Source organism: Triturus cristatus, chromosome 5_1 (assembly GCF_964204655.1).
Source record: "Triturus cristatus chromosome 5_1, aTriCri1.1, whole genome shotgun sequence".
Taxonomy (NCBI): domain Eukaryota; kingdom Metazoa; phylum Chordata; class Amphibia; order Caudata; family Salamandridae; genus Triturus; species Triturus cristatus.
This window is the reverse complement of record NC_140587.1, coordinates 470,771,462-470,843,550: the sequence shown is the minus strand read 5'-3', so window position 1 is coordinate 470,843,550 and position 72,089 is coordinate 470,771,462.

Below are 72,089 nucleotides of genomic sequence, written 5' to 3'. Positions count from 1 at the left end.
TGCAACAAGGCATCTTTCTGCTTCTCTGTTGGTTGTTTCTGCACATGTCTTGCTTCTTCCTTCACTTTTCTTCGTCTTTGTGGACTTCTGTTGCTTCTCTCTGCATTTCTTTTGCTTCTTTCTGTGCGTTTTTTCTTCTTTCTTCATATGTCCTACCTCTGTAAGCATAGTTAGAATCTAGCATTTAAAAAAACCTTTGAAATTCACTTAAAAAACCATAGGTTTCAGGCATGTTATAGTTAGAAATTTGCATTTAAAAAACCTTGAAATTCACTGAAAAAACCATAGGTTTCAGGCACGCTATAGTTAGAAATTAGCATTTTAAAAACCTTAGAAATTCACTGAAAAAAACATAGGTTTTAGGGAAAGTTATAGTTAGTTGGACATTTCACTCGTACAAAACCAGAGAAATTCCCCCGTTATTGTTTGTTCAGCTAACTATAACTCGCGCCCCCGCAATGCACTGCGGATGACATCATATATTACATCACTCATGACATGGTCAGTGACATCACTGATGACATCACTGATGACATCTCAAATGACATCACTGATGACCTCATCCATGTGATAATTTGATGCATCTTCTCGCACCCTAATATAACCTTTGATACACCCACTCTAAATTACAGACTGCCATTCTCAAAACCATAGACACCCCAACACCAATTAGTACATACCCACTCACTGATTCTTAGGTTTACACACACATCCACTCACTCATCCGTACAGTCACTCATACTTATGGCCATTCAGTACAGGACTATCATATGCACTCAAACATCTATATAGACACTCACACACCGCCACTCATCCATAGAGGTACTCACACACCTAGTCAGTCATGCAAATAATTAATCACACTGCCATTTACTCACCTATACAGTTATACACACACCAGCTCACTTACTCATACAAATACTAGCACATTGTTTCTTACGCTCTTATACAATCACTGATACAAGCACACACTCCTCCATACAGCCACTCTCACAATCACACACTCTCACTTATAGCCATTTATATACACCAACACACATATATACTGCCTTTCACATATATAGTTACTCACACATGTACCACTGAGATATACATTCACTCACTAAAACACCCATACACACACTCACCCACCCATAGAGTCCATCACAGATGCACTCTTGAAACCATGCACCCAGTGAATCACCCACTCACACATCTATGTACAGAGTCACACACACCCCACCCACACAAACACTCAGGCACCCATACAGATACTCAGACAACCAATCAATAACCCATATAGACACTCGTAGCTATTCACAAACCCATGCAGCCGCTTACACACCAACAGACAGACGGATACAGACATTCACAAAGTTTTAGTCACTAACCCATGCATTCAGTAAGATACGTTTAATCACTCACTTTTAGAGTCAGTCACGCTCTTACTAAATCATCCATTTAGACACTTATACACCCACTCATTCTTCAATACACCTTCTCCCTATATATATTAAACATATTTAAACTTTACAGAAACACACAGTCACTGGATGATGTCATCAGTGATGTCATTTGAGATGTCATCAGTGAGGTAATCAGTGATGTCAGTGACCATGTCATGAGTGATGTAATATGTGACATCATCAGCAGTGCATTGCGGGGGTGTGAGTTATAGTTAGCTGAACTAACTATAACGAGGGAATTTCTCTGGTTTTGTACGAGTGAAATGTCCAACTAACTATAACTTTCCCTAAAACCTATGTTTTTTTCTGTAAATTTCTAAGGTTTTTTAAATGCTAATTTCTAACTATAACGTGCCTGAAACCTATGGTTTTTTTCAGTGAATATATATATATATATATATTCACTGAAAAAACCATAGGTTTCAGGCACGTTATAGTTAGGAATTAGCATTTAAAAAACCTTCGAAATTCACTGAAAAAAACATAGGTTTCAGGGGCGTTATAGTTAGCTGGACTTTTCACTCGTACAAAACCATTGAAATTCCCCCGTTATAGTTAGTTCAGCTAACTATAACTCGCGCGCCCGCAATGCCCTGCTGATGACATCACATATTACATCACTCATGACATGGTCAGTGACATCACTCATGACATCACTGATGACATCATCCTTGTGATAGAGTGGCGATCGCGCGAGTTATAGTTATCTGAACTAAATATAACGGGGGAATGTCAATGGTTTTTTACGAGTGAAATGTCCAGCTAACTATAACATGTGTGAAACATATGATTTTTTAAGTGAATTTGCAAGGTTTTTTAAATGCTAATTCCTAACTATAACGTGTGTGAAACCTATGGTTTTTTAAGTGAATTTGTAAGGTTTTTTAAATGCTAAGTTATGTATCTTTTATTATATTTTTTATATATTTATTTTACAATAAGCTACCTATGTATATAATTATAGATTGACTGTATCCTGTAATATGGAATGGCTCGTTTAAAATGTTTTTTTTTTCTTTAAGGATTTTCACCGTGCGCGCACGGTGCGCGCACGGCGCGCGCACCCCGCGATTTTTTGAAAACAAAATAAAATGTTTTTTTCACCCTTCGGGTCCTTCAAGGACCCCCTGACAAAGGCTAGGGGGTCAGGAACTCTCTACCCTACCCCTTTTCACGTTCTCCACCTTTATTTTTCACTGTCACACACAAAACACACAAAATGGCGGCCGACACTTCCTGATTTCGACCGATTCGAATGTTGACTGACATGAATCCACCAATCAGAATTACGCTCGCGCACGTTAAGGTGCGCGCACGGTGCGCGCACGGTGCGCGCACGGTGCGCGCTTATAGATATTTATGTGCTTTTAACTGCAATTTTCTCAGGAACTACTGAACATATTGACACCATATATGCAAAAGGCACATGCCTGACCTGAGGACTACCTCTTTGCCAAATTTCAAGTAATTCTGTTCAGCCGTTCGGGCTGTACCTTCGACTAAAGGTCCTACGGGAAAATGCATGGGGAAAACGTGTTTTGGGACCCCCCTTTTTCTCAGCCCCGGCTTGACGAATCACCCCGAGACTTTTAGGGTAGGAGCTGAGTGGAGCGCCCCATTAGTTTTGAAAATTTCGCGAGGATTCGTCAACCGGCGCCAAAGTTATTCAAAATAGAATTTTCAGATTTCCTATGGAAACACGGTCCTGACTATAACTATCTACTGGCGACCACCTGTAGATAATATATATATATCTATATATATATACTGCCACAAGAGTTGCAGGTCAGGCGCGTTCCTCCAGACCGAGAGGGCGTGTCACTAAGCCAGCAACTGCAAGCTGGCGAAAACACAACGTCCAGACTCCCTTTTACTCAAAAAAGAGTGTGACACAGCTCCGGGGGAAAAAACTGTGGATTTATTGATTTTCTGCGCTGGCAATGCAATGTCCCTGAAACGCTGGGCTGATGTGTGTTTGCCTGAGAAGGGGGACAAAAAACGGATTTACCTGCAATCCGGCTACTGTGGCGTGGGACCACCGTTCAACAATGTTTGGAGGCATCACTTGCTGCTTTGGTAACTCCCTCACTGTAGAGGTTCCAACGGAAGGACTCAGTTGCCCAGCATGCATTGGTTTGGCAGGAAGCGCGAGGTGCCTTACACCAGTGAGGCAAAGGAGGGGCTAGTGACCACGTGAGTAGGAGTGGCCACGGTCTTTTACATCGACATAAGGGACCCCCAGGAACAGCGAGGCAGCTGAAACGGGCACTGAAGAGGCCATCAAAGGCTGAAACGCATCTGCCCAGCGTCTCAGGGACATTGCACTGCCAGCGCAGAAAATCAATAAATCCACTGTTTTTTCCCCCGGAGCATTATATTGATTACTTTTAGTATGATTATATTCTCTTGTTTCTTTATTTATGTTTATTCGGTTAACATCACTATTTTTGTCCACTTGTTTTTTACTCTTCTCTCCTTCGAACTGTTTCTTTCCAATCTTGGAGTCGAGTAATAAGACAATATAATGAGAAAAAGCTTTCTACCAATTAATAAAGGCATCTCTATAATTCTTCTACTCCAATAGAAATGAAGGAAAAAACGAAAGATGACAAGAAAATAAGTAAAAAAGGTCAAAATAACAAACAATCCCTACAACGAAACCACTGGAGACTACATTGACCAGAAGGCAAAGAGTCTGGAAGAACACAGGAAGTGACATCACAGCAGAGGGAATGCCTTTTAGTGAGACTTGGACAGTGGGCCAGTTGATCGTGAGCAAGGTGTCAGGAGGCATCGAAATGCGTTGATCAAGTCTGCTGAAAATGCCCATTTGAAAGAAGGAGTAAAATAAAAGTGGTTTGTTACTTCGAGAGTGCGGCCCGTTATTTCTTCCTGGCTAGGAAGATTTGAGTTTTAATAAGTAGCGGCGTGGTTCGGCCGCAGGAGAACGCACCCACGTGGAGCGCTGCGATACCGCCATTCAGGAACCATAGTGGATGAAATATTCAAGCCGGGTGCAGTGAACGCTGGTGAGAAACGCTGGAGAATGGAGCCGCATCACACCGCTTGAAGGAAACGGTAAGCGTGTGTTGAACTTTATAAACATTTACAAAATTTCCGCACGAGAGCGGGTACCAGCTAAGTGCCGGGGAGCCTGTCAATTACAGCAATAAACCGCAATGTTGTTTCAATGAGGGAACGAGCGGCAAAAACGCTAATGTGATAATTGACATTAGGAATACCGGTTGAAGTAAATAACGCAAAAGGTAGCAAAGATCGCTAAAATAAAAGGGCTATTATTAACGCAGCAGGAATATGGAACGAAGGGAAGCAAAGAGGAATGAATTACTAAATGATATGTTTGACAAAGGCCATGCGACAAAAGAGACAAGTACAACTACGACAGCAGCAAAAACAGATGTAAAAAGTAAATTAAGAATTTGGGAGAAACAAAGTCATAAGGAAATTAATAAGGCAGGGGAGCTCATCACCCTAAAAAAATATTTGGAGGTACAACGTGTCCCAAGGGGTCTAAGAATAATGCTCATGCCCAATAATCAGGATTCCACCAATGAATTACTGCAGGAATGGGGAGAGTTCATTTTAAAATCGTCATTGGGCTTAATTGAGATACTAGTAAAACACATTGAAATTGGCTTGGAGAAAATAAAGTTACAACTTCAAGAAACAGAAAAAGAAATATCACAACTGAAGTTAACTATGGAAATGAATAAATTTAAAGAGGAACTGGAGAGTCAAATTGAAAGACATGAAGATATAGTAAGGGAAAGGAAACATTCAAAATTCATACGTGATTCAAATGATTACGCTGAAGGCCGAATATTTACTTTTGCGAGAAAGTTTGATGGATTAAAAGAACAAGTCTCTTGGAACAGTATGACTAGCCTATCCAGCAATGCGTCCTCAATAGCCTATGCGGAATCAAACGATGGTGAATCAAGATCAATGCCAGACACTATAAAGATGTCTTTTTTAGGTGACATGCGCCTCGTGTTGCAACAAAGACAGTGGGAACAAAATCGCCCTCCGCAGCAACACCAACAACAGAGAGGAAGAGGAAGAGGAAGAGGAAGAGGAAGAGGACGGCGGTGGCCGGAAAGAAACCGCACAGAAGAGGAAAAAGGTGCAAGCGGTGGTGCGGAGAAAATAGGAACCGAAACGAGGAGCATGCGCCAGAGACAGAAACAATAAATGACGAATTACAAATTGTCAATTTATCAAAAGGACCGATAAATGCAATAGAGACTCGTTTACTGAAAAGAGGTATTAACTTCGGTCCCAAGAGTCGGATAGATCTAGCACAAATAAGGATAGATCTATACCTGTATACAAGAAAAATTAAACTAGCAAAAGTGTTCAAAGAAGCTAAATACAGTCAACAAAAGAAAACAACACGAGAAGAAACAACTGGAGGCCTTCAGGCAAAAGACTCAGAAAGCTTCCTAACATTAATCAATCTGGATGTGATGGACAGTGATGACATCTCCCTTCAAGAGGCCTGCAGTCAAACGGGAGGTGGCTTTAGTGGAAAGAAGCCTAAATCAAAATGTTATCCTCAATTGGGCCCGGGTAATAAAATTGACCTATTTCAAGATGCAGTAATTCAAGACTTGTACAAAATGAAACATTCCAAATATGACGACAATCTAACGTCAGAAGAAAGGCAGGCCCTCAAGAAACTATCAATGGATGACCAAATTGAAATCAAAATTGCCGACATAGGCGGAAACATAGTGATATGGGAACGGACAGCATACATAACAGAGGCACATCGCCAGTTGAGGGAAACCCAATACTATGAGAAACTAACAACTAATCCAACTGCAACAATAAAAAAAATGGTGGATGATAAACTTTCAGAATGGTCATCAAGTGGTCTAATTGATGAGGATGAACACAAATTCCTGACGGTGACGCATCCAGTAACATCGACAATTTACTTCTTACCAAAACTACACAAAGATCAGAAAAAACCTCCAGGAAGACCGATACTGTCGGCAAAGGGATCTTTGTTGGAACCAATGGCTAACTTTATAGATTACTTCTTAAGACCTTATGTTGCCCAATTGAGCTCATATATACAAGATACAAGTGATCTTCTAAGATTGTTACAAAACACACCATGGCAGACATCATACCAGCTAATAACAATGGACGTCATAGCCCTATATACAAATATTGGGAATGACATGGGTATAAAAGCATGCAATCACTTCCTATAGGAAAGAAGTATGAAATACAGCAATCACAACAAAATGCTGTTGGAGATGATATCCATTTGTCTTAATCAAAATATCTTCATTTTTGGGGAAGAAACATTCCGTCAAAAAAGCGGGACCGCAATGGGATTTTCTTTTAGTCCCAGTTACGCCTGCTTAGCCATGGGATGGTGGGAGCAGGAGCACGCATGGAGCACAATGAATGATCAAGCTATGAACAAAATCGTCAGTTGGAAAAGATACATTGATGATTTGTTAATAATCTGGGATGGTACAGCAAGGGAATTCCAGGAATCTTTCAATGTGATTAACAACTACACAAAAGATTTGAAATTCACTTACACGATAAGTAGGGAAAGAGTAATTTTCCTGGATACAGAAATCTATATTAAGAACAATGAGATTCAAACGACGTTACATAGAAAAGCAACAGCCACAAATGCCACCCTAGAAGCAACCAGCTTCCACCAGGGCTCCTTAATTTCCAGCATCCCATATGGAGAGTTTTTAAGGATCCGCAGGATTTGCAGTGAAGAAACAGAATGGAAAATCGAAAGTGAAAAAACAGCAAACCGATTTATAAAGAGGAAATACAAACTAGGGTTGGTAACAAAATGTTGGGAAAGAACCAATGAGAGAACACGAGAGGACTGCCTAGCAGTGAAACAAGTTGAGAACAAGGGGAAATCAGATCAAATACGAATGATAATGGATTACGCACAAGAAAGTAATCAAATTGAAAAAATCTTAAGAAAAAATTGGAAGATTCTGCAATTGGATAATACTGTGAAAGATATAGTGGGCAGTCATCCCACAGTGACTTACAGAAGAGCAAAAAATCTAAAAGATCATTTGATTCACAGTCACTTCAGAGGGAAGAAACAAGAAGACACATGGCTGAAAACAACAGGTTTCGTAAAATGCCATTCATGCAAAATGTGCCAAATAGCCAAACCCATCAAAGAAGTAAAATTGTCTGCCTATAAAGTTTGGGAAATTCGGCAATTAATCACTTGCAAGACACAATACACAGTATATGTGATAGAATGCCCATGCCCACAAAGGTACGTGGGAAGTACCATTTGTGAACTAAAGAAAAGAATAATGGAGCATGTGAGGGCAACAATACACAAAGATCGAACAAATGCTGTATCAAAACATATGGAGCAATTCCACCAAGGAGATTGGAAGAAGTTGAGATTTTTTGGAATCAAGACAATCCCCAAAAAAGAACGGGGCGGAGATCGTGAAAAGATGTTGCGCCAGAAGGAATCGCGCTACATCTTAAATCTGAGAACTCTCAGTCCGCATGGCCTAAATCAATCAGAAGAGATGTATATTCATTTATAATTCCTGGACATAGCAGTTCAGAAAGATTGGAGTCGAGTAATAAGATTGGAAAGAAACAGTTCGAAGGAGAGAAGAGTAAAAAACAAGTGGACAAAAATAGTGATGTTAACCGAATAAACATAAACAAAGAATATAATCATACTAAAAGTAATCAATATAATGAGAAAAAGCTTTCTACCAATTAATAAAGGCATCTCTATAATTCTTCTACTCCAATAGAAATGAAGGAAAAAAGGAAAGATGACAAGAAAATAAGTAAAAAAAGTCAAAATAACAAACAATCCCTACAACGAAACCACTGGAGACTACATTGACCAGAAGGCAAAGAGTCCGGAAGAACACAGGAAGTGACATCACAGCAGAGTGAATGCTTTTTAGTGAGACTTGGACAGTGGGCCAGTTGATCGTAAGCAAGGTGTCAGGAGGCATCGAAACGCGTTGATCAAGTCTGCTGAAAATGCCCATTCGAAAGAAGGAATAAAATAAAAGCGGTTTGTTACTTCGAGAGTGCGGCCCGTTATTTCTTCCTGGCTAGGAAGATTTGAGTTTTAATATATATATATATATATATATATATATATATATATATATATATATATATATATATATATTTATTTATATATATCTTACACTAGTCCACCAGCCAGCGCACAGCATGCCACGGGTGCCGCTCTCCGTAGGGTGGGTTACGGTTTACAAATCCAAACACAGGCAGACGCAGTTCACACCGCTGGTAATAGAGCGCACTCTGAAGCCAATTCAATTCAAGATTCTTTTAATCCACAACAAACCATGATGACAGATGCGTTTTGGCACAGTCCCCTTCCTCATTGTCAGTTACATTGATACTCATATGTATCATTTTAAATAAAGTTGTCAACAAACAAAATGAAAAAATCTGTGATACCAAGAGATGATTCATATGTATCTCTTATGGCAGTTGCTATGGTGGCCATCTTGTAATGTGTTTGATTCTACAGATGTACCTAGCATTAGCCAGTGCATACCTCATATGTTACACTGATAAATCTTCTCCTGACTTAATGTTGCCCTGTATGGGCTTATTTCACGCATGTTACTTGGCCCCCTTACATAGTAGTAGTCTGGGGATTCCAATCACGACCTGAATGGGCTTTCCATCCAGTTTCGATTGATAGTGCATTGTAGGTCTATACTTTCCTATCCTATATGAATCCACATTTCCTCTTCATTATTCAGTCCTCTCGCGGATTTGCTCTGCATCTGGATTATTTACCTTGATTCCAGTGTTCTGAGTTTCCTAACTCTGTCTCCTCCCCATTCTTCCTTAACTACTTGACTAGACAGAAGAATTTCAGAAGACTGCTATTGCTGTTGTGTTCTGATTCGAAATGTCGGGCAACTGGATAGGTTTGATCCTTATTCACGATTGCCTGCATGTTTCCAAAATTCTCAACCAACAACCCAACTTCTTACAGTTGGTGTTACTTCTGTTTTTAACATGTTTTTACTTTTGCAGACAGGAGTTGTTTTCCTGCATCAAGCACTGTCATAAGGGCTAAGATGTTATTATTAGATTATTTGAATGTTGTATTACTATTCTTTCATAGTCTTGCTTCTGTATGCCCAAGTAGGCTATTTTTGGTACATACATTATGGATGCACAGGGAATAATGAATAATTGAAGATATGGACTGGTTTTGCTAGCAAAGTGCAATGATATGGTATTGGGTTATGATTTCCGTGTAGTACACAGAGCCCAATTGGGTGGGATTCTGTTGCATTATTGCTTTTTAATAAATTGTTTCATTTGGAGAGAATTACACAATTGCAACCACTAGGCCACAAGATGGTACTAGGTTTTGACCTTTACAAAATAGGCGCAAAACCCACTTGGGCGAGTTTAAATCACAATATAAAACTATACTAGAATGATGGATAATAATCAATTTTATGCGACATTTCACTTTTATATAAATATATTCAGAGACCAGAAACTAGCAAGTGAGATCACCAAAATAAAAGGGAATTCAGAAAATTATTTAATTAACCCATATTAGAAATGGTAGTTTCTAGTTGGAAGTGGTATGCACCCTGTCCAAGTAGGGACCCTTCCTTCTAGTCAGGGTAAGAGAGTTACACACCCAAGATAACCCCTGCTTACCTCCTTGGTAGCTTGGCACGAGCAGGCAGGCCTCTCTCAGAGGCAATGTGTAAATAATTTGTACATAATACACACAGTAACCCAGTGAAAACACTATAAATGGACACCACTCCAGTTTAGAAAAACAACAATGTTTATCTAAACTAAAGAAGACCAAAATGACAAAAATGCAAATTACATAACTCAAAATATCACTTTAAAATGTTTAAGCAATTCTGTCCATAGAACTCTATGCATTGATTTAAGCACAAAGTACCTTTGATGTATCAAAATCCAAGATGCAAAAACAGCCACAGAGGAGGTAAGCGTCAGAAAACACAGTGATGCATTGGTTCTTGAGTCCCAGGGGAATGGATGCGTTAGTTCAGATTTACGCTGGGGAAGTGTTGCGTTGAGTCCTTACTGTGAGAAAAAGTGATGCGTAGATTTCCGGAGACGACTCTTTTTGGAAGGGCGATGCATTGGAATACTTCGCGCACAGGTGCAATGCGTGAGAAAATCCAGGCGCTACGGGTTGAGGCAGGACAAAACAAGTGGGGCATCGATTTCCACAGCTGCAGACACGTGATGTGTCACTTGCTTCAGCTGCACAGCAAGGCTCGTGTCGAAGTCAGAGCGGGTGTCTAGGGCGTCAGAGACACTGTGCTCTGGACTCTGGCTGTGGCAGTACTTCAGGCTGCGAACAGGTGTGTTGGTTTTTCAACCGCACAGCAAGCTTGCAGCGGGAAAAACAGTACTGGAAGGGCGATGTATGGATTTTCAAGTCTTGAAGCAGCAGAATCACATCCAATGGCCCAGGACTGGAATTGGAGCCACTTGGCAGGTCAGAACTCCCAGCAGTGGAGTTCAGGATGAAGACTTTGATGAATCTGAGACTTCCAACAGGAGGCAAGGACACACATGCCCTTGGAAAAGCAAGACACAAGAAAGCAAAATCCTGTTCTTTCATTGCCCACAGACAGAAGCAGCAACTGCAGGCCATCTCAGCAAAGCAACACACAGCAAAGGGGTAGTGCTCCTCCTGACAGCTCTTCAACTCTTCTTCTTGGCAGAGTCCTCAGTCCAAAAGTGTTCTAAAAATGTGGAGTCACAGGTCCAATACTTATACTCCTTTTGGCCCTTGAAACATGCATTCTTCAAAGGAAAGACTTTGTTGTCCACAAGACTCTGCCTTGCCCTGCTTTAGCTCAAGCCACACTACAGGGGGGTGGAGACAGCATTGTGAGAGTACAGGCACAGCCCTATTCAGGTGTCAGTGATACCCACTCTAGCCGAGGAAGGCCCATCAGCCTGGTGATATGCAGGGCACACCTTAGATTCCTTTGTGTGACTGTCTAGAGTGAATGCACAAACAACCCAACTGTCAGTCTAAACCATACATTGATTCCACAGGTAAGCAGATGCAAAGAATGGTAAGACAACTAAATTCCCACTTTCTAAAAGTGGCATTTTCAAACACACGATTTAAAAACAACCTTCACTAAAAGCCCAAACTCCAAATCTCTATCTCTTCGCAATTAGAAGATACACTTGTAAGATGTTACAAGGCAGATCCAATGATCACCTATGGGAGAGATATTCCTTATAATAGTGAAAAGTAAATTGGCAGTATTTCACAATCAGGACATGTAAAACACACCTTTCACATACACCGCACTGTGCCCATGAGGCTACCTTGGGTCTACCTTAAGGGTGCCTTACATGTAAGAAAAGGGAAGGTTTGAGCCTGGCCAGTGGGTGTGCTTGCCCGGTCGATATGGCAGTTTAAAACTGCTCTCACATACACTGCAGTCGCAGGTTTGAGACATGTTTACATGGCTACTCATGTTAAGTGGCACAATCAGTGCTGTATGCCCACTAGTAGAATTTGATTTACCAGCCCTGGGCACATTACTAGGGACTTACCGGTAAATCAAACATGCCAGTCAGGGATAACAATCACAATCATAATTTGCACAGGGGGCACTTGAACTTTAGCACTGATCAGCAGTTGTAAAGTGCCAAGAGTACACAAACCAACAAAAACGAAGTCCAGCATGCACTCAAAAATACAGGAGGTAGAAGCAAAAAGAAAGGGGAAACCATGCCGAGGATGCCAGGTCCAACTATCCCCATGTAGGCATTCACCAATCTTATCTGGAGGACACTGGCCCCTGCAGAAAATGTTTTTGGAGTGTTTTGTGTCTGTGGAAAGGAGGACGTTGGTGGCTCAACAGAACAACCTAGACTATACTGTTAATTTTGTTCCTGACATACCAACTCACCATGCCAACGAATAGGAGAATGACCAAGACTAATGGCAGGTAACACCTACAGGCATGTGAGCACCAGTACAAGTGTCCCAGAGGACAGGGACAGAGAAAAGAATATTTGATGCTACCTGCAGTCTCTGATGTTCTCTGCTCAGTGCACAGCTAAATAACTATCTTGGAATAGGTGGATGGCATTGCACGGTTTGTCAGTGCCTAGCAGCATTTGTTAATGTGTTACCTCAATACTTTTAAATTGCTAATTGTTCCTGTAGCACATGAGATTGTGGAGCATTTCATTTAGGGCTGGGGGAAGGTAATATTTTTACATTTTGGGCGCTGGGTTACGGAACGGTTTAAAATTGAAGAGGAGCAGTCTTCTTCAATGCTTAATTTGAGCCGGAGCTTTTCGGTGCTCAGCACCGGCACCTAATCATCAGCACCGGAGCTTCTAGCACCAATTAAGGGCACACACATTAGGAAGTAAAACAATTTTCTCAATGATCACAGAATGTTGAGGCACGCCGAGACTCGAACCTTTTTCCCCTGCTCCGAAATCTGCAGCTCGAGCCATTAGTCCAAGTCCTCTCCAGTATAATAAGTGTGGGGGCTCTAGTCACGAGGCATTTTGCACCAGCACATTTCTCCTGCTGCCGCTGCCTCCTGAGGAGAACCCCGGCACTTTTTATATTATAAATTACCCACTGGTCTTCTTTAACCTTGACTCTGCTCGATGCAGAAGCAATCGTGGTTCTAATTTTTAAATCTCACCAGCAGTTTCTCCTAAAGTTCGACCATGTGGATTCCCCATTATAGTTATTGTTTACATGACGTCAAATTGGAACCCCTTCCCTGAAACAAATGCTCGCCTCTAGCATGGCTTTACTAAGCGGAAATGTTTGTGCACAGACTCAATGCTCACGGAGAAAAAGCAGGAATTTTCTGCAAGGAAGAACACCTATTTTATTTAACATATGTGTTGAGCGCTATGCTATTCTTTACGGTGTGCTTAGACAAATGTCACAGTTATGAAGAAACAGTCATATGTCGGAAGGTTGTGAAATGCAAAAAAGTTCCCTTGGCTTCTGATGAGGAGGGGCACCGAATTCGAGTGCTTCCTTCTCATAAAGAGAAAGATTGCCTGTGTTGATGCACCTTCTGCATTTGTGGCGGCAGCGGGTCGCAGAGCTCCAGTGATACTGTAGGGGACACAGTGCTTAATTTGAGGTGGTGCTTTCCGGTGCTCAGCACCGGCACCTAATCCTCAACACTGGCGCTTATAGCATCAATTAATGACACGGAACGTGATTTTCCCAAGAATCACAGGCTGTTGAGCCACGCCGAGACTCTAACCTGGTTCCCCAGCTCTGAAATTGGCAGCTCTCCCCATTAGGCCAAGTCCTCTCCAGAATAATAAGTGCCGGGGCTCTAGTCAGGAGACAGTTTGCACCAGCACATTTCTCCTGTTAGAGCTGCCACCTGAGGAGAGCCCCAGCACTTTTTATTTTACAAATTAACCACTGAGGGGACACATAGATTCTGTTGAAAGGTGAGCCCTGGATTGCTCGTAGATTTAAAACAAATGCACAAGCTCTTGAAAGATATTCTCTTAGCATCGTGAGGCCAATTCAGATCTAAATATGGATAATCTCCTTGGCAAACTCAGGTTTCTTTGGGGTGCCGCCTGAAGCTGGTACGTTTTATAGCTAATTGATTGATTAGCATCTTCCAGAATATTCTATCTTACCTGTATTTTATGTTCGTTGCTTCTCATCTTTATTTGACAAGTTTCAATCCCTGCCATTCCATCCGTTTAATCCACTTCCCCCAACGGTGCCAGATCGGGAATGAATTACTTCTTTGTGCTGCACTCAAGCTCCAACCCTAGTCCAGTTCTCTGCGACTTGACCTAGTGGACTCTGATGACACAAAGGACCATGCTGTAAATATTATCAATCACAACTATTTCAAGTGGAATCTGGAGTTGCACAGCAGTCATTGGTCTGAAGCGGTAAGTGATGAGGAAAGAGCTCCTAGTTCCATCATTATTATGTATGTGGGACTTCTAGAAGCTTAATCAAGACACTTATTCCCGCCTCGCATTCATTGAGTACTCATCAAAATCCCCCGGTTGTTATAGTATTGGGAAGCCATCTCTCTAGTCTAGAATTGTATTGGAAAAGACCAAGGTAAATCTTTGGACATGATCCTTCAGTTGCTTTGCAACACATTTTTTTTAATGATAGTGGTGAAAATGGGCAGTCAAGAAGTAGGACAATAATTTCCATCAGGTTTTCGATCAGTTATGCTCTTTCAGTGTGTTGGAGCACAAGTTTTAGAAAATTGTTGATTTGAAAGTAAATGCATAATTTTGAATAATGCATTTGCTAGTAAATGGTTGACTCTCTCACCTCATTACTGGAAACATATTTTCATTCAGGAAGGTATTGATAATCCCTTACTTCTGAATACACATAAAGATTTAGGTCTTATGTATGTGTATAATCATGACAAATAGGTGAAATTATAATATAATGTTAACTTATGTTATGTAGGAAGCTGTGCATAGTACCCATTCTGCCATTTGTATGGCCTCGTAAATCTTTTGGGTGCCTGTCCAACATGGATCCGATATTTCATTCTCACACAAGTTTTGATCTGGCATCTGATCATAGTGTTCTGGTCTCTCTCTTGTTTTATTGCCTGTGCCATAGGGGCATATGATCTTGGTGTCTTATGGCTGAGACAGGAGGCTTTACCAATTGCTTTTAGGTTGGTTTACATGCTCAATGCCTGGGAAATGGAGCGTTGATGTCTGATACCGCAATTGTTATATTTCATGTAGGTACCCCGATAAAGGTCCGGGTAACATCATAACCGTTCACCTACATTCTCTCCTATACTACATACGTAACAGATTTGAGGGACTGACCTTTTCCATAGTTACAATACTATTCACAGTACGTAGGGTTTTCTCTGAACACTGGCCTCATAAATTATGCATGAGGATTCTTAGTTTCTTGGAAACACAGCAGGACCACCATCTCCTGCATAATAACTATATATAAAGTTCATTCCCGATGTCATCCTAAGTTGGACACTGGCACAGCAAGGTAGAACCCCTCGGGATACCTTAGGGTATATGAACATCACATCTTGCTGAGATAGAGGAGATCAGGACTTCCTGGCCGACACACTGACGCAAGACGCTGAGGTTGCTGCATGCAGATACTCCAGCTCACAGTGGTCTGACATCCCTTACGGGGTGTTCAGCTCGAGACCAGAACGGGGTCCCACAGTCTCACATCAGATAATGGGGTGGGTTTTATCCTAGAGGGATTCTTGGCTTTACACCTTCTCACATGCTAGGTACACTTAGGTACATCTAGTTAGGGTGCATAGTAGGAGTACACATTTTATTGCCATGTATTTTATATACGTGCCTGTGGTTATGATTTTAGCACAATGGTAGAAACCTACCATCTGTTTACCTTCTTAGTGCTGCTACTCATTTATCTATGCTACTGTCTACTGGTGATTTTAGTACACTTAGTTTACACTAGAATAATGACTGTTCAATAAATGCTTATTGAAAAACGTCCCAACCGTTTATTCTGTGTATCTCTCTGAGAACAAGTGTGCCGAGTGACTGAGCAAAAAGTAAGTTACTGGTTCCATGGTCCTGAGGGATCAGGGTTGTCATGTTCGATAGTTGCTAAGAACTATTCTCTCCTTGGTAATAGGAGAGTATAGTGGCATTGCGAGCTAGCTGGTACACAGGCTAACACACCCAGTGGGGGTGTCTGGAATCAGTCTGGACACCAGTCCTGCAGTGTATGTTGTCTAAACGCACAGATCCTATATAGGTCTTATAGGAACTACATGACACAATAGTCAACTGTACAGTGTATCTGGACAGTGCTGGAGTTTTTTTTAGTATAAGCTTTTGAATGTTAATATTTGGGATATCATGGTAGGAAGTGTTGTTGTGAGCACAGTGATTTCAGTCTTTTGTGAAATATTTGTGCTCTGATGTGTGTGTGAGAAGTGTTGCACCTACAACTTTTTTCAGTGTGTTGTATATTAGAGATATGTGCTGTTTTGGGGCCTCTTTACATCCAGCTTTGTGGCATACTATGGCTATCTTGGGTGTCTGTCTGCGCCCGTCTGCACTCGTCTGCACCTGGACATCGCCAGGAGTCAGTTATTCTGCCTCTTCTAACTTTCACAGGTTGGTTTACTCTCAGATGGAGCTTAATTCACTCAGAACTTGCCTGGCACTTTTTAATGAGCATGTTGTGGTCCCAGATGGTAGACCTTTCGATTGTAAGCTTTTTGGCTTTGAGACTGGACTTGTTAGGCCCCTGAAAACTCTCACTTTAGAATTAACAGTGTAAATTTCATGTGTTCTGTGGAAATTGTTCTTTCCCATGTTTTGTGTTGCAGGCAAAAGAAGCACTCTTGTTAGATAGAATAAGTAGTCAGTCAAGGAGAGAAGTTACAATCTTGTGGCTTGAGTCAATAAAGGAAGGTCATTGTGCTTTAAACAGACGAAGGCCTGGGAACCAAGGACAAATTGTAATGAGGAAGGTACTCCGTCGACACAGTGGAAAATTACCTTCAGAGCTGAACACAGGGTGGATGGCGTGGTTTGCATTAATAGCACATAACAACGTGGGGGAGGTCTCAGGGAAGTTTCAACAGAAATGCAGACCAGCAGGTTGTGTTTCCCCTAAGAACAAATATCAACACACTAATACAACCTGGGTCAGAAATAGAGCCAAAGAGTTACACAAAGACGTCTAAATAAACCCCATACTCAAAATGACAACTCTATTAGAGAGCACTCCCTTCACCAGGACCCATCAATCACTTAAGGTGGTTAATTGTTTTTATCATCTGGGTCTGTATACTCTATCCAGCCGGACCAGTTCATAAAGCAGTGATCCGGTCACTGGCATAGAAAGAGCACTAAAGGAGGATTGTCACCTGATCTCTCACAAATGTTGTCTTGGATGAGGTACTACCCATAGAACGAGGTGAGAAATCCTAATAGTCAGCAGTAAAATCATATGTGTGTGTTAAAAATGGCTAAAGGTGCCCAAAAGTCCTTTAATAGTAGGGAACCCCTGTCATATTTAAAAAGCAAGATGGCAATATTGCATAAATTAAATTGACATTATGCTATTGTCCAAAGCAAGTATGGTCAACATGTTTCTGCCCTCAGTCGATCGATAGTATCTGGGCTTTCGTCAGGACCTAAATTACTGCTGTGGTTTTCAGTGAGAAAAACATGTGTGAAAATTATACAAAAGTGGGGTGCAGATAAAAAATTCCTACCGCACCGGTCAAGTTGATACAGCAATCAAAACCGGATACCCATAGATAGTGGGTACAGCCCTCACCTCAACCTGGTCTCAACTCAGGGAAAGGGGCCCCGCTCTATCCGTCGGTACCCCAGGGCGGTCATTAAGGTAAGACCGGAGGTGCATTGCACCATGGGATTGGTACCTGTGGATAACTGGTCATGGAATTAGGGATAATGCGTCACTTCTTTCTTGCCTTCAGAGAGAGAGCATCTTAGAACAAGGTCTGATCACGGAGAGACTTCTTTGGAAGACTCCACGTGCTGATACCTTTTATCCTTCTTTTCTGAAAATGCTTGTAATGGATGTCATCTTAACGGTAGTGTAGGGATAGATTTATTGTTTTTCACTCACCAACCATCGATGCAGGGAAACTTGCACTCATGCTTCCTGATTTTCTGTATCCTACTTCCTGAATTAATTGTATTGCTGATGCTGCTGGATGCAGATTCGGCTTCATGCTAATCCTTTGTAGTTCTACACATTCGTATTGAGGTGTCTTTATGTCCAGTTATTTTTGCCTTTGTAATAAATCTAACTGACCTTAAGTAGTTGTACGAGGTTTATTATGTGTCCAGAGGAGTTATTGGATAATTGCTTGATTTTCAAATGACTTTTCTCCTCTTTAAACTTTCATGCTATGAAAAAGAACCATTGGATTGTGACTCTAGAACAGGTCTAGAACTTATGGGCAAGGGCCTTACAGTGGCATTGCAGTGATTTTTAAAGAGTCTTGCGTTTGCAACATTACACTCAGGAATATTTCTGATTGTGAAAGTACTTTCTTTAAAATTGCTTTGAATAGTCATTTTACTTTTTCTGGGGTACTAATTTATCACCACCCAGTCCTGTCCAAATCTTTTAGAGGCACTAACCAAACAGATTGACCATTAAGTCAGCCAACTTTAATATTGTTTGTGACCTTAATCTCCATTTGGAGGTTAGCTGAGATTATCTCACAGCTTGCAAGCTGATGCAACACATCTCTGGTGTCAGACATTCAGCTGGGCACCTCCTCTAACAAGTATTTTCTAATCTTCATCTCTTAAAGGTTCTTACCCCTCACCCTATGACTTGGATTGACCATTTCTTGATTCCTTTGTTCATTTGCTTAGAAGTCCTTAAACGGTCTTTCTACCCAGACCCTATTCTTTAAACGCCCATTGCACAAGCTTGATCCCAACTAATTTTTAGATCTTCTTCAAATGCAGCACCCGTAGTTGGCCTCCACTGTTGATGCAGTGAATAGTATCTTCCATGACTGGCTTACTTATGCCCTAGACATGAGTAACCCTGTTAGACTGATCTTTTACAAGAAAAAGTATACCAGTCCTTAGTTTAATGAAATCTTGATTTCGGCCAGGACGAACTGCAAGGTCCTTGAATGCATCTGGTGACGTTCGTATGACCCTTCTAAAAAATGCAATACAGGTCAGCCATTAAGGCGTACCACAAACTGATTGGTAAATCTAGGGCAGAGTCCTTTGCAAATGAAATAAAGAACAGTAGTGATCCATTCTTAATGGTCTTATGAAATCTGCATTTGTCACAAAGTCCAGTGTAGCTTCTAATGACCAACGTGAGGAGCTGGCAATGCATTTTATAAGTAAGGTGGAACACTTTACTCCACTTCACACTTGATACTACTGATTTTAGTACAGAGAATCATACTAGTAATTCCTCCCATCACCTTCTTCCTTTTCTGTCCTTTTAAGAGCTACAGATTCTTTGTAATAAAGTCAAATCGGGCTCACATGCTGTTCCTCTCAAGCCAGATTTATTTTTTAAATTCCAGGACTGTCTTCTTCCACTTTGTCTTGAGCTGATCAAGCTTTCCTTGGCATCAGCATCTGTCCCGGCTTCTTGGAAACATTCTAAAGTTATTCCCCTTCTTAATAAACCTGCTTTGCATGCTTTCAAACCAGAAAACCTTTGTCCTATTCTTTATTGCCATTTCTTGCCAACTGTTTGTGGAGGAAAACCAAATTCTGGATATTTCCCAGAATGGTTTTAGACCACAACACAGCACTCTCCTTGCAATCACTGAGCATCTTCGCGGCACTTTAGATGAAGGCAGATCCTCTGTTCTGATCTTGCTTGACTTAAGAGCCGCATTCGATACTGTGTCTCATGATATCTTGCTTCAGCGCTTACAGGAAATTGGGATAGGTGGGGCAATGTTAGCCTGGTTTTCCTCCTTTCTCTCTGATTGTTCTGTCCAGGTTGTTTCCACTCCGCATAGTTACCATTCACAACCTCTTTGACATGGCATTCTCAAAGGCTCCTCACTGAGTCCCCCTCTGTTCAACATGTATATTCAACTGTTGGCTCAGGATGTGCAAGCCCTGGGGTTCACACTTGTGTCCTATGCTGATGATACCCAGCTCGTGGTCTCCCTCTCCAACAATCCCACTTTAGATTTAGTTAAATTCCAGAGCGGCACTGTGGCTGCAACAGAATTCTAGCAAATCTGAAATCCTTCTTCTGGGAAACGATACCCACCAGTGGGGTAACCTTTGGTGGCCCGCTTCTTTGGGGATCCTCCGCAGCTCAAATCGGTGGTAAAACATCTTGGTGTATGGGTAGACAATGCTTTGACTTTCGTAGCTCAGGCAAAATTGACGGTAGGCATGTGCTTTGGGCTTTTACGTGGGCTCAAACCTATTTGTGGATTTTTTGATTCCCACACTTGACAGGTTATTTATTCAGTCAGCCATTCTCTCTAAGTTAGACTATTGTGATATCCTATATCTAGGATCTAATAAAACGGTGATTAGAAAACTCCTGATGGCCTAGAATGCTGCGGCAAGGCTGTTATTCTCTCTGTCGAAGTTCTGTCCCGGTCTCTAGTCTCATCTGCAGATTGCATTGCCTCATTGTGTACAAGCGTGCAAACTTTAAGGTCCTGTGTACGGCCCATAGGATTCTAGTCTCCCAGGGGCTCCCCATTTTGTCCAATCGCTTCTTCCATACCTACCTCTTTGTGTCCTGAACTTAGCCAAACTTATTTTGGGCTGTGTTCCACATGTTAGGAGAGTAAGAGAAGGTGGCTGTGCTTTCCGCACCAAAGCACCTGCTCTTTGGAACACGGTTCCCTTATCTATTAGATAACTCAGAACGATTGGCCATTCAGGAAGGCCCTGAAGACCTGGTTATTCTCTATTTAATGCTCTTGTGGCCCTCTCTGTCTTTTTTCTGCAGCTGTTTTACTTGAGGCTAGCACTGAGATGTGCCGTTGCTGGGGCAGCCATGCGCTTTACAAATTCTTTAACATAACATGTTCTGTAATCTGGTTTCCGTAGTACGTTTGTGTTTGTTTCTTTTTAATGGTTAGAACTGTTGAGAGCAAAGTAATTGCCTACTATAGGCAAATCCATCTTGAACTGGATATTTTATATTTGTGTGCCAGCAAATGTTTTCAATGGAAAGAAGTGGTCTGTGATAACATATCCTGGATATAAGCAATGGGTTTTATATTTGTGTGTCAGCAAATGTTTTCAATGGAAATAAGTTGTCTGTGATAACATATATTATTTTTACCAAACATATATTGTAAACCTGAGTAATTGTATCAAAAGATTCTTGGTAGCAGTACACAGAACATGCTGTATTCGCAGAAAGAAAACACTTCATAAGGATAAGTTGATGAAAGGCTGCGAGACAGTGGCTAGACAAGATGTGCTACTGCACCATTTATGTATGAAATATGGAGTTGTTCTTTTAAAAGGCCACATTTGCAATTTCCTTTGTCCTGTGTTCACCTGCTTGTTATGTTCATCTGGACTGCTCCAATAATATCACTGCAGCACATAATTAATGACTTTCTGTTAGGCACCTAATACTGCATTAATGAGTACATGGGCGGAATCTATACTGCAGGCGGTGTAGGTATCTGATGGTCCCCATTTAGCTTTGCTAGGATAGCTGACTCATCTGAGATGCTTCGTAGGAAGGGGACAATTCTGACCTTCAAAAACCTCTTTACCTACCACTTTATCAAAAATGTAAGAACTGAGCTAAATGTAATAATTTACAATATCTGTCTTTTTGTTTGCTAGTCTGAATGTCTGTCGTATGTTTACCCACTTTCTCTCTTACAGATGGTGTGGACTTCAATGCATCTTTTAGGTTAGTTCTGTTTGTCACTCTACCGATTATTTACTGCACCTTAAATGGACATTGTATATTTGCATGGAGTAACAAGCGATGAAATTAAGCAATTAAAGTTCAAAGATCCCTATTGGGTTGTCACATGACATGATTAGATGCAAATTATAGCAATTCATTTATGTATTTCTAACAGTCAGGTAAATACTATTCAGCAAATAACGTAATGCATAACCTACTTCTGGCTCATATTGTTCCCTTTCTCAGCAATATACAATGATGGTCAGAGACACAGATCAAGGTTAGTGCCCTGATCCTCAGTAAGCCAGCTGAACATATATGAAGAAGTGCGTTTTGTTTTCCCTACACACGCGTAGTCCGAGATACACCCAGAGACTCAATTAGAAAGTTATTTGCACGTGTTTGACTTATTTGTAGAAATCACTTCAATTGCACTCCTGTATGAATTTTCTTATATCGAGTTTTCCATGTGCATATGGACATTATACTGCGTGTAGCAAAACATCATAATCATGTTACCATGACAATTAACTGTACAACCAACCAATGGGAGCAGCCTTGTAAACCCCCAGTGGAACCTGAACTAAAGCAATTTTTGTTGTTTATACCATGATCTTTCCCATTATACACTCCAATCATAAATTTCATGGATCAATCGAGCTCAAGCGAAACCACCCTTTCACAAAACAGTTCTGACCATGAACACAAACGTCCACACAAACACAATGGGGACACTTGTTCACAATCATCTCCTATACTACAGATCCTGTATGTGTCCAGTTGTGTGTGAGACAGCAACAGCCTCCATTTGACAAGATGCAGGCTGAACTAGGACACAAATCCATTGCCATCATCCAGTGGGTTTAAAGTCATTGAATTGGCAGTCACAACCACACACTAAAGATAAATGTCACAGCACATGTCCACTGTCACAACAACTCACAACCACCCTCCTCTGTCTTTGCTGGTGTAAACAGCTCTTCCATCTACTGCTACCATGGCCACTGCTGTTACCCTGCCTGCGGTGCTAGGAGGCTGTGCTAGGGACAAGCGTCTGGCTACTGAGACCAGATACATGAAAGGGCTAGTTAAGTCACCTTCAACATTTACCACTAAATGTCACAGCAGGCCTAGTTTTGACCGCTGTCACCAATTTGTACATCCTTATGTTTCCCTGAAACATACAAAAACATGCAATGCACGCCACATATACTATATTGTGGGTTTCCACAGAAGACTACTGCCAACATTTCTCCACACTGGACACCCTTGTCATGATCAATCAATGAATGAATGACTGATCGAGTGAGTTACATAATTGCATAGTTAAGAAAAACAATTGTAATAAAATGCAAATCCATACAATGTTTGTTGAGAAAATTGGTAACCTAATTGAAACATTTACAGGAGGGAAACAATGACGACCCCACCATTTAGTGACAGCAAGTTAGAAAATGTTAGTTAGTGTTCACCAATATCACCATTTTCTGGTAAATCCTATTAAGAAGTTTGACAAGTCCACTTGTTAGTTGCATATCATAGCTTTTAGAGTAGATCAAAATGGCATTGTGACATGTACATAACCCAGTATTTTAAAAGAGAGCTTAATAAAACAATTTCTTTGTAGAAGACCAGACAGCAGTATAACATGAAGTCAATAAAGAGAATGGTGAATGTGAGTGAGGCTCAAAACATAGAAAGGACAAAAGTAAAGAACCCACGGTGCTATAGTATAGAGAAGGGGTGAGTGGAAATGAATGCTGTGCAATGTGACGAACAACTTTGAGGGTGACATGACACCTCCAGCATACTTGTCAAGTGGCCTCACGTAACGTAGGACTTCAACAGACATTCATTGCTTTTTAGTTCACACACTCACCATTTTGGGACACATAGTTTCATGTTTAGTATTGTAAAGTTGTGATTAAAAGTCCAAGAAAGTAATGTGTTAATTGCTAAAATGTAACCATTGACTCCTCGTGTCACAAATAAAATGGGGTGTCTCAGCAGCTACAATTAGGAGTGAAGGGCTGAGCAGACATTAGCAAAACGCATCAAGCATTCATGTTCAGCCAACTCCTGAATCAAACCAGGCACACTTTAGTCACATTAGTAGTGGGAAATGAATCCCCCTATAATGAGTTAACATTCTGTGAACCATCAAAATGTTGTTCCACAATTTGTTATGGTGAGTTACCAAGAGAGACATTCATAGGCAGAATGTATTTAGTATAACAAAGCCAGCATGGGGCAGGTGGTGGTGGCGGGGTTACATTCTACCTCAGCCATAGAGATTGACCCAGAAGTAGCTACTCAGTCTCATAGAAAGGCATGTGTGGTTCAGTAGGAAAAACCCAGGGCAGACAACAACATAAATAATAATACAAGCGGATAAATATGGGAAATGGGTTTATAGAAGAACAGACAAAATGCTTACACACAACAAGGAGTTGTTGATATGAAGGGAACATTGGGAAATGGTTCAGGCGTATATTTGAAAGAAAATCACTACAGTCAGTTGGTAGCATGGCTTTTAGTCAACTAAGTCGTTTTCAAAGTTGGAACCCCTACAATAGAGGCGAGAAACTGAAATATTGGTCATTTGAAGTACATTTCAATCACAAATGAAAGACTACAAGTAAAGGTGAGCAGAATTAATGATAATGGCCAAAAAAGTCCAACTTTAAACAGATTAATTATGCGATAGAAGTAATTCTTGAAGGCAAAAAGAACCTGTATGAAATATTTGGTTCAAAAAAGTAATGTCATTGTATGGGGAAAAGCTAGAGACACAACGCCGAGACCTGGATCCCCATAAACAAAGACTGAGAGCAGAATATTTTTGGATCAAAAAACTGAATAGTTCCCATCCGTATGGGATGAATGATCGCATAGAACTATCATGTTTTTTATAATATGGCATTGGTAATGAGGAAGATTCCGGCCTGAACATTTCAATTTAAGCTGTTGTCAGCATAATGATTTGTATTTTGCCTTGACTTTACACTACAGCATGCACAATTTAACTTTCTCATTTTTTTCCTATCCTTCATTCTCTTAACATTTTTTTCCACTCTTTATTTAATCCACCACGGTGACATTTCCCGCAGCTCACTCCCTCGCGATCATGTGACATTCACGTTCACATAAGATATACTTTCATTGGCCCTTCATCCACACGTCATGATTACGTTCCTCCTCCCACATCAGGTGATCATGATTTCACGAAACTAATAGACCTATCATATTCTCTGTAAGAAACGCTAGCGCGAAATTCAACTTTGACCACAGTATCTCTACGGCAATCGAGACCCGCCGGTCCACAGTAAGTGTAACTTTAGGGTTATAAGCGCACGATATCTATTTATCTTTCACGGTTTACATTATGCATTACCTCGCGCTCATTTTTGCGCTGCTTGCTTTCTGGTATTCAAGATTGTTTCCCCCACACGCTATCATGTACTGCCTAACATTGTCATGCCTTTTCGATTCCGTTACAGCATTCTTTTGGTATTGTCTCCCATTCACTTCAACTAAAAATGTGCATGAACTGTATTTTCACACATTTTGCGATTTATGCATCTGTTTAGCATTCTTTCTTTGATGATTTTTGAGCTTGTATCACACTTGCATGTTTATTGGCAATTCAAGCTTATTGAAAGCTTATTGAGTGTTGTGAACTTAATGGTCCCTCTTTCATTTCATTTTATACCCCTGAAGAAGGGTCAGTTATGTGACCCGAAATGCATTGGGTGGATATATCATTTTGAATACTATGCTTGTTCTATAAGAAGTGGATTATGGACACGATGTTGAATTGTTCAACGAGGATTTGAAACAAAATTCATTGATCAAATCTCTTTGCTTTAATAAAGTTGTCGAACTGTGAGAAGAAACCGTAGTGTTTCATTGTTTAAAGAGCGCACTTGTTCCAGTGGGAAGGTGACACTCCCCACCACATTCTCTACAATTTCTTGCCACGGTCGGACTCCGTGTGTCACAAGGGGCGCCGAAATGAATGTTTGAAACATTGTCTATATTGTGTGCACAGGGATATATTGACTTTGAAAAGCTAGAGACAACAGGACACAAAATGAAACAAGTCAAACTAAGAACAGATCGAGCTGCTATGGTGAAGGTTGGACATTTAGGAGGGAAGGGACTCATTTTATCCTTGAGGTTCCACTATATAGGCTGTACCTCCTGAGACCTATGGAATAGGGAAGGCACCTTTGGAACAAAAAACACTGACCTGGTTGCAAAACCTCTTTGTCAGAAAATAACTCAAGTATAACCCCCAAAGACCCCAGGTCACTTAACCTTTGAGGGCATGTGATTGTAACATGAAAAAATATGTTAACTTAGACACATGACCCATGGCAAGTGTACAGACTCCAGAGGTTCAAATGTAAGGACCTTTTAAACCTCTTGAGACTATTGGAAGATTCCAAGAAGGCAGACGAGAATGTACTATTGGCCTCTCAGTCCAAAAGCCTGTAATGAGCTAAGATGCAAAGGGAGTGCTTCTATCGGTTTGAATCAGGTTTTTCTAAACCCCCTAATAGATAGTCATTGGGCACTCAGAAAGGATGTGGCCAAGCTCTTTGATAACCTGTGTAAAAGGAAGTCTAAAATTTAAAAACAAAAATGCATAACAGGACATGGGATTTACGTCCCCTCTCTCCTGAGCCCTTGACTCAAAATGCGCCTAATGGTTAATAGAACAATGATGGATTGCTAGATTTTTTAATATCTAAGGCGCCTCCTCTAGGACAGCCTTGCAATTGTAATCTTACCAATTCACCTCACGCTGTAAGATGAAGACAGGTGAGGAACGTATGAAACAGGGAAGAAAACTGGACTGATAGGCAACCGTCTCAAGAAATCACTGTAAAGTGAGGGAGAAGGGTTAAAGGCAGAAGCTGAGCCTCCCTAGATAGTAGAAGCTTTCTTCCCACCTGTGGTAAACAGGGTAAACAGTATCAAGAAGGCTAACTACTTCAGATATGTTAAGGTTTGGCCAAAGAAGAGGATTCAGAACACAATTTAGCTAGTCTCTGTGGCAGTCTAACAAAGGGACTCATGACTTGCCTTACTGTCTCTCAAAATATTAATAAATAAGCCTATATAGGCAGACCTGCATCATATTCAAAGCATTGTAATTGTATGAACAATTTCTTAAAGTATTGATACGTGCCAAAGCTTACCATCTCAAATAGCTGTAATTTAGCAATTTCATTAAAAGGGAAAATGATGATCACAGACCGCTGGTTTTGTGCTTCATAGCATATTTTCAGCTTTAGTTCTCCAATCAAGTCCCTACTGATAATAAAGGTAATCCCTTAAGTTGGTTACTGCTTTGACACTAGAAATTCACCAATTCATTACCCTGGCCATGAAAAAGCATCACATTGTTACGACAGTATAGGCTAGTAAAAAAAAAAAATCTCGATCTCTTCCAAAAAATGTCTTTTCGAAAATGTTGCTATGGGACAACCAAGGAATGTCCACAAATCATCTGTAGCATAATTACCCTCAGTTAGAAATGCAAATGAGATACCTCAATCATAAAGTCACTACTCACCAGCCAAAAATTATTTTGCAATGGTATAAATGTATCTGGTGTCAAACCTATTCCTAACTCTATTTTATAACGTTGAAGAACTTCAGATCACTGGTAAAAGTCATTAGTTTTCATATAGCGCACAATTTGCTGATTGTAGAAGCTGCAAACACAGATATGAGGATTACCCACTTTCATGGCATATATATTGTCCACTCAGCGGTTGGCCTGGGCAACATTTTAATTGCAGTGGTGTAACAGGCGAAGTTTTGGAATTTAAGGTTACACTGGTTATGCAAAATTAAGCCATTAGGACACTTCATGAAATTACATGGCATTTTGCAGAAAACGTTTACTTGGAATAGTGCAACTCGTTTTAATTCCTGATAAAAAATGTCCACAAATGCACAGTAACGACATGATGTGATACTAAAAATCAGCTATTACAAAACCCATAATTCACAGACACGTTGTTAAATCAATGAAATATTGTCCATAATTCACTTCCACATCATCAATCCTGTGAATTAAGGGAGTGGGGGGCATATTATCAAGCCAGGCAATAAAATTATCGCCGCTTTAGCGGCAGAAAACGGCGATAATGGGCTTGATAATATGCTCTATGGAATTCCAATTGAAGCCCATGTTAGATGTGAAGGACATCTAACCTGGGCTTCAATTGGATAATTTTATCACCTGGCTTGATAATATGCCCCAATATTCCTTGAAATGTCTGGTCTCAGTGTGATTCCCTTCAAATCTGTTAGTCTCCAAGCTTGAGGGTGTATTTAGATAATGATAGCCCCATACCACAATGCCTCTTCCTTGTCTTTTGATGAACCAGCATCCTCTTCATTAAAGTGAAATTAATCTGAGCATTCTCTTTGCAACTAAGACTAATTGTTAGATGTGGTTTGCAAAGTGAAGCTTCCAAAAAATCTTTTATAGAGAGAATGTGGTTGTTCACAAGGCAAAAAGACTTTAGTAAATCCCATCAGCTGAAGGACACATTTTACCTTTTAAATTATTTTCCTTTTACGTGCGACCACCAAATTATAAAATTAAATCAATTGTTTTGAAAAACGTTTTCTTGTTGGATAAAAGCATCCTTTGCACCCAAACTGTAACACGACAAATATATAAAATAAAACTAGAATTCCCACTCTGCTCTTAGCATTTGCTGATAATACCCTAAAAGATATGTTTGTGGGGAGCACTTAGACACAATTATTAGAAAAAAGTTGAATCATTATATAAAACAACACCCCACTCCCCTATGCCTATTTATGAATTTATATGAATTACAATGAATGTACTATTAATTAATGAAATAACCATCTATGATATATAGTGAAGTATACAGCGGGCACATAAAGAATAACTAGATTGTGTGCCATCGAGGCATTCAGGTGACAAAATAAACCACCCAGCCTAAGAAAATGGACAATTGAAATGTGTTCCGAACAATGCGATGGCTTTACTGGACCCTATGAATTATCTTACACATTATGGGGCGTATTTACAAGCCCCTTGCTCTGCCGGTACGTCACTTTAGTAGTGGCGCACCAGCGGCGCAAGGGGTTCGTAAATAAGCCCCTATGTGTTTGCTGATCTTCTGCCCCAGCCAGGGATGCTCCTGATTCACCCATTGCCTAACCTGCATGTATCGATCATCTACCAATCACCTTGTCAGTTGGCCTCTGCAGTATTTGTCAATAAAGGCACAAACAAAGGTACTACGGTATCGAGGAGATGTTTCTTAGGGTAATATGATTTGTCTTATCTTATCAGGGCGACAATGTGCTGAACGTCTTTGAAGCGTTCTTTCTGCAGTTCTGAAAGGTTAATTACGTTCTTAAGCAGTATTCTAATTTATTCTAATGCATCTCATCTGGATTCATTTTACTAATAGATTTGCATATTTTTGCATTCATTTTGGTTCATTTAGCCACAACCTTTCCCGAAACACTCTGTAAGGCCACTTTTCATACCCTATTGTTAAACTTTATTGTTACCTATCAAGCTCTTTATAAATGTTTGCATTAAATGTCACTTCAGTGGGAACATAAAGGTAATCACGGTCCCTGTGGCTCAAATGACACTGCCTGATAGTCGTTATTTTAAAAGTTCATAACAACATCTTCCTTACTTGGTGGCGTTGACTGAAACAGTTTTCAGCTTGTCCTGTGTAACAAAGTTTTAATTAGTTGTGGCTTGTCTGTTCATCTCCAGGGCATAGAGTAAAGTCTGGTACTCCATGGGATAATTTTAAACTAATATTTAGTAGTTTTGGATCTACGGTGCTGTGTGTCGATAGCCGCTTTACTGTTATTTCAACAAACTGCAATATGTGGAGTCATTTTTCGCATATGACAACTGCCCTGAAAAAACTTGTTGGCAGGATAATGCAGACAAAGTCATAGGAAGAGCAAATCAAACATATTATTTGAGAGGCATTCGGTTTCCCAGAGCCACAAATGGAGCAGGCAACTGGATATTTCAGTGAAACTATAGAATAACATTCCACACCTTTGTGGTCCGAGTAAATACAATGAAACCTCTTTTTGTATCTTGGGGCTCATCCTCTAAAAAAGGAATAGAGATGACTAGACCTAATGTTATAGTTGTTTTCGATGCACCATATACGCAGAATTCTAGAAATAATGCTCAGAAATCTACATTTGTGTATTTCAAAAGGTAAGCCTTCAGCCTTGCAAATCTAACATTCCTAACCGCATCTCTAACCATCCTTGGTAACCGATTTAAGATGTGATTTGCTTTTTTTTGTTCAACTCACAGGGGAGACTCATCTAAAGCATAGGGGCTGTGCCTCTCTCCCTCCTTTCCTTGCACCTCTTTTTTATGTGTATTATTCCCCTATCACTACTGACAAACTTGTCCCTAATGGGCCCAACAGTCAGGCACTTTTCAAAAGCATATGGGCTAGTACCCATGTGTCTGTCGTCGCAAAGTTTTGTTGGTGGTCCGTAATAAACTTTAAAAACAAACATTAGCATACATTAGTGTACTAGTATACATGTCAAGGTTAGATTTTACTCCACTTTAGAATCATGGCTAAACATAGATTGATATTTCTGTATAGGTTTAGACAACACATACACATTATGGTAGGACAGGTATGTACCAGGATCTCTTGGTGTTTTGCGTTGCGTTGTGTTGCCCTGTGTGTTGCCCTGCTGCGGTTGCACAGGCCTCTGCCAAAGATGAAGCATTCACTCTGGCTATATGAAGAATTGTAGAAATAACATCAACACTACATTTAAAACATTATTAACACTTGTGTTACAGTGTGCTTATGAGATGCACATACATGGTGTGCAACAAACAATGCCGGCATGAGTAAAGTACAGAGATGGATGAATACTTCAAAGTTTAGTTTAAGAGAGATTGAGTCATAGCTGGCACATTATCTAGGTCCATACATGACTGACTAGGCCATTCCCAGTTTTGTACTTAGAATTCTGGAACATATAGCGTTATTTAAACATATTTAAAATCAGTACTACCAGTCACTGTTGGAAAACGAGGCAGTATCTGTGAGGTCTGCACAAATACCATATCACATTTATCCTTCACCGGGAACCAAACACACTATTGTAGCACTTGACTCTCAGAGGGTAGCATTGCAGAGCGGTCTAAGGCTTACTCAAGAGAGGTGGTTTAGGCTAGTAATTGCCATTTTCCAGTACGCAGAAATAGCACTCAATAATTGATTGTCCAGTCTATACTTTGCTTTATAAAAGTAAGAGTACATTTATTAAACACACCCACTACTCAATACTATGCACCAATTTACAAATATACATAAGCTGTTGGAATTACTTTGTGACATTGCATAACATCTCCACCCCTCCCGCAGGAGGGGTGGGATCTCGTACCATCACTCCCATGTGTGCACATCATCTTGTCCCCTAATGCCGTTGGTTGACACAACCTGGAGCGAGGGCCTTACCAACTGGCACCATCCCAGTGGCGACCCAACCCATCATCTCAACCAGCATTATAAAATAGGTACACCTGCCCTGGGGACACATAACCCTGACTGAGCATCTCATACTATCCATACTGTATACACCTATACATCTTAGTGGCTAACAGTTTGGGTTGTTCTTCCCCTAACGCAGAAGCAAGAATATATGTTTGGGCATCACTTTAAATGAGGTACTTATCATAGCTGATAACAGTTTTAATGCATTGCAATCACAGCCCCTAAAAGGCATCACGGTTAAAATCACAGGATTATGCATACACAGCCAGACACCCTAGGAGGAATGTCTGGCAACAAACCCCGTTTTGCTTATGAATTCACAGTACACATGTGACTTACAGTCCCACCATAGAAATAACATTGGTAAATGCACTTCCCATACAATTGCACCTCTTCACCTCCAGGGGATGCCCTTCTCCAGACATCCCCCACACAGCGTTCCCACATTGAGGCAATCCTTAAGGCCCCCCCGCAGCTGTGGATCAAAAGTAGATTGCTGGCTTAGCCCTTGAGGGTTACTTCTATCGAGTCCCCAGAGACTGCGGGTGGGACTTATTATCTTCATGCTGTGGGAGTCTGCGTTGCTCCTGCAGCTCCCCCTGCACCTCTTTCAGCAAATGGTGGTGACCCCCTTCTCCGGGGGCCACCAGGCGCCAAAACAAAGAGCTGTCCCCATGCCTTGCAAGGCATTATGGGGCGCTTCATGCACAGCATGTGCATATCAGAACAGCGGCTCTCCCGCTGCGCCAGGGAGAACCACGCTGGCCACGCTGGCTGCCTCACGCTGCATCTGGTCATCCTTGAGGGCCCGGTCCCACCCGGGCCCTGTGCCTTCCGGGGTGAGTCATTTCGCAAACAGGGGAGCCCACCCCCATCCGCCCTTCACTTCTTTTCAGGGCCTGGTCCCACCCGGGGCCCCACCTTGCATCCTCGTTGGGGAGCCGCTCAGAGACCCCACCCCAGGCGGCTCCCCCAGGTTCCCCGACTGGCCAGCACCCTTGCGTGCTGCTGCGGGAGCCAGCACCTCTGTTCAGGTCTGCCCACTCCGGAGACGCGGAGACTCCTTCTGGTTCCCCCACCTTTGCCCTCACATCGGGGCCCAGGGATGGGCCCATGGGCCCTATTCATGGGGAGCAACTTGGCTTCGGCGATGCGGGGCCCGGAGTTGGGATCGCGAGCCCCAGGGACTCTTCATGGGGAGCGCAACAGCGCTACCCGACTTGGCTTTGGAGTTGCGGAGCCCGGAGTTGGGATCCCAGGCCCCTCTCACCATTCCCTGGGGGACACGATGGCGCTCCCCGGTCTCCATTTTCAGTGGGGGCCAGGGTGCGCTCCTGGCGCCCCTTATGGGCAGTATCACGGGGAGCGCGACGGCGCTCTCTTGCTTATCTTCTTGTGGGGGGCGGCCCCCGGGACCTGACCCACCCCAGGGGCATATGTGAGACCGGCGGCAGAGCCCCACGCGCTTTGTCGATGGTCCAGTTACAGGTCAAAGGTCGCCTACCTTCTGGCGGGCATATCTCAGCCCCCAAGGGACCGATCTTCCTGATTTTGGCCTCTTCTTGCTCCTGGTGGTGCTCCCCAGACACTGGGAGCACTTTCTTTTGCCCTCTTGATCTCCAAGAGGGTGAATGCAGCAGTGTGCGGTCTTCACTGTCTCCCTGTGCCATCCTTTCACCTGGCTCGCTTCCTGGGCCTCTCTTCTCCTTGCACAGAGGCCTAGGCTCCTGCTCACTGGTCCTGGTATTCCCTTGTGGTGCAAGTCAGGGTCCTGGGCCAGTTTGGAGGTTCTTCCTTCCAGCTGCCCATGGCGCCAGGCTCCAACACCAATCTTCCTCAGCAGACCACACCCCAGAGAGAGCTCCTCTTCCTGTTCAAACTCTTTTAAAGAATTTGGAGGGGGCTGGCAGGAAGTCTCTGTTTGCCCTATCAAACAGCGACACATCACTTCTCTGCCCCTGCTCCCTCCTTCCTGCCCAGGCCTCTGGGTTTGTTCAAAATGGCATTGTCCAGGATTGTCATGCCACATGGTCTCTGAAAAGCCCCTTCCCCCTTGCTGCCTTCTCTCTAGAGCAGCTTGGTGCCTAGCACTAGGTGACAGCTTGTGGTAAGTTGTATGCTACTGTATCCTGTAATTAAAGCTGTATTAATGTGTATTATGATGCATTCAGAATTCTAGGCTCTCTGGAGTCTAGAATTCTTTAGCTTGTCTATGTCATAGTTTGCCCGTCCTGTCGTTGGACCTGTCGTGGGTCACTTGTCTCTTGAATAAATATCCCTTTCAGATTTTCACTTGGACTTTTTGATATTTCTTTTATTGGACCTTTCTACATTTGTTGGTGATGATTGTCTTTTGGTCCATTGAACCCACCGACCTTTCTTTTCTCACCAGTTTGCACTTTGGATTAAATTCTGTTGGATTTTAATTCAACTTAACTTTGGATATTGTGCCTATTCTAAACGGAAGCTTTGGATTATTTTATACTGTGCTTTGCAGAGAATACTTCATCGTCTTGTTACCATGACTCATCAAATTTTGGATGTACAGTTTAACACTACGACGCACTTTATTGGAATTGAATGAATTTGCTGTTCACGCTGGGAATATCTACAACTTGGCGTAATTTTATCGGCATCTTTGCTGCAAACTGTAATTTACTTCGTTGTTGTCAGTGTGTTGTCAGCCGTTGCCTCCCTGTATTCCCTTGAATCCAGCTTTCAAGATTCCTTTGCGCAAGACTCTGCATCTTTTAAACCATATTCTTCTGTGTGCCTCTCGTCACTTGCCTGCCTTCGTTCCTGGAACATTGACTTGCCTGCCTTCGTTCTTCGAACTTTGACTGTTTCTGCATTCGTTCACGGATCTCTCTCTACGTCCCCGATGTGCTCCTGCAGCTTTAGAAACAACACGGCTACAACGCATAGAGTGTAGGTGATGTGGTTGTCACCACGTTCACGTTGTCAGCCATTTTAGTGTACCGTTGCCATAGCAACCCGACACTTTCTACGCTCCGATTTACTCCGATCTAAGGATTGAAGTGTATTCTTTTACCAATTGTGTTTCTATTGTTTGGTTAAAGGTTATTTATTTATTTATTTATTTTATTTTATTTCGTGGCTCTACACACTTGTGAGCATTCAACTATTCTCTTTAAATGCAAGTCTAATTTTACACTTTATCTACAATTGTACATTATTGTATTTCATTACTGAACTTTATATTCTCCTGCACAATGTCTTCCTCATCCAACAATGTAATGCAACCGCCCCCATTTTTAGAAAAACCAGGTAAACCTAACACTCCCTGGCACAAATGGTACCGAAATTTTGATAATTACTTCTAGGAAAAGAGCTATTTTATTCAATCATTTAGGAGATGCTGGTCAAGAGGTATTTGATAATTTACCTGCTGTACCTGCTCCTTCTCGTGATAACACTTGGAATGTATTTACTGAAGCTCTAGCTAGAATGGGTAAACAATATGTTCATGAACCATCTGTTATGGTTGAACGTCATATGTTTTTTAAACGAAAGCAAAACCAAGACGAGTCTATTGAGGACTATTTAGCTGCTTTGCGTGTTCTTGCTTCAAAATGCCAGTTTGGTAATTATCTTGACACTGCTTGGAGAGATCAGTTTGTATTTAATTGCTTTAACAAAAAGATCCAAGAAAGAATTTTGACTTGTAAAAATCCTTCACTTGGGGCCTCATGTAGGTAGCCAAATACCGGTCGGTAACGGCCGATTTTCGGTAATTATACCGTTACCGACCGGTATTTTGGCTTTTGAGATGTAGGGGGAGAATTTCTGTATTCGGAATTTACCGAATCGGTAAAATTACCGATTCGGTAAAATTACCGATTCGGTAAATTCCAAATACAGAAATGAGATGTAGGGGGAGTGTGTGGGTGTTGTTTGGAGTCGGTATTTACCACCAACTAATAGTTGGTGGTAAATAATGAATGGATGTGTAAATGCATTTTATAGCGCTTAGAAGTGTGCAATGTGGCAGACATACATGCCCTTAGGGCATGTATGTGTGCCACATTTGCACACATGGCCGAATCAGGGGTGCAACAGGGTGTCAATGTGACACCCTGCCACCCTTGCATGTGCTCCCCCATTACCGAATCGGTATTTACCGATTCGGTAATGAGGCATACCTTCCCATCAATGGGAAGGTATGCCTCATTACCGAATCGGTAAATACCGATTCGGTAATTACCGAATTTTACCGAATCGGTAATATTTACCGACTCATTACCTACATTGCATTTACCACTTCATAAATACCGAATCGGTATGATTCGGTATTTATGAAGTGGTAAATGCAAGCCCACCTACATGAGGCCCTAGATGAAGTAATGGATTTAGCACGTAGCATTGAGCGTTCTGTTGTGTCATCTAAAATTATCCCTCAAGATCCTTGCATACACAACTGACAATGCTGATGTAAATGCCATTACCATCAAACCTAAGGTAAATCGTCCTTTTGAGAAAAACGGAACATGTTACCGTTGCGGATCCAAATTTCATTTAGGAAATTATGTGAATTGTCCTGCACAAGGCAAAAAATGCAATTTGTGGAATAAAATTTGACATTTTTATACAGTTTGCAAAAACGTTAAACCAAGAAGTAAGATTAATCTTCTCAATGTAGATGAGGATGCTTTGAGTCAAAACATGAGTAATCTTCTATCTTCAATTGAAATTAATGTTTTGCACAGTGACACTAAAAAGTGTAAAGGGCCTATCTGCAGTGTCTCAATTGGTACTGTTGAACTTAATATTATGGCAGATTCTGGATCTCCAATAACGATTTTAGATAAAAAAAACATTTGATAAGTTCTGGTGTAAATCAATTCTCAAACCAACTGATGTGAATCCCAAAGCATTTGGGGAGTACGATATTGATATGTTTGGTTATTTTTGTGACTCCATAAAATTTAAAGACCGTATTATTTATACTAAAATTTATGTAGCTCTCAATGGACGAAATATCCTTGGTTTGCAAGATCAGGCCAAGTTTGGCATGATTCTTAGACCAGGTCATTCCAAACCAGTTATCTTAGGAGATCTTCCAATTGTAGCTACTGTACAAGAACCTGTGAATTCCCTGCAATCTCTACCTCATACAGATTCTGTTTTAGGGGACCTTTGTTCTAAATACTCAAATGTATTTTCAGATAAAGTAGGATTGTGTAAAGGTTTCAAACACACTATTCGACTTAAAAAAAATGTTGTGCCAGTGATTCAAAAGTGCAGACCAATTCCCCTGTCTGCTCGAGAGGATTTACAAAAACTTCTTCATGAGATGTGTTCGTTCACAAGATATTATCACTCCCATAGAATCTTCGGAATGGGTTTCTGAGGCAGTAGTTGCACGCAAGAGTTCAGGTGATATTCGTCTGTGTGCCGATTTAAGAGTTTTGAACCGCAATATTATTGTTGACTGCCATCCCTTGCCCAGGATACAAGAAATGCTTGGCAAGCTGGGTGGTAGTAAAGTTTTTTACTACAATTGATTTGCGTTCGGCTTATCATCAGATCCCATTGTCCGAAGAGTCACAGCATCTCACTACCTTTGTGACCCCATTTGGGGTTTACATGTACAAACGCTTGCCTTTCGGATTGCCATCTGCGGCAAGCGTGTTCCAGCGCATAATGGATCAGATGTTTGCTAACTGTATTGGAATCCAAGCATTCCAAGATGACATCTTGATTCATTCTAAAACATTAGAAGAGCATTACGTTCTTTTGGAACAAGTACTACAAAAACTGGAGAAGCACGGTATGACTGTGAATAAAAACAAATGTAAATTCATAACTCAGCAAGTGGAATAATTTAGGTCATAACATATCCGTTGAAGGAATAAAACCAAAATTATCTCTTCTAAATGCCATAAAAGACGCACCTAAGCCTCTAGATAAAGACTCCTTATGGGCCTTTTTAGGGTTGAGTGAGTATTATGCACGTTTCGTGCAAGGTTATGCCATTATTGTGCAGTCTTTAAGGAATTTATTGAGAAAGAATGCAAAGTATGTTTGGACTGATGAGACTCAGTCTTCTTTTGACTCGGTTAAGAAATTAATTCATGAAGCTCCAGCTATTAGACCCTTCACGCATGGATGTATGAGTATAATAACTGTTGATGCAAGTTCCAAGGGCTTAGGAGCTGCCCTTAATCAATTGGTAGATAAGCAAGAATTTACTGTGGCTTTTGCTTCCAGAGCTTTAAGTGGAGCTGAGCTCAATTATAGTACCATTGAGCGTGAAGCTCTGGCATGCTCATGGGCGGTGGAAAAATTCAGGATGTACATTTGGGGTTCCAAATCTCGGTTATATACCGATCACACCCCACTCATGTATATGTTAGGCGACAGCTCATCTAATAAAGCATCGTCCAGATTGATTAGACTTCTTGCAAGGTTACAAGAATTTAATTTTGAAATCAAGTATATTCCTGGGGGTAAAAATATTCGAGCGGACTCTCTTTCACGTTTGCCTGTAAGTGATCATTCTAAAAATGACGATTTTGATTGTGTTTTTTTTGTGACTGACGTGACACAAGAGTTGAAACTTTCTGAAGAGGAATGGATCAAATGCTATAATGAGGGCTTGTGCTTAAAAATAGTCTAAAAGTTTTTGGTTAACGGTTGGCCAAGTGACCGCACTATGTCTATACAAGATAGATCATTCTCTCAAGTTGCTCAAGAACTATCTCTTATTAATGATATTCTTGTTATACAAGACAAGTTTGTTCCTCCAGATGGTATAAGAGACAAAATAATTACTCTTGCTCACCAAGGCCACTTAGGTATATGTTGTATTCCATGTTTGGAATACTCTTGTGTTCTGTGCTCCAGGTTCGAGCGTTCAGGTTCGGAGATAGGCAGTTGATGGATATCTCCGGACCTGAGTGCCACGTTCTTCCTGAGGCTGCGTGTTTGGCAAATAAAGAACCTCACTTCTTCATCATCACTAAAATTCCTGTGGTATTTTATATACTGAACTGGATTTAACATATGGCGACGATCGGGATTTTGCCAATCACCCGTGCAGCATCCAGCTACATTTCGGTGGACAAGTGCTAATAGAAGGAATCATATTTTAACACGGATCGCAAAGGAAAATAAGTACAACCAGAAAATACCTCAATCTTTGGCACAGGTTGTATTTCTCCCTCTATTTTCAAACTGTGTGTGTTCAATTCGACAACTGCCTTCTATCGAGTGTGGGCTCGAGCGCATTCCTGTGAGCGCTGCTCTCACACGTTCTTTTGTTGATCTGCAATATCCGACGTGAGCGTCATACGTAATTAAACGTGCCGCCATCTTCAGATATTTTTATGCTGGGTCCTAGCGCCGCAGAGCGCATTGCTTGCTGAAATTCATTTGAAGCCATCATTTTGCGCGGTGACGCGCACACCTTATATTTAAAATACTAAGCTATGAAATTGAACATTATACACCTTCGGCGCACATCTGAAAATTTAAGTCATAATTATTAAACAAGTTTTGGAGGTCGTTTTCAATTGATTTAACTTCTGGAAAATTTTATGATTGTGAGTTATTTATAATTCCACCATGGCCACAATGCAAAATATTTCTGTTCCTCCACATTTTTTAGCAGAACCAGGTCCAATTAAAATAAAATGGAAACAATGGTTCAAAGGTTTTGCTAGCTATATAATAGCTTCAGATGGCACAAAATTTGACCCAGTCAGGAAATTGGCGCTATTATATAACAATTTAGGGTCTGAAGGACAACGTATATTTGATCATTTACCTGTTGTCACTCAATCTAATGAAGGTGATTGGGATGTTTACAAGGAAGCAGTTTGTAGACTCTCGAATCATTTTAAAGATGAAACTAGTGTTATAGTGGAAAGGCACAAGTTTTACACTAGACGTCAATTTGAATATGAAACCATTGAAACTTTCTTAACTGAACTAAGAGTCTTAATAGCTACATGTGAATTTGATGGCAGTATTGATTCTTATCTCCGGGATCAATTAGTAGTCAACTGTTTCAATAAAAAGGTTCAAGAAAGACTCCTCTGCTGCAGAAATCCCTCTCTTGAAGAAACTCTAGAATTAGCCAAAGGGATTGAAAGATCTGTAGTTGCACAGAAAGAACTAAATAAAAAAGAAACCTCTATTGAACCTGTTATGGCGATTGGTGCCAAATCCAAAGCTTTTAATCTCAATAAAACTCATGATATAAAAAAACAAAATGTATGCTATAGGTGTGGCTCTTCTACTCATTGGGCCAATGCTAAAAATTGTCCAGCTTTAGGTAAACTTTGTGTCAATTGCAACAAAGTTGGACACTTCTCAAAAATGTGCAAAGTCCCTCGTAAGGTTGCCACCATTGGAAATGTTGAAAATGATACAAGAGTTCATGACTCTACAGTTTGTTCCATTATATGTACAAAAAAGATTATTTTAGCAGTGGATGCAGAACCTTCTGAAAGTGGTCCGTTTTGTGACATTTCCATAAACAATATTGATTTACAGGTGACAGTGGATTCTGGTTCGCCTGTCACTTTCATCACTGATGTTCTCTTCTTCAAACATTGGAGTCATGTACATCTGAATCCCCCAGATATTCACACCATTGCTTTTGGAGGGCACAACATTGATATGTTAGGATTTTTCAACGACTACATTAAATTTCAAGACAGATCTATTTTTACAAAAATTTATGTGGCAAAGAAAGGTTACAACATATTAGGTTGGAGAGATCAAGGTAAATTTGGAATGGTTCTCAGACCGGGCACTTCCTGTCCTATATCGTTAATTGACATTTCGAATCCAGACAATGATCTTCAACAGCTTTTGTCTCTTCATGAACTGCTTTTTCAAGATAAACTCGGTTCAGTACATAATTTTGAACATAAAATTATATTAAAAAAGAATGCTATACCTGTTATTCACAAGGTACGAAATGTACCCCTCTCGATAAGAGATCAACTTAAAATACATCTTGAAAAGCTAGTATCGGAGAAAGTAATTGAACCAATAAATTCTTCAGAGTGGATTTCTCCGATTGTTTTGGCAAAGAAAAAGGATACCAACGACATCAGATTATGCATTGATTTGAGATCGCTAAATAAGAACATTTTAGTTGATTGTTTTCCTCTCCCAAAGATACATGAAATGTTAGCTCAACTGGGTGATGCTAAATTTTTTTCTTGTTTAGATCTTAGATCAGCATACCACCAAATAGAACTGGCAGTGGACTCACGTTCACTTACTGCTTTTAATACTCCTTTTGGTGCTTTTCAATTTTTGAGAATGCCTTTTGGCCTTGCTTCGGCTGCTTCGGTTTTTCAAAAATTGATGTACAATTTATTTGGTGATGTTAAGAATGTTTTAGCATATCAAGATGACATTCTCATCTTTTCCAAAACAAGGGATGTGCATATTGAAATTTTGCGTGATGTTTTGAACACTCTTGAGAAAAATGGGTTTACAGTAAAAAGAGAAAAGTGTAGGTTTCTTCTTAACAACATTGACTATTTAGGCCACCATATTTCAGAATTGGGTATCCAACCTAAATCAGATTTGGTTAAAGCAGTTGTAGACAGCTCCACTCCAGAAAACAAGGATCAGCTTAGATCTTTTCTTGGACTCTGCGAATATTATTCGCGCTTCATAGACAGTTTTTCTTTACAAACGGAGCCTTTAAGGAGACTACTAAAGAAAGATGTAGAATTTACTTGGGATGAAACACATTCTGTAGTTTTTTCTAATTTAAAAAAACTAATTGTGAAAGCTCCTGCTCTTCATTCATTTAGAGATGACATTCAATCTATTCTCACAGTGGATGCTAGTGGTGTTGGTTTGGGTGCTGTACTAACTCAATTGGTGGAAGGTGTTGAACACACCATAGGGTTCGCTTCAAGATCTCTTTCTCGAGCTGAACGCAACTACAGCACTATAGAAAGAGAAGCACTAGCTTGTGTGTGGGCTGCTAGACATTTTGAAACATTTCTTTGGGGGAGGAAGTTCGTTTTAATCACGGATCATAAACCGTTGGTTTTTCTTCTATCTAAAAGTGATCATGACAAACTTAGTCCCAGGTTGGTCAGACTTCTCTCAAAAATGTATGAATTTAATTTTTCAATTAAGCACATTCCTGGAGGTAAAAATACTCGTGCGGATTTTCTTTCTAGATGTCCTTTGTTGGACGAAGCCTCTTCCGTATTGTGTGATGACAATGAATGTGTAGTAGGTTTAATTGATGGATTAGTAGTTTTGGATGGGGCCATTACTTATTCTGAATGGACACAATGCTCTGCGGCAGACAATCTGCAGTGTTTGATTAAGAAATTCATTGTCAAAGGCTGGCCACAGGAAAGAATGTTAAGCGAAGGTTTAAGACCTTTTTATAAAATAAAAGAGGATCTCACTAGTGAAGGTGATATTGTATTGAGGGGGAATCTTTTAATTCCTCCTGCTAAACTAAGGCTTAGGTTAATCAATTTTGCACACCAGGGTCATCTGGGTATGACAGGTACAAAAAAACGTTTGAGATTATTTTATTGGTGGCCTGGGATGGATGTGGAGGTAGAAAATTTTGTAGGTCATTGCAATAGTTGTGCTATGTCTGACAAGTCCCTAAAAGTTCGGAATACACCTCTTCATCCTGTTGACTTCCCGGATGGTCCATGGGAAAAATTAGGCATTGATTTCATAGGGCCAATGTACAATGTTGATTCCAAATTAAGATATGCCTTAGTTGTTGTCGATTATTTTTCAAAATGGGTGGAGTGCAAATTTCTTCCACAACCTTCCACGTTAGCTGTTATTGATTTATTGAAGGATTTATTTCATAGGGAAGGAATTCCTAAGAATTTAATTTCTGATAATGGTGTCCAGTTTAAATCTCATGCTGTTTCACATTTCTTGGAAAATTTAGGCATTAAACATTTGACTGTTGCTCTTTACAGCCCACAAGGTAATGGGATGGTAGAAAGGGTAAATAGAATGATTAAGGAAACTATCCAACTTGCGTCTGTGCAAGGGGATAACATAATTGAGGCTATCCAAGATAGACTTTGGAGTTATCACAACACTCCTCATTCTGTCACTGGTACACCACCTTTTGTTCTTCTCAAGGGACGTTTTGGCTCGTCTAAGTTGTCTCCTTTCTGGGTTTTGGAACAAACAAATTCTTCTGGTAATTTACCAGACATCAACCGTGTTCGTCATTCAGTAGAAATGGCACAATCTAAAATGAAAAGGGTTTATGATGCAAATAAAAAGGTCACAGAACTCCATTTTCAGTCGGGAGATCTAGTTAAAGTTAGAAGACCTTTTGGTTCTAAAAAGGCCAAGTCTAAGTTTTTTCCTACTACCCGCATTGTTAAAGTTTCCAAGAATGCAGTTTTGGTTGAAAATGGGAAATGGTGGAGTAAAAGGAATGTGGTTTTAATAAAGAATAATGTTCAGCATGACCTTAATGGGGAGAATGATATCAATGAACATTTTTCTTCTAATCTACATTTTTCAAAGAGTTCCGTTGGGCAAAGCTGTATAACCAGAAATGACAATGTTGTTACTCATGATGTGGATGTTGATGAACACATTTGTGAAAATAATGATTCAGATGTTCTGTTTACTGGAAGGGAGGAGAGTTTAGAGCTTCCACATGGAGCTCAAGAAATTAGAGGTAGCTCAAGAGTTATTCGTCTCCCTCATTATTTGAAAGACTATGTATTACATTGATGTTTTTTTGTAAGCCCAATTTGTTGTTTAGTTATCATTTCAGATTATATGGCAATTGTTTGTTTGCATCCACCATTTATGGGGTTTTATGTATCATTCCTGATATTTCTTTAGAGTTTTTATTTTGATTCATTTTCACTGTATTTGGGATCATTTTGTGTTTGATGTTTAAGGGGGAAGATGTGTTGTATTCCATGTTTGGAATACTCTTGTGTTCTGTGCTCCAGGTTCGAGCGTTCAGGTTCGGAGATAGGCAGTTGATGGATATCTCCGGACCTGAGTGCCACGTTCTTCCTGAGGCTGCGTGTTTGGCAAATAAAGAACCTCACTTCTTCATCATCACTAAAATTCCTGTGGTATTTTATATACTGAACTGGATTTAACAGTATATCCAGTACCGTTCGCAAGATCAAGGAAACTTACTGGTGGTCAGGTATTGACACACAAGTTAAACTATTTATTGATAAATGTCCAGAGTGTTTGTGTTCTGACAAACATTGGCGTTCCTCAACTTCACCACTATGTCCTGTTGATTGGCCTAAAGGTCCTTGGCAAAAGCTAGGCTTGGATTTTTCAGGTCCATTCAATTTATTAGGACGTGACACTAAATTTTGGGTAGTGGTAACTGATTATTTCTCAAAATGGCTTTACTTTGCGTTTGTGAAAAATTCTGATTCTTGTTCTGTAATTGATTTTTTGCAACGTGTGTTTTTGATAGAGGGGTTACCGAAGGAAATCGTCACTGATAATGAAACCCATTTTGTTTCTAATAAATTTTAAAGATTTTCTTGGTGAAAATATGATCAATCACACACTTGCACCATTGTACAGTCCAGCGTCCAATGGTTTGGTTGAGCGTGCGAACAAGATGTTGAAAGAAGGGGTACAAACTGCGGTTGCCAACAAGTTAGATGTTTCGAAATATATCAATCAGAAGGTGTGGTGTTACAACACTACTCCTCACTCGACAGCTGATGTTTCACCACATGTGTTACTTAGGGGTAGAAAACCTATTTCTTCCCTCAATCCTTCATGGTTGATTGATAAAATTAATTATGCATCCAGTTTGGATTTAGATAAAGCCAGAAAACATGTGTAACACAAACAGGAATGTTATAAAAGAAACTATGATGAAAGAAAACATGTAAAAGAAGTCACTTTGTCTCCTGGGGAGTGGGGGCCCGATTCACAGAACTAACTTAAGACAAAATCCTAAACTTACTACCATTTTGATATTCACAGAAAGCACTTACTCATTTTGGTATTCACAGAACGCACTTACTCATTTCGGTATTCACAGAAGTTAAGAGTCCTAACTTTAGGACTCCTAAATGCCTTCTGTGAATACCGAAAGTCTTAAAATTTGGATTTTTCTCAATTTAGTAGTAGTATTGTTAGGACTCCTAACTTTAGGACTCCTAAATGCCTTCTGTGAATATCGAAAGTCTTAAAATTAGGATTTTTCTCAATTTAGTAGTAGTAAAGTTAGGACTCCTAACTTTAGGACTCCTAAATGCCTTCTGTGAATACCGAAAGCCTTAAAATTAGGATTTTTCTCAGTTTAGTAGTAGTATAGTTAGGAGTCCTAACTTTAGGACTCCTAAACTGAGAAAAATCCTAATTTTAAGACTTTTGGTATTCACAGGAGGTATTTAGGAGTCCTAAAGTTAGGACTCCTAACTTCTGTGAATACCGAAGTGAGTAAGTGTCTTCTGTGAATACCAAAATGAGTAAGTGCCTTCTGTGAATACGAAAATGGTAGTAAGTTTAGGATTTTGTCTTAAGTTAGTTCTGTGAATCGGGCCCTTTGGCTTTTTATCGCTACCTGTTGGTGTGAACACACTTGGGTCCGGATTATGAGTGTGCCAGTTAAATCTGACCTGCGCCTAAACCCGATTACTTGCATGGGTCAGGATTACGAGTATCTCTCAATTGAACACATCCGATGATTATCTGATGTGTTAAATACCTCTGCTGGGGGCAACTTGTACCGTATTTACTGTACTATATGGATTTTAGTGCGTTAAACAACAAAATCCAGGTAATACCCCACAAACTCATGCTAGGTGTTAATTGTTGCACACAATAAATAACGTACCCCGTGGGATTGTTATTTATCATGTGCGATAAATAACACCTAGACTTGAAATCAGGGCCTTAGTCTGTGAAGATGCATGAAGCCACATGTTCGACTATTGCAGCAGTACCAAACCAGCACAGCAGGGGCATCAATTTATGCAATATTTTTTCAGTGAAGGAGCAGGCAGGACTGTTTGTTTTTTTTGCAGTTAACGTAGTGTTCCAAGTGTCATATTTATCGCTGCATCTTTTCTTTTGGAACTGATAAAAATGAGCAGTGCGGTCATTTTAATCTACACTGACAGACAAGTGTGGGAATGAAAAATTAGGCATTAGAAGCATTTTGTGTGGTGCCGCGGCCAGGGAGACTGACTCCGGATTATGGGGATCACGGTTCGATCCCCGGCGGCAAATTAGCCCAGCACCACGTGACTCTGGGCAATAGCTTGCTTAATCTTCCAGACGGCCCCCAGCGTCTAGAGACCCTTACGGGTGATTGTTCGCGCTTTATAAATGTGGATTATTATTATTATTTCAGGAAACGGAAGCATCAATTGCAAACTAGGAGGCTATCAATAACTGCAAAGTCTATAGTTACCACTAAGGTTAAATTATATTTCCTTCTTGATCACCTCACCACTGTCACCAAGCTAAAATGGCTGTATCGTCCTTGTTTATCTCTGTGTCGTGTACAATGGTCCATTAATGTTTATTTATATTTCTGTGCACATCAAATATAAAACAAAAATTATGTTTTTGTTTTCATTCTTTTTTACAACCGATATTTTTATTGTGTTACTATTGCATTTGTTTTTATTCCAGAATGTTGAGTAAGAACAGTCCAGTCTGAACTGCCAGGCCAGGTCTCCTCAAGACAGGAATGCAAGCAAACCCAGACCAGTTTTGGTCTGCTTTGTCTTCATCAATGAGGTATAGCTTGAGTCTTGTGTCACAGTGAGCAAGGGACCAAGGTCTGGGCATACCTGTCTCCAAGGGCAACTACTTCAACAAAGAGGAAGGTAAGGGGAGGAATGCTTGAATTAAGCTCAGCCCTTAGCGATCACTCAGGGCCTCATTAAAGTTCATCTTTTTTTGTCCACAATGATGCTCTAAACTGAGATCAGCCATATTTAAATCAGTCTTGTCCAGTTCAGCTCTAAATGCCAGGCTAGGTACGCTCCGTTTAGGAACACAGGCAACCATAGGCTGATTTGGGCATATTTTGGCTTTAATGGTAATTATCAGTGTCTGAGATTATTTGAAGCATTTCTTGCATTGAAATGTGTTTCCTCAGAACCACATACTAAGTGTGGTGGGTATGTCAAGACATGGGTCCTGTGCTCACTGTGCCTCAGGAATGCCACTGGAATAAAGCTATTTTTGGCAGAGAAGAAATAATTAGGACCAAGTAGGCCAAGGGGTGCCTCCATTTCCTTCTAGAGGAGACCAGGCCTGGCAGTGTGAATGAATGAAACATCATTTATTGAGCGCATAGCTATCCATGGGGTATCCCAGCGCTGTAACAGTAACAATAAGGACATTGTAGCACACTTAGGGGAAAAGTCAAGTCTTCAGTAACTTTACGAAAGACAAGATGGCTGGGTTCCCTCCGTAGACAGCAGGGGAGGGAATTCCACAGCTTGGCGACATCGTAAGCAAATAAGTGACCGCCACTTCTGGCCCTCTTCTTAATCCTGGGAACGGCAGCCAGATATAGATCAGCTGAGCGCAGTCTTCTGTTTGCCTCATAAGGCTGGACCATAGAACGGTTGATGGAGGGGCTCTTCCCTGCTAACATCTTGTGGGCAATGCACATTGTCTTAAAGTTAACTCTCTCCCAAACATGGGAGCCAATGGATGGACTTCAGGGTGGGCTTTGCAGATTGCCGGTTCGAGATCCCCACAAGCATCCTCGCAGCACAGTTTTGCACCGTTTGGAGCTTTATGAAGGTTGAAACCGGGGCTTCAAGGTAGAGGGCATTACCGTAATCCAAGCGGGAAAGGATGAGTGCCTGAACCATGAGCTTTCTTGCCTGGAAGGGAAGATGAGGGAGCACCGTAGCAGGAAGCCACATCCTTCCGTGCCTGGACCATAAAGTGGAGATCTTGATCCAGCCAGATACCCAGACTCTTCATCTGGGTCTTGGGGTCAGGGACAGGTCCCATGCAGGCTGGCCAAAGAACATCTGCATTGAATACAGATAGATTGCCAAGGAGCATCAACTCAGTATTTTCGCCATTTAGTTTTAAGTATGATTGATTTATCCATTTGACTACCTCTTCAAGACAAGGACGCAGGCCGATAGAGGCATTATCCGAGTGGTTCAGGGCTACCACCGGTTGGGTGTCATCTGCATAAGTCGCTATAGGAACCCCAAATGGGAGCACGATCTCTGCGAGTGGAGTCATATAAACATTAAAAGGGGACAGACTAATGTATGACCCCTGCGGGACTCCACAGTGGAGAGGTAGAGGTTTTGAGCTGACATCATCCTCAAAATACCTGGAAGCATCTCTATTCCAAGAATGATTGTAGCCATGTTAGAGCTGCTCCGGTCACTCCCAAACTTCTGAGTTGATGGATCAGAATTTGGTGGTTGACCGTGTCAAAGGCTGCGCAGAGGTCCAGGAGTATAATCGCTGTTGACCCTCCGGCGTCAAGGATCTTTTTAGATTCTCGACAACTGCTAACAGCGCAGTTTCTGTTCCTTGGCACAGACGGAAGCCGGTTTCGGTGGATGAAGGCGGTTGTGTGATTCCAAATATGTCGAGAGTTCTGCGTTAATATATTTCTATGCTATTTTACTAATCCCTGGGAGGAGCAAGATAGGATGGAATTTGCTCAATAGCTCTGGATCAATTTTTTAAAGAGAGGCTTTACCATCGCTCTTTTCCACAGGGGTGGGACCACCCCAGGAATGAAAGAGGCGTTGATCAAGTCAAGGATGGTTGGGAAAACTATTTTGGACACTTGTTTCAGAATGTTAGGTGGAGTTGGGTCTCTAGGCGACCCACTCTTTACAAGTGCCTAGGTGGTTTGGAGTGATTCATAGTCCATGAGGGGGAATGCCTCAAAGGAGTGACCTGGACTTGACAGTGTGGGCTGGACTGATCCTATGTTTACTGTGATCTCAATCAGGGTGAAGTACCACTAACCTTTGATGTATTATCTGGAGCTCCAATTGCTGCTCATTGTTGATAAGCAGAGCCTACCACATTCTTTGCATGGTACCATGTATTGGGAGCACCATTTGAAGCAAAGCAAAGGGAAGGATGAGACAAGGGCTATTAACGCACATAGGGCCATATTATCAAGAACGGCGTAAACATTATTGCCGGTTTAGCGGCAGGAAACTGCTGCTAAAGCAGCGATAAGGAGCTTGATAATATGCCCTTGAAAACTCCAATAGAAGCCCAGGTTTGATTTCCTTTCCACCAGAACCTGGTCTTCTATTGGAATTCTCAAGGGCATATTATCAAGCCCCTTATTGCCGCTTTAGTGGCAGTTTCCTGCCGCTAAAGCGGCAATAATGTTATCGCCGTTCTTGATAATATGGCCCATAGATGGTTGCGTAGATGGTTCTGTGGCATATTTGCATTTACCTTCTGTTACTTCTATGGCAACTAATTTCAGCGGGTGATAAGTACGCTCCCTACTACACTGTCAGGCAGAGAGAAATCTAGATTAGTATCTATGTAGCTTTATTCATGTGTGATATCAGTATACTGCATCAATCTAGTTACAGATAAACATTAGTAATGCCATGAGAGGTACCCTTTAGATTGCATAGTAAACTAAATGTCCCCAAAGAGAACTGGATAGCGAAAGTTGGGACTTGGAATAATTGGGGGTTGAGGGGAGTGGAAAAAGTTGCTGGCAAAAAAGACTTTCTGGCCTTGAGTTACGAAATTCATCATAGAATTAGTTCAGGGAAAAACACCCCCACAACACATTATGCAATTAGTCTGAACAAACATGGGAGGCACATAAAGAAACTACAATTCAGTCTTTTTCTGCAAAATGTCACTAGAATTATGTGAAATTGTACGAATGGTGTTAAACTTTTACTGAAAGGCTTATTTTTTGTTTTAAAAATCAGACAATACGCGCAAGAGACAAATTCTAACAGAATTATTTTCCTGGACAGACATATGGTGCTTGTATCATGAAAACAAAAAATATGGAAAATTGCTTAACGTGTTAAATGTTGCATATTTCCCATAATGCTAAATTTGCAAATTTTGTTAGTGAAATAAAAATTGTGCCCAGGCCTAAAAAAACCTGCCTACTTGTCACACAGAAATCAAGGAAGAGGGTCAAGGTTCAACATTGTCAAGTATGAAAAATAACCTCTTGCACCCAGACAAGATCCATTGCAAGTAGTGCTCCCCCAATAGTGTTTACTACTCACTTCATCTTAACCCCTTGGCTGCGGCAGGAATTCCGCCGCAGCGCTGGGGGGGGAAGTTTGGAGGCAGTGCGGTGGCGCTGTGCTCATGACGGAGCCACTCCGTCATGAGTCACGGTTGAGCTGTGTTCATGACGGTGTGGTTCCGTCATGACTCCACCCACTGCGCTAATCGCCTGCACAGGCGGGGAATTAGCGCCGCGTGGGCGGAGCGGCCGCCAACGGCCGCAGCATGACGGAACCACTCCGTCATGAGCACACGGCGCCCGTGGCTCATGACGGCGTGGTTCCGTCATGAGCACGGAACGGGTTAATACTTCTAAATGTCAACAACAATGATTCAGCCAATCTTTAATTACTAACCACAGACACTATTCCCTACACAGTCTGGAAAAGGGCTATCAACAAGCAGGTTAGACAAATTTCCTACCAGATGGACATCCAGGTCCTAAAAACAACAACTATCCTGCTTCCCTTGAATAACTCATACCTCCCTGGGGTACCTCAATTTTACCTCCTGGAAAGCCTGAACGCAGTGGCCCGAAGGAATATAATGTTCATGCGTCTCTTAAGTTTGCGCTCCACTGCCTTCAACCGATGGGCTCCATCAAGTGAGGAGGGGGCCTGCAGACTGTGCAACTACAGGTCTGAATCATGGTTGCATCTTCTGTGCTGTTGTCCCGCCCTTGGCGCTCCCAGAAGACTTCTTTTAAAACCTTTATATTTAAAAAGGGGCACCAGTACATGTTGGGAGGCATCGGCCCTCTGCTTTACTTCCCTAGAGATTCAAGTGCTTGCAAGGGCTGGAAAATATGTGAGACTCTTGGACAATCTGCTTTTACCCCCACCTGTCCCCGCCCTTCCAGTTCTTCCCCCCAAAAACTTTTCACATACTTTTTTCACCCCCTGTCCTAGTATCCCTGTACCAAATAATTTTAACCTTGGCTCTGCCAACCAGTCACGTGATTATAATAGTAACTACAAAACTGCCTCGCCAGTAATATGTATATGAACTTAAATTTGATGTTTTTTAGTTTCTGTTTTTAACGTGGTAACAGCGCTATGATGACATTTTACAGCAATGGTTTTAATTAACTGTGCTAATTTAATCAACTTAAAAAAAAACTTTTAACAATCTATAATTAGAAAAGGGCACCATCACAGCTTTTTATGTTTATCCCAAGATTATCTACAGTCTAACTCTCACAGGGTGTGTTTAGCAGGAGAATCCACAATTGTATAATCAGTTAAGTGTTTTTGAGTGTAATGCTGTATTGAGAGGTTTTACTGGTTGGTTCTCAAGTACTAAGCCTGCCATAGATTGCCACTCAGGATTGTTTAAGAAGGAGCAAAGCCAGTGATGCAAGTTGACAACAGTACTACTTAACAGTGACTCCAGCAAAGCATGCTTACTATTAGAATTTATAGATTTTGAACACTGGTAGCCTTTCAACTTCATTTGTTTAAACTAATTCACCTGCCTCCCACCAGTCATCTTAATATTTGTAGCAAAGCAGTTAATTTCCATATTTTACATCACTAGAACTGTAAAGAATTTAGACATTTATTTTAGTGTCTAAAGGGCTGTTTGTAGGTTTCAGCAGGTGGCCTTCCCAAAAAATGTGTCCGCGGCGTCTGTGACTACACTCCACCAATGATCTACCACCCGCTGTGTTGTGCTGTATGAAATACAGACAGCAACTAAGACAATCTACCTGGCAGGACCGCAGCAGTCTGCAATGTCTGCAGTACATCTTCCGATGACCCCTCGTCTGCGCTCAACCTGCAGAGCATATTATGACTACTCAGTTGTATTCGCGGTCTCCCAGCGGTGGTCAACAAACAGCAGTTACTCACCGGCAGTTGACCACCACGGTACGCACCAAAAAAAACACAACACAACAGTGACCATTAGATGTATTTAAAACTACTCATCTTATGTGCTTTGGCAAGTGAGCACACCTGCAAATCACACTATTAAACATACCCTACCCTAGCCAGCATGCTTTGCTTCCAAACTGCAGCCCACAAGACAGGCACCAGCGTTTTCTGTATTTTTAGATAAGGCACCCCTTTTTTCATCTTTCCATTTAGCACTGTCCACCACCTGTAATATTTTGTTTTGCACCTTAACTCCATCACTTTTTTGATTTTCATTCATATGCTCACTCACATTTTATTTTTTCACCATGCCTGGAGAAAAAAACAAGCTTCACTGAGGAAGAGGTGACAGTCATGGTGGATGAAATATTTAGAGGAGACGTGCACATTTTTGGAGCCCAAGTCCAGCAGACTCCTCTCAGTAGGAAAACTGAAATATGGGACAGGATTGTCAACAAGTGAATGCTGTTTGTAACACCCTGCGCACACAGGCTGACATTAGGAAGAGGTGGAACTACCTCAAGCTGATGGTACATACCAAGTACAACAGCCACCGCCTGGAGGTTCAGAGGACTGGCGTTGGCCCTCCCAGTGCACCATTACAACTCTTTTCCTAGGAGGAGAAGGTCTTGGCCATCCTGCATACTGAGGGCTTGACAGGAATAGAGGCGGAAGTGGACTCTGGTAAGTTACACTTCAATAACTGCCACAATATCATAATGTCATGTTTGCTCTCAACTCTGCCTTTTCTATTGTGTTCTCTATCTACTTTCCTAACATGCAATGCTCAAAGTGTAAGAGAGGTTAGTTTGTCTGTGGCAATGTGTATTGTTGCATATAAGAGCACAAACGTATCCAACTCCATGACATGCCACATTTTGCAATGCTGTCTGTAAGTGCATTACCATCATAATATCAATCCAGGACCTATGGTGATACCCATGTAAAAAAAATGCATGGTCCATCCCAATGTCGCCAACTGCTATGGTACACTAACCGCTTATCAAGTGTTGATAAAGCAAGATTGAAGTGACTACAACTACCATGAGGCCCTCTCATTCCAACTCTAACTCAGATGCTGACCTCCATTTGCCCCTTCTCATTTTTCTGCCATGTTACAACTGATTTACACTAGTCATGCAGGTTAGCATTTATCAAGTGTCCCTAAAGTGAGATTAAAATGATTACAACTGCCATGAGGCCTTGTGATTGTAACTCTGACCAAGATGCTGAACTCCTTTTACCCCTTCTCAATGTCTGCCATGTTACAACTCATCTGCACTTATCATGGATTGTGCAATGTACAGACAATGCTCCACTCAGATATACATCTGAATACTTTGCTTGATGGTGTCCTGGACCTATCAACTCAAACTATTGATGGCATGAGTGACACTATAACAACAGTGTACCCCTAATATATGACAGCCATGAAGGGAACTCAGTGCATTATCAATGCCAGGTGACCCTTTGACTCTTCACACATGATGAACAATGATAAATATACAACCAAGCTGGGTGCTAGCGTGTATTAGGCACAACTAGGCCTTGGAATGGACTAATACACATGTTATGACTACATTGTGTTTGTAGCAGAGTTTTGGACGTGTCATGTCTATCCCTAAAGCCAAAATGCCACATATCTCCATATCTATTGAGCTGAGGAAATCTACTACATCTATTGAATGTCAACAATTGTCTAGTAACCAACTTCAAGTCCACGCAAATAGATGACAACACTAATCTCTATCTATTTGGTTCAATTCTAGGTCCCCATTTACCTTAACACAAACAACATAGATGTTGATACCTCACTTCCACCATTAACAATGTTCTCTATCTCTCAACATGTCGATCTACCACTGCACCTGCACAGAGGCTGAAAACCGAACAGAGTTCCTCTTCACCCCAGGACTGAGCCCTCAGGGATGACAACGCTCCTGAAGAAGTGGGCCTGGACAGACGCCAACAGTGGGGCTCACTGTGCCCACTACAACACCTCCTGCCACTGTTGCAACATCACAGCCAACCAGTGCTCCCCAGCCTGTGCACTTAGCAGTCAGTCCCATGTTGTGCCCCTCAGTCCTGGATTCTGAGATGGCTAACAATACCCCAGTCACTGAGGAACCAGGACCTAGTGGGGGCCAGTCTGTGCTAAGGGCATAGGGCCATGGGGGATAGGCTTTTGGGGAGGTAACAGTGGGCCCACAGAGTAAGCCCACTGAGGCCATGGACACCAAGGCTGCCATCACCCACGGTCTAGGAGTCTACCAGGACTCCCAAAGTGTCATGGGCCAGGTATTGGCCAAAATCCAGGAAATGAAGGAGCTGCAGAGGGAAACATACCGGGAGATTACTGCCATCTAAACTGAGATGGCAGGCTTCCGCACCGAGGTGGCTGGCATCTGCACCAAGGTGGCTTTCCTGGTTGGGGTGCTGCGGGACATAAACCCCACACTTTGCAAAGCTTTTCCACCTCCATCTACCTATTCATGTGGTCCAAGTACATCCACACAATCAACATCTGCCACAGCCACAGGAAGGGAGGTCCTGCCAGAGGATGACATGCCCGTGCATGCCACCATCTAGGTATCTCCAGATCCCCCCTTTGTCAGCGGGAGGGGTCGCCCACGCAAAACCCCAGGAGCTCAGGATTAGCAGGCCAACCACAACCGTCAGTAAAATACCTTGACACTAATGTCCTCCTGTGTGTGCTACATATTCACTTTGTTGGACCATTCCTGCCCACTTTTCCATATCTGATTGGAGGAGTATGTTGGACTTTAGACTCCTGACCATTTGGACTCTACTACAATGCTTTCAACCACCGACTAAAGTCTTCACATTTTGTTTGCACTGTTGAATTTTGAGTTATCTTCTTGCTTTTATCCTTGTTCACTTCATTATAAACACACTTCACCAAAACATTGCCTCATGTTGTACTTCTCACAAATAACAATGTGAATGTACTACCTGGTAAACTGTGCAATGTCAAAACTAGAGAGTTCTGGAAGCATGGATATGTTGTATGTAAACAATGTTCAACTTAGGATCACTACCAGTCACAACAACACATACATACAAGTGTCTGGTCTTAGACCATCTTTATTCCATTGTTCAAATCATAGGCTGACATAATATCAGACACACAGCAAATAAGACATGACTCACATAATCACTTGCAGACTTTCATGGAATGAGGGCATCCATCTGACAATATCCCACACAATAGGCAACAATAAATTAGGTCTACATCATCAGCTGGAGCCATATTGCCTACCTTACAAAGGGAGTCCTACATCAAATATAAAATTAAACAGGCACATGTCAGTACAACAGTTTCCGACCACAGGGTGATTTTAATACAGTGTTGCATCTGGTGGAGTGTTACAAACAAATGTCAGTGATGTGCTACAAGCACATAGGCCTACAGTGAGGAGACTCATCAACAGCTACATAAAGTTCATATACAATGAGGAATTAGCCAAAGTGAAGTCAGGGGGAATATTTTCAAGAACGTGTGATAACCATCGCAAAAGTTACTTAACGCAACCTTCAACATCGCAGTCTATCACAGGAAAATTATTCTGTGTTAACGAAGCATTCTCAACACGGCGGCACCATGTGAGATTCCCCAGATAATGTGTCAACTGACTGCGCTAAAATCTACTCCATGGTGCAAAAATGCGAAACGCGAACGCAAAAAAAGCTGCGATGAGGCCAATCGCGATACAAAAATCAGCAAAAACCAGCTACAGGCCTGCAATTCACACGCGTCAGGCAGGAACAATCACCATAAAAGTAGAAAAATACCTGACAAACAAATGCCAAACAACAGCCAAGCACAATGGATGTTGCCCGAGCAAGTACAGAGGAGAACCAGAACCCCACAAGCCCCCCGGAGGACCTGCCTGGGACCTCAGGGTCAGGGAAGGGCAAGGAGAAGAAGAGTAGGAAGAAGCGCTTCAGTCCACAGGAAAACAGGATCCTGATAACGGAGGTGGTCGAACACCATCAACAACTGTTCGTCACCTCCACTGTGTCACTGGCAACAAAAAATGGACTATGGCAGTCCATCGTGGACAAGGTGAATGTGGTCGGAGTGCTGAAGAGAACAATGGATGAGGTCAAGAGGCGCTGGAATGATGACCGAACACAACAGCAACAGCGTGAGTAACGACCAGGGACTGGGGAGACGGGGGGGGAAATGGGCACAATGGCACACATGCACAATTGAGCTGAGCACATCTGCGGACAAACCATGCCCCAGACCCCAACTTCCACCAAGAGAACAATGTACCCAAGTATGCTACATGTCAGCACAGTACAAGCACAGAAGTCAAAGGTACACCGCATTAAAGGGATAAGGGGCCACCCCCCAATGCAGCACACACACACATGACATGCAGAGCACATCAACACTGACAACAAATAGGCAGCCCCTCCAAAACAGCCACAATGTACACAGTCATGCAGTCTGTATGTGAACATGTACAATCCGACAACACACATGTGAACACATTGTCAAACTGCTTCTCCCCTTCACATTGCAGAGGGACAATCAACACCTCCTGCAGAGCAGCCCGAACCTCTCTTCTCTGATGACGAAGAGGACCACCACAGCTTCGACTCCGACGCCCTCCAAGAGTTCATTGACAGTCTCCGCAGCCCACCTCCAGGAGCAGAGCAGCCCAGCTGCAACAGGGACACCCCACCCCCTGCACAGACCACACAGCAGGCAGAACCCACCACCACAGCTGCCTCCCAGGAGCCCCACGAAGAACACATGGCCTTCCAATGCCGTGTGTTGGGATGCCAGGAGCAGCTAGCTGAACAGGTGCGGGTGGGCTTCGACCACATGGCAGACAAACTAGCTGCCATACGTGGGTGTCTAAGTGCCATCAGGGACCACTCACAGTCCCTAACTGACACCCACAGTCTGCTCCATGCTCTCCAACGAACAATGGCTGACATCGCCAGAGTCCTGACTCTGAGACAAGAATGACTGTCTAGTCAGAGTGGCTCCAGCGAGCTCGCCCGGGAGTTGGGACTCATGCGGAGGCTCATGGAGACCATGGAACGGGCCAATGCAGAAAGAGCGGCTGCCACAGCTGTACACCAGCGAGAGGTAGCTGGGTTCCACAATGACCTCAAAACCATCCTCATGGCATTGCTGCCACAAGACCTTGCGCCGATGCATGCTGCTGCTACCACTACATCCACATCTCCGGCCCCACAAGTGTCCGTGCCACACAGTGTGGCAGACATTCCACCTCCAGTCCCTGAGGTGTCACTGCCACACAGTGCTGGAGTAAGCCCAGCACCACCTACACATGAGGCACATAAGACAGCAGAGGACGAAGATGCAGATGAAACCACCTTACTGGTACGGAGAAAACTGTAGCATTCATCTCCGCCATATGGCTGGTTACAGCTTGGTTCTGCCTTCTGCATCATCACCTTCCACTGTCCCCGATACACTCTGCGACACTCACCTTGTACCCTGCAATGAACTGCCATATTCTGTTTGATTGCCGATGACACAGCTAACAGACTGCGGACTGAACTCTTCCCCTCCCTTTGGACTTGACATTCCCTGAAGGACTCTGGCTGGCCCTCCACGGGCCAACATTGTAAAGTGAGCTTTGCATGGTCCTGTACTGCTCCAGATGCAAGACTCCACTGAATGTGTATTAAACATTCCGAATCACACAGATGTGTCATGTCTATGGCCTTTCAAGTGTGGTAGTATGGACAAATGTTACGTCCATGTGGCTCATGTCGTTGGACTAGGGTCACAGGGTGACACATTGCCAAATGTTGTCAGGGTGGCGACAATGCAACAACAGCGACACATGCATTTGTTACTTCCTTGTCCAGCCCCATACGGAACAATGCCCAGAGCACCGGGGTCATTGTTCAAACCCTTACGCTGGACTGGAATATGCCAGGCCAGCCATCTCCGCTTACGCTTACAGGGGGGGACGATAATGCTACATGTCCCAGGTCTTCCCTGTAGGGATCTGCTGCTCACAGGTCTAGTTCTCAGCATGCCACAGCCTCTCCCTCACGGCTGGTGTACACCCACACCACACCCATCCAGCGCAAGCGTCACAGCTCAACGCCATTTTCTGCCTCTCTCGGGGTGTATTCGTGTGGTGTGCATGTAGGCATGGGGGCCCAGGGGCCTGCGACATCACATTCTGCAGGCCCGGAGGTGACATGATGGCGTCCGCACCACGATACCCATTCGTAGAGGGTCCATGACTTGCGGGGCATGGACTTGGTGGCACCGGATAAACTGCGGCTGGCACAGGCACACCGCCACGGGACAGTGACTTTGGGTGCACTGAGGTAGGGGCACCTTAAGTGCTGAGCGGGTGTGCAGCCTGCCATGGTGCCCCGTCCCTGCGGTCCAGACTGCTCAGGTTTTGTGTGCTCTGGTGGACTGCAGTGTAGGCCAGAGCCAGCGGGCAGCGCGGACCTACCGCCACGTGGCGTTGCATCCCGGATCACAGAGTTAGTGGCACTTCAAGGGCTGAGCAGGTGTGCAGCCTGCGATGATGCCCTGTGCACTGGTATGTCCTCTGCCATGGCGAAATCAAGACCCAGCATCAAATGTGAGACCTGGTGGCCTGAGGAGCGGGTCTGCATGATGTGGAGGGTGCCATGTCCGCGGGCCCTGGGCTTTTGGTTTGCAGATGCACGTGGTGGCCCCTCTTTTCTACATGCCGGTGGCGGAAGATGGGCAGTGAGGCCTGGGAGCCCAGGGGCGGGCATGCATTGCTGGGCAGAGGGAGGGGCTGGATTGCCTCTGCCTGGGTGTGCAGGGGCCGGCAGGGCGATGATGTCTTGTGCAATTGTATGTACTGTGCCATTCATGTATCTCGACTCTGTTTCAGATGATGGGTCTGTCTCAGATGTGTGACCTGGTAAACTGCACTACATACCAGCACGTGGTCGGAGACACACCGGTGGCTGCAGGTGAGCAGTGTGGCCTGGGTGCACAGTGTCAGCACTCTCTCTCCCTGTCACTCTCTTCTTCTCTCTCTCTCCCCCTCTCTGTCCGTTTATCTCTCTCTCCCTCTCTTCCTCTCTCTCTCCTTCGCTCTCTGTCGCTTGATGTGTGCAGGACACACCTTCTCATCATGATTTTTGTCTTGCAGGCTGTGAGCTGCAGATAGTCCCGAGGGGAGCCGCCATGTGTCTTCATTTCTGTTCTGTGTTTATTTTAATACATTTTAATTTGTCGCTTAGAAGGTGAATGTGTGATGCTCATTTTTGTGATGACACATGCATGTCACCAGATGTGATTGTGCGACATCAGGCAGATTATTTGGTACATGATTCAGTGTAGTTGATGTGGCATGTCTTTGGCCGGGGGTGGGGTGCTGGGGAGGGGTGTCCTAGGGGTGGTGGCAGTGGCTGTTGTTGCCCTATTGGGGCTTCGGACTGCATGTTCAGTTGCCCGGGTGCATCTGTTGTTCTTCATGTTTGGCTCTGGGCTGGGCTCCCTTTTGTGGTGTAGGCTGTGGTCCGACTTTGCACCAGGTCTGAGCAGGTGTTAGTTTCCTGGTGCTAACGCGCCTTATCGCCTGTTTTGTGTTCTTACCGCCGATGTGGCTGGTCATTGAGAATGTTGAGGAGTGATGTTGTTGCGGCTTTTTGCACGGGAACGCCTACTCTGCATCTCATTAGCGATAGTTGCGGGTCTCATCTGTGGCGATGTTTTTTGCAGCTGCTATTGCAGGTAAACTGGTGCTATGGGCTGTTAGCACCAGCTTGTGAATGGGGCGATACATTTATCGCGACTTTGGCTGCAATAAAGTGCCGTTAACTCGGCGATAGCTCCTTGAGAATATGCCCCAGGATAGTATGAAATGGGCACACCACAACACTGTGTTGGAGCACATGATGGCACACATATTGCATTAGGATCAACGCACCACAAGGACCAAGTCCAATGAAAGCCTAGTAACTTCTGTTCTATTGCTGTGCAAGCTGCCTTGGTATGGCATTGTACACCCAAACTCTGTGATCAACATTCCATGGACCAATCCATGTCCACTTCATTCGTCTGAACAGCAACATATATCTGCTAATGTCACAACTCTGAAATGTCCAAATGAAGATGACATGGTGAAGGTGCCTGAAAAAGACCAACAGAGAAATTAGCTTAGAAAACATACATATGACACACATCACATTGTCAACGTCTAGGAAAACACAGTCCAAAACAACATTTACAGCCGAACAAGGCTACCCTTACAATACCTTACAATACAACACATTCCCCCAGATATTTCCAGACCCATATATTCCTAGTATGTAGCATTAACATCCTCCTTACCACATCACTACAAGAGTGGCAAGAATAGTCAAAGTCAACACATCCCATACCATACTACTCAGGTGAAGTATGTTATGGATGAGATCCTGATGCAAGTCAGCTCCTTCCTCTTCACTAATATCATCAGCTTCATTTGGCATTTCAGGGGCTCCACCCTGTGGCTCTTCATGGCCTGCATCCTCTGTGATGTAAGGTATGTTCCATCGCAGGGCAATGTTGTGAAGTATGCAGCAGGCCACGGTGATCTTACACAACTTTCCGGGTGAGTAGCAGAGGGCTCCCCCAGTCCAGTCCTGACTTGTGAATCTGACTTTCAGGAGCCTAAAAGCCCACTCTACTGGCCAGAGTACTCTTCCATGGGCCTCATTGAAGTGGACCTCCTCTGGCATGCAGGGATTCCTCATGGGGTGCCAAAAACCATGGACAGTTGGGATACGCTGAGTCTCCTAGATGGAAGATAGACAGAAGGGCAACGTTTAGTTACACACTTTCAGATCATACTACCTGACATTCCCCACACACAGTTAGGACAGATGACACCTATAAGCCAAGCCCTCTCCAGTAGTAGTTGTGGCATCAGCTGGGGTATGATGCTGTTCTACAGTACAAATGCATCATATGCAGATCCTGGAAATCCGACAGAGACGTTTGTGATGTACAAACCTGGTAAGCAAACAACTATCATGTTGATAGAATGGAAGTGCTTCCTGTTCTGGTAGACTTGCTCCCTGTTGTGTGTTGGTCGTAAAGCACTATGGGTGACAACAATAGATCCAATTACATCTGGGATGTGACCAAATCCATAGAAATCCACTTCGCAGTGGCAAAATACTCACATTGGAGGAACTAGATGTAGCTGGTCACATGTGTCAAAGTGCTGCTAGCACCTCTGTGAGTACCAGTCTGAACATAGGTTTTGAAATTCCACCTGAAATAGCCATCAGTGAATTGAAATGTGCCTGTGACCAAAAAATGCAATGCTGACAAGAGTTTAGCAAGTGGTGGGATTGGTGTAGGATTATTGATGTGAGGTAGGAGGTGAGGCTCCAACTGATGTCATAAATCCAGGATAGTTGAACTAATCAAACTGAACTTCTGGATTACATGTAACTCTTCCATGGGGTGTAGGTCTGGAAATAGATTGTACACTGGAGTCTGACATCTCCTTCTTCTCCCAGGATACCTATGTGAGGAGTAACACAAAATATGCATATTGATCACAGTGTGCGGAGTAACATATGTGAAGAGTAAGGCAAAAGTCATGTTTCTGAACATGAATTCTTCATGAAGCACTACACATTTTACATAATTAATATCAAATCTTAAACATCCACCAGTTATCCCAAAGGTGGCCTTCACAGGTCTGTTACAGAACTGTGCAGATCTTCATTGCAGAAAAGGTAAATTACTACTATAGTAAGGGTAGCATAACTTTCCATGTGACATACCGTCAACCATGGTGTACAGTGCACCCTGAACATTTTATCTATGTGCACAGTAATGCACTACACTGATGAAGTTTTGTACTGGAATGGAGCATTTCAAAAGCAAACAAGTTTGACCTCATTTGTAGTGGTGATGATACACTTAACTACATAGTAGCTCCAAGTAGTTCTCAAAATACATTATGGTATCTGTGCATTGTTATGTGTAGGCTTTACGCCATGAGCCATGTCTGTATACTGTTTCATTTGAGGATGATGCTTAGCATGTGACATGGACACATGCATTATGTTGACTCTTGATGAATGTTGATGCTAGGGGTTAAAGAAATGTGTATCAATGATACATATTTCCTTATAGTTCCAGTTACAATCTGTTTCTACATCTATTGAACCCATACAGTTCAACGCCCGTCAGAAGAAGGCCATTTGGAGAGCCATCACCCAGAAGGTGCGGACCATGGGGGTCTACAACTGGCGTAGTGCCCACTACTGAAAGAGGTGGGAAGACCTGCGGCGTTGGTCCCGAAAGATCATGTAGGTCCAGCTGGGGAAGTCCTCCCAACATGGAAGGGGTGTGCACCGGACCCTGACACCCCTGATGGCCCACATACTGGCGGTTGCCTACCCGGACCTTGATAGGCAGTTGAGAGCCCAACAGCAGCAACAAGGGGGTGAGTCCTGGCTTGAGTCATACATGTTGTATTGCCAACTTTGAGTATTACAGAGATGCATTTCACCAACCATATTGGTGGTAGCCTGTGTGCCACACACAAGATGAGTCATTGTCTGTGTAAGTGAGGTAGTAGGTGCATGCTACGGTGCTGTGCCTATTGCCTTTTTCTGAAGATAGCAGAGTCCTATCCACATCCATTTCTCTCCTTCTGAGCAGACACCTGGCAAAGTGATGTGAGTAATCATCTCATTTTCTCAGTAAATCTGGGTGATAATTCTACATATCGGCCAGTGTTCATTTGCCAGTTGATGGTTCATCTGCAATAGTTTTCCAATGCACTTATTCACTGACTGGTGACATGCATAAGGGAGTGAGATGTAGAACTGTGGGTAACATATGATAGTGTGTACACTGATCCTCACAAGGCAATATGAGTATTCAATTCCAAAGAGTGGTGTGATGTGCCTTCCAATTGGGTCTCTAGTGATCCTACATCTTCATGTCACCGATTTTAATGGACACCTAAAACCTTAAAAGGTGTAGTGGCTTGTGGATATACAATCTATGACTTGCATCCTGATCCTCTCCTGTACCAACCTGGATGGGAGATGTTCATCTGGCTATATGGAGTGTTATGCTGTGCGAAATCAGAATAACTATCTCCCAAATGTTTGGACCCCAATGTTTACAAGGGATTTTATCTGCTAAATATAGTACATAACTAAGCTACATGTGTACTGCTGTAATTTCACTTTTCAAGTAGTGTACATATGATGTATTTGGAGTGCAAAGGGTCTTCAGTGTGCAACGAGCATTTGCATGGGACATGATGTCTGCCACAACAATAATTGATTGTATATCGGTGTTCAACTTGACCTCCATGTCATCATGATGTGTTATGAGTAATAGTTAGATATGTTTGAATCTGGGCCTTGGGTGAGTACACATCTCACACTTAGATCCATCCTATTTGGTTACATCTATTTGCAATGGTATACAACAGGTGCAATATTATGCAAGGTGATCAACTATCCTAGTATGGACATAAGGATCAGGTGTATAGAATTCCGTCAATTAATGTGAGCCTGTCTGGGGTTATGACATGAGTGGACCCAACTGTTTGCAGGTCATGTAGCATGCATGTATGTGCATATGCTAAATTAGAAGCATATGGAGTGAAAGATAAAGGTGGTGTGATATGTGGACTTCTTAAATGTTTTTAGTGGAATTGGGATGGTCAGGTGTGGAAACGCAGTTGCAATAAACCCAAGTTACATGTCATTTCAGATACATCAAGGTCAAGCGGAGGCGAAGGGGCCAACATCAGCGAGAACACAGCTGGTCACAGTGGTTCCGAATGTGAGTCATCAGACAATGAGGGAACCAGTGACCAGGAAGGTGAGAGGAGTGCCCCGGAGAACATCAGTTCAAGTTTGTCATCTTCTGAGTCATCCTCCTGTGGACACTCTCAAGTAGTGGTGGAGCCAACAGGATTACTTCATCCTTCATCCTTGTCCGCCATCCCCTGGTCCATTGAGGGGAGGCATCTCCTTCGCTCCAGGTACCTCAGCCCCTGCCCCTGTTAGCCCCGCTGCCCTGAGCGAGGAGGCTACTGACTTCCTGAGAAGCATCTCTGTGGATCAGACTGCGGTGATGAATGCCATCCAGGAACAAGGCACAAAGCTGACCCAGGTGGGTGCCTATCTGGAAGGCATAGACACTGCCATGTCTTCCCTACAGAGACCTTTTCAGTCTCTGGCCTCTTCACTCAAGGGAGCTCTCCACCCATCCCAACCTTCCACTCCCCCTCCTGCCCCTTCACCATTCCCTATTACCTATCCTTTCCCAAACACATACACACCTAAGCATGCACACACTTCATCAGACACAAGCACCATACACAAACAAAAGACATCTAAAACAGTCAAACATGCACGCACACAGCAGACACATTAACACCACCTTCGACCTTAACCCTGTGACACCTGACCCCCCTCCCAAAGTCCCAATAACGCCTCAAACCCATCTAAACGTACAACCCCAACCCTGAAAAACAGCTGCCCGCAGCCCATGAACGAAAAAAAACCTCCTAAACCTAAACCCAACCCCAAACCCAAGAAGTTCCCTACCAAGGACAAAACTACCCCTCCCTAAACCTCAGCCCGTCCTTTCCAAGTACCATGTTTGAGGTGCCTTGCTATGCCCAATCGATGCCCCTTTGTGAGGAGGTTCCCTGTCAGTCTCAGTGAGGGCAAGTTTGGTGTCACAGCCTTGTGCTGGCTGTGGCATAAATAACAAAATGGAATGGCCGTTGGCCTTTGTTTTACATCCATGGAATAAAACCTTTCCTAGTTTTAAAGACATTCGTCCTGCCATTACTTTTCGAATTATTTGATGTTAATGTACAGTTAGTGATGTGTGAGTACAGTTGTGTTTGTTTCATCCCTGATTGCTGATCTAGTTGAAGTAGTTAATATAATGTGCCCTCGGAGCCAGTTCTGGAGTTAGACAGGACCAGAAGAAATGTTAGATGGATGTCTATGTGGAATGACATCCAAATTGGGTAGACATTGTATTGGGTTTGTAGTAAGTATTTCAGCTTGGCCTGGCCATTTTCAACACAATTTAGGTTGCACTTCTCCATATGATGTAGGTTGGATATGTGTTTGATGTATTGAAGTTAGATATTTGTGTATGCACACATGGAGGGTGTCAACTTTTCATACTTTTGTGGAGTTCTGCATGGACATGTGTCCATTTAGCAGAGTGTACCTTACAGATACTTCATCTATATAGGTGCCACATGCTGTTAATGCCGTGTTGGGTTTCATAAGTTGCACTTACCTATTGCTTACATATGCATGACACTTGGTTCTGCTATTGGTTTTTCCTGATATGCTTCACTTCGCAGAGCTAGTGAACATGGAGTTTGTCAGACATGTGCAAAATGTACTTCACCACAGTGCCCCAACCTTTCAGGGTTCCCCCTGATAGAGGCATCCTGCAGTGTGTGTCCATTGTGTCAGTAGAATGGTTCTCACACTGATTCTATGTAATCCCATTGACTGATATTGCCTTTTCATGCGGGTGATGTGTGAGAATCCAAGACAGAGTTGTTGCAGAGAAGGTGTGTTTCAGTTTAATGAAACATTCATACAAATGTTTCTTTGACATCAAAACAGGACTTGAGATGTGTGAAATGTGAGTGTGTCACATTCACTATAGCATATTGGAAAGAGTTGGAGTGACAGGGCCTTATGGTAATTGAAGTCACTTCTAACTCACCTTAGTCACACTTGACAAATGGTAGCCTGTTTGATAAGTGAACATCAGTTGTAACATGGCAGACTAGTGAGAAGGGGCAAAAGCAGTATAGCATCTTGGTCAGAGTTGCAGTGACAGGGCCTCATGATAGTTGTAGTCACTTCAATGTCACTTTAGTAGCACTTGGCAAATGGTAACCTGCATGATGAGTGAAGATCAGTAGTAACATGGCAGACAAGTGAGAAGTGGCAAAAGTGTAGCATCTTGGTTTGAATTGGAGTGAAAAGGCCTCATGGTAGTTGTAGGCACTCCAATCTCACTTTCCCATCACTTGAGAAATGACAAGCTGCATGGCTAGTGATGATCAATAGAAATATAGCAGACAAGTGAGAAAGAGCAAAAGATGTGTAACAGACATTTATAGGTGTGATATTGTTGAGGAGGTGCTGTTGTGGAACACAAAATAATGCACACATCACTATCACTTTAGATAATTTGCAAACACATGCAAATTTTGCACAGTGCGCTTATGCAGTACCAATGTTTTGGCCTTGGAGGGCTTACTACAGATGTATTTTTGATGATTTTAATGAAACAATTCCAGACAGGGTCCCTGTATACGTGCACATTACATAGGGACCCCAACTTACTTGCCTGGTCTATGGCGGGGCATCTTTTGGCAGAGGAGTCTATGGCAACATATAGTTGTATGACTTACAGCTGGTATTGTTCACCACAAATTTGGTTTTGAATGTTGATGAGCAGGTAGAACATTGGTAGGGTGTGTCTGATGGGCTCCAAGATGGTAGAATGTGAGTAAAGGTGAGTAGAGGTGAGTTTCAGCCTTATATCCCCCCTTTCCGCCATCTTAGATGTGGTAGTTGGACCTTCACGGTTATGCCAGTGGCAAAGCAACTTATAATTGGGCTGGCGGTTTCACTATAATTTCTGAGCCTCCCACGATCTCATAGGCCTGCTCCGCGGCCACAGCCCTCGAAGTTGGCTGGTGGTGTCAGCAGTTCAGCAGCAGCCTTCGCAAAGCCAATTTGATCAACTCGTAATACGGCGGTCGACTGCTGAGCGCATCGTGGGTGGACCGCCACAGCCGGTACGAGAGTCTTGCGGATGCTAAACTCTAGTAAGGCTCTAACTCTTACTCCCGTCATTTTGTTTCAATAATCTGAGGTCTCCTATGGAATATATAACATTATATTCATGAAAACAACATTGATTCACTACAATATCGGTAAACAATATTGATGACCAAAATATCGTCATCCCATACATAACCAAGAAATGCACTTATATTGATAACCAAAAAGAGCTCTCGAAAATTTCTAAAATTAGTTATTTGATATTAAAAATATTGATAAACAATTCATCGTTAACTCATTATACACAAACAAAGTGAATAAAATATTGAAAACAAAAACATTTTTAAGAATAATATTACATAAAAAGAAATAAATATATACTAGTAGTATAACAAATATTTTAATAACCCACACAACAAGATTAAAGGCCTTATTATGTGTTTGTCAGTCCATGGACCGCCAGACTCACGGTGGCGGTCTCCTGACTGCCCTATTATGAGTAGGGTCCAGCTGCTCTAGGACCATTGCAACAGTTGCAACCGCCAAGGAACCACCATTCCCTGGTGGGTGTGCAGTGGCCCTGAGGCCACAATATGCTTGGCGTTTGCAGCCAAGCAGATTACGAGTTTTCTCTCTGCCAAGGTTTACATGGCGGTGAGACCACCATCTAAACCGTGGTGGAGAGAAAACACTTGGTGCCTCACTCCATGTGGATGCACACAGGGAGGCACAACATGTGCCCCCCTATGTACTGCAGCAGTTCATGCCACACAGGTACTGCCTTTGATGTTCACATGGCTCTGGAAACCCCAAAGAACTGCCCACCAAACCAGGAGAACCTCCTGATCTGGCAGGTGGTTCGTACAGGGGTTTGGCAGTTTGGGAATGGGGCGGTCCAGCTTCCACACCTCCAAACTCATAATAAGGCCCTAAATCTCGAAAAAACATACAACGTTAATATAAATGTTATTAAAAACTACTTTTTTGAAAAACTCAATTACAACCTAAAAATAATTCACATTAATGAACCAATAACAGACAACCTATCCAAAATAACTAATAAAACCCTCAGTAACATACCGCTTTAAAAAGAGCACAAATAATAGCTACATTTGCACTAAAATGCTACCACTGGAAGTAGCTGAAGATCTTTCCAGATTTACAGTTTTAATTCGAAATAACAAGTAAATAAAGTAACCTGAAAATTTTAAAATAACTTACAAACAGTGCTTCCATCTTAATTTAAAATAAATAACTAATACATATCCTCTTAATTATATCTCCAATCTCTATGTTTCACATCAGCATTGCAATAGAATAGCCATCCCCCAGACCAACAACTCCAGTTCCATAGACATGAAAGTCAAGAAACACAAATTACAAGCAAGTTAAAGTCATAAAAAGTATCCCAAAATCCAACCCTTAAAACCTAAAATTAAAACTAACCCATAACCCCTAACTAATCCCCAAACTAAATTAATGAAAAGATGCCCCACCTGACCCACATCTTAACTAAATTAAACAGAAAACAAAAAAACAATAACATGTGAAAGTCCAGCAAATATTTAAGTTTGAAAAGTAATAAATACAAAAAAAAATTGAAATGTTAGTAATAAGTAAAATAAAAAGCTTAACACAAAGTAATGAATATCTACTTCTACAATTTTCAGATAAAATACCACTAAAAAGAGCCACATATCACCATAGAAAAAGTCAAACAGATGTTATTTCACATGGGATACACATTCAAGAAAAGCAGAATCAGCAGAAATCTTAACTGGAAATGTATTGTTATCGGAGGGCCACAACTAATAATGACATTGCAATCATTGATAGAGAGCATAACCAACTCCCAAATGTAACAGAGACAGAAGTAAGGCACGATCTCCAAGAAATCAAAGAGGCAAGCACTAGCACTAGCACTCAGGAACCCACAGGTACTCTTTACAAAAACATACTGCTGAAGTTCCTGAGCACTTTACAGTGCAACTACCAGCAATTCCTAATCTAAAAAGATGAGTAGCCTGCACAAGAAAGTCCTCGTTGCTGAAGATAGGAATAAATAGACATTAGGGAACACATAAATATAAAACATAATGAAGAGCCTTTTCCCATGCATGACAATAGAAATGCCAACAGGAGAATAATAATATATGCAATAAAAAACAAGTTACTCAAACTAACCCAATGTGGATGATGGATGCTGCCTTCAATATATCCACTGTACATGAAGAAATTCATAGTAGTAAGAAACCGCTAATTTACGCACAAGCAAAGTGCAACATATTATAAATAACTAAAATAATTACAATTCAAACTAATAACTGCTATCCTCAAAACATAATTATAGATTTTGAGCAGGCAATGATAAGAAAATTCTCAAAAGCTACCCACACACAGTCATACTAGGCTTCTTTTATTATTTTAAGAAACCCATTTGCAGACACCTCCGAAACCCTGCACTAAGGGGCTGATTATGATGTCAGTCGGAAAGGCTCTGAATGGGATTCTGAATCTCAGAATCCGATTTGGAACCTATGCTTCCGACCGAATTTTCAACCGACTGATTACAATGCCCCGAAACCTTTCGGACTGTTTTATTCAGTTCCGAAAGGCATTTGGACAGCCCGATTCTTTTGGAGTGGAATCATACAGCTCTATAGACACAGTTTCCGAGGGAGCGATGATGATGACCGATTCGATGAGTTGGCAGACTGCACTTCTCTGACCACAGATGCCACCCCAAGTTCCTAATCCCATGGTGGAACATATACAACAGTGCAATAGTCCAACAAAGAACACAGTGGAAGGATAATGCAATGCCTCCCAAACAACATTATGCTGAAACCACCATATCATATATAAATTCATGGAAATCCTACAAAAAAGAAAAAAACTACTAACAACTAAGGCTAGAACAGTCAGTAAGTCACATCAAACCTACAATGTCTAAAAAGACCAAGACCAAAAAGATCTGTGAAATGTTACAATTCAACTGTTTGAAAGGACAACACTACCTCATAATAATAGCTAAAACAATATTCTAACCAAACTCAACATCTCACTAACAATAAAACTCAACACAAAGCACCTACCACAAAACAAAATTATTTATTTTATTTTACAAATAATATCTTCGTCATCAGTCTATAAAATAAATAGAAATCAATAAAAATATAAGAAGGCTGATAACTAAAAATATTATAATATACAAATTATAGAAAAATGTCTCAAAACATATTACTACAAACTTAGATTTAAACACAATGCACCTATAATTTGTTTTCCATACTAAACAAAACATACAGTAGAATCAACTGCAATTACTAAAATAGTGAAACACTTCACTTATCTAATACAAATACATACATACCTCAATTATCACAGTAAAAAAACAAACTAACTTTCACACCCTTAAAAACCTAGAATATAATATATTTTCTCAAAATGCTTACACACTACATAAATGTATTATACTACTTCAACCTCAATGTAAACCATCTTCAGAAAGCTATTGGACAGTAAGGAAAATTAATTACTTTTTCTACTGCAAGCTAAACCATCTTGGGGAAGTTGTTGGACACAAAAGGGGGCATATCTACTGTTCCCACTCCAAACTAAATCCTCTCGGGGAAGGTGTTGAACACTAAAGGGTCAGGTTAACTTTTCACACTTCAAACTAAACCAGTTTGGGGAATGTGTTGGACACTAAAGGGGTCAGATTTACTATTCACAATCCAAAGTGAGGGCGTGATTATGACTTTTGCAGTGCTTGAGGGGACTGCCATGCCCCTGCCCTGCTCCCACACCGCCAAAGCTTACTGCTGGCCGCCCACCAGATTACAAGTATTTATGTAGTCTGGTGGGCGGTCCTTTGGCAGTTCCACAGCGGTGCCTTTCAAAAAGGCATTGCAATAGGAACATCAAAGGCCGTTCGAGCACGGCATGGTTTGGTAAGGCCAGCCCTGCAGGAACAGGGGGTGCAAGGACACAGCATGTATCCCCAAGCACAGAAGCACAAGAGGGCCTGTTTTCTCCCCACCTCAATTTACTCAGCAGGCTCACCGCAATGAAAATTGAGGTGAGGAGAAAACTCGTAATATGCTTTGAGTTGCAGCAGTGGCACTGCCAAACATATTGCGGCCTCAGGACACCACACTACCACCGGGGATGGCGGTTGCAGAAGTCCCCTCACGGTCTGACTGCCGGACTCGTAATGTGCCGGTCAGACCACTGGTGCGGCGGTCCACAACTGCCACTGTATCTCCACCACGGGTTCGGCAGACTTGTAATCAGGCCCTAAGCCATCTTGGGAAAGGTGTTGGATGCTAAAAGTGTCAGATCCACTATTTCTATTCCAAACTAAACTATCTTGGAGAAGGTGCTTGACACTAAAGTGGGCAGATTTATTAGTCCCACTTCAACCTAAAATATTTTAGGTAACGTGCTGGATAATAAATGCCTCAAATTGAATCTTCCCACTCCCAATTAAACCATCTTTTGGAAGGCATTGGACCCTGAAACTAAATGATCTTGGGTAAGGTGTTGGACACTAAAGGTATGATATTTACTATTCCCACTCCAAACTAAATCATCTTGGGAAAGGTGTTGGACACTAAAGTGGTCACATTTTTTATTCTGTTCCCAAAAACATTTTGCACAATACAAAACACTGCAACACCTTTGTAATATATACTAAAATCCGAAACCAGCTCATACTAAAATACATGTGCAAATTAATAAATTGTGAATGCATTTAAAACACTAAAACACAATCCCAAAAATCTTTATAGTTCCAATAAAAACATGTGAACATATAAAAAATGTAAATAATTTATTATTTTAGAGGAACAAAAAATACTATTTTTTTAAAGATTGGTTGACTAGTTAAATAATAACATACACTGTATCTAAAATATTTTTTAGCATAGTAATGAAATGTAATTATAACATAATTGTTTGTAAAATACATTTCTACATTAACAAGTGAGAAAATATTTCTTTATTTGAAAAAAATAACATTTTTACCTTTATATTCAAAATATAAATTAAAAATTATTTTCTTTATAAAATGTGCAAACAATACTACTAGATCTGTGAAATATACCGTCAATAGTAAATATCAACAACTATAAAATTTAAAACAAAATTCTTAAAATTTAATTTTATATGCATTTAAAATACTATATTCTCCCACCCTTTTGCTCTATAGCCAACACTGAGCCGCTAAAAATATCTTATTACCTTAACAATGTTATTTATTATTTTTCTTCTATTTGTTTTACACAGGGTGCATGTATGCTTCGGGGGCACCCGCCTGGGCCCCCCATAGTGGAGGCCTTATGGGGTACAGGGGCCATGCTGGGGGGCACTAAAGTCCCTTTTTCGACAGCCTTTCTCCGACTGCCATGGAAAGGCTGTCAGATCGGGACATTGTAATCCCACCTCTACTCACCTTTACTCACATTCTAGCTTTTATTACTAGATTTCAAAAACAGGATTCTGCAGGTGGTGGTGTGTGACAAGAACATTTGTGGACATTTACCATGTGCCATTTTTTGGTGCCTGTGTTATGCTGTTTTTGTCCAGCTGTCTTTTTGTGCTCCATTATTGCAATGTGATCTTTTTTGTTGTATACAGTTATTGTCCTGCACTCTGTTTTGCC